At 46.5% G+C, this 70,926-nt stretch overlaps 2 protein-coding genes across 4 annotated transcripts; one reads left to right on the plus strand and one right to left on the minus strand.

Annotated features, from left to right (window-relative positions):
• Positions 1 to 416: 416 nt before the first annotated feature.
• Positions 417 to 47,510, minus strand: POLR3A (RNA polymerase III subunit A). The gene is made up of 31 exons (XM_019745940.3): positions 47,305 to 47,510; positions 44,570 to 44,705; positions 44,168 to 44,305; positions 43,555 to 43,726; positions 43,131 to 43,285; positions 37,689 to 37,928; positions 37,404 to 37,566; positions 37,074 to 37,210; positions 35,865 to 35,968; positions 35,087 to 35,228; positions 32,845 to 32,985; positions 29,276 to 29,345; positions 28,729 to 28,856; positions 28,387 to 28,525; positions 26,903 to 27,067; positions 24,353 to 24,525; positions 22,906 to 23,017; positions 21,747 to 21,865; positions 19,988 to 20,125; positions 18,063 to 18,233; positions 17,028 to 17,141; positions 12,698 to 12,784; positions 12,525 to 12,607; positions 11,841 to 12,011; positions 10,735 to 10,828; positions 10,456 to 10,548; positions 9,241 to 9,405; positions 8,581 to 8,745; positions 8,225 to 8,356; positions 7,017 to 7,149; positions 417 to 5,771 (listed from the first exon to the last, which is right to left on the minus strand). The coding sequence occupies exons 1-31, from the start codon at positions 47,346 to 47,348 to the stop codon at positions 5,623 to 5,625; spliced, it is 4,173 nt and encodes a 1,390-aa protein (XP_019601499.1). The 5' UTR covers positions 47,349 to 47,510; the 3' UTR covers positions 417 to 5,622.
• A 1,830-nt stretch (positions 47,511 to 49,340) lies between these two features.
• Positions 49,341 to 55,626, plus strand: RPS24 (ribosomal protein S24). Of its 3 annotated transcripts, XM_088792088.1 has the most exons (6): positions 50,901 to 50,966; positions 51,052 to 51,261; positions 52,530 to 52,640; positions 53,261 to 53,278; positions 55,171 to 55,192; positions 55,550 to 55,626. In XM_088792088.1, the coding sequence occupies exons 1-4, from the start codon at positions 50,934 to 50,936 to the stop codon at positions 53,264 to 53,266; spliced, it is 360 nt and encodes a 119-aa protein (XP_088648214.1). In that variant the 5' UTR covers positions 50,901 to 50,933; the 3' UTR covers positions 53,267 to 53,278; positions 55,171 to 55,192; positions 55,550 to 55,626. The 3 variants fall into 3 exon arrangements, with proteins under 3 accessions (XP_088648215.1, XP_088648216.1, XP_088648214.1); XM_088792089.1 differs by lacking the exons at positions 53,261 to 53,278; positions 55,171 to 55,192 and adding an exon at positions 49,341 to 49,421; XM_088792090.1 differs by lacking the exons at positions 53,261 to 53,278; positions 55,171 to 55,192 and adding an exon at positions 49,413 to 50,796.
• The last annotated feature ends 15,300 nt before the right edge of the window (positions 55,627 to 70,926 follow it).

Here is a 70,926-nt window from a genome sequence, read left to right on the forward strand (position 1 = left end):
TCTCTCTTCCACTAATCTGTGCATTCCAATCTGAGTATGACGCTAGCTGATAGCTACATGTGACTATTGAGCACTTGAAACTTGAGATGTGCTGTGAAGTGTACAACATACACTGGATTGTGAAAACTTAGTATGCAGAATGTGAAGTAGCTCATTCATAAGTTTTATATTGAGCACACGATAAAATGATATTCTGAATATGTTGAGTTAAATGAAGTACGTTGTTCACATTAAATTCAGCAGTTTTTTCAATGTGGATGCTAGAAAAATTGAAATCTCGTATGTGGCTTGTATTTCTGTTGGACAGTGCTGTGACTAGATGAATTCCACAAGGAAAGGGACCATGGACCTCTCTATACCCAGCCCTGGAGTTGGGGCCAGGACATAGTAGGTGAGCAATAAACAGTGTTATTAAATGAGTTTGACAAGTTATATTTTCCATCAGCCTGGGGATATTTTCAACAGCCTGCTAGGGGAATGTGATCAAAATTAAATGTCACTTTATTAAACAAAAACAAAAACAAAACACAAAACCTCAGGCATAAAATTTGCAAGAAAGGGAAAAAAAGGAAGAGTGAAGGGATCATGGTCTCAAGTCTTTTTCTGAAAAGAGATTTCTTGGTCCCACCCACCCCAGCAATATTCCAGTTCCAAGGAGTTTGTGGGGGATAGTTGGACCTTTGTTTAAAAAACAAACAAACAAACACCTGATACACCAGCAGCTGAGACACAATTGTTCCTTCCTTTTTCTTTGCTAACAGAAATCCCTCCTTTTAACTGGGCACATGGCCACCCAGAATGCAAACATTTCTCAGCCTCCCTTGGAGCTGGATTTGGCTAGTTCTGGCTGAGGGGATATAAACAGAAATGACAGGTAACTTTGGGGAACTTTCCTTAAAGGGAAGTGCCTGAGTATGGCTTTCTTTCCCTCCTTGTTCTGGCCGGAATGCCTGGGACTCCATCACCACCTTGGACCATGAGGAACAAGGATGGGCCAGACCCTAGGGGTGGTGAAAGGTGAGGCTGAGAGGGAGCTGGGTCCCTGACAGCTTTGTAAAACTGCCGTATTGGCCCTGGAATGCCCCCTATTGGCTTATTTCAGAACAGAAAATCTTAGGTATTTAAGGCTGTGTTAGACTTTTTGGTTACCTTATTCTGATAACAACATCCTTCCCCCTGAATAATTGGTGCTTACTTGCTCTATGTTTATATAACTGGAAGGGACCACTCAACTACTTTCAGCACAGAACACTGAAGTACTTTCCAGAACAAAGTCAGCTCCAAGATGACTGGATTTCTTTACCTTCAGATACTGATTTTTAAAAAAACTGGCAATACTTTCAGAAGGTAACAAAGTTAGAAAGGCACAAGAGAAAAATTAGTCCCCTCCACCTGTGTCCTTCAGTCCTCTAGTTTCCCAGAGGCAACCATTATTACCAGCTTCTGAAAACATTCTCTACTGATGATTTCAATGGCAGCCTTTTTGAAAGAGAAAAAAGTTACGTTCTACCTCGAGACACCGTTACATAATAAACCTATTTATCAATATCCATCTCTCTCTATAAAAATATGAGTTATTTTGATCTTACTATCCACAACTCTTCAACTGAGATCACATGTATTTTGTGGCCCAAATTAAAATGTTCAAACCCTCAGCCACACGGCTGCCCAGCCCTTTTCCCCAGCGTTCTTCCTCCATGGTGTAAAACACGGAGATTTACTGAGCAGGCACTGGGGCAGGAGATGTCTAGAGAGGTCCGACTCGCAAGGCCGCCAAGGACAGCTCCATCTCGGAGAATCCAAAAGGGTGACAGGATTGGGCTTTTCGTTGTGAATTCCCAGACCACGTCTTTCAGTAAAACAGTGACAGTCACTGTGATTGCAAACGTACTTCATGAGTGTGTACTCTGTGGCAGGCACTGTACTAACAATTTACGTGCATAATCACACTGAAACCTCACAATGACCCTAGAGTTAGGTACCACTACATATTGGATTTACATTCCAAATTTGAAGTCTGGTCATAGTACCCAGGCTTTTAACCACAAGATGACCCCGACCAGAAGGTAAGCCCCATGCACGCGGGGACCTTCCCAGAGGGCACAGCATACTGCTAGGTAGGCAGCAGCAGCTCAAGTATGTTACGGTTGGGGAGAGGACGGTAGCATCCTTTCCCAGTGACTGCAGGCTTGTGTCTCTCTGATCAGGACACTCTGTCTGGAATCCAAGCTCAAGGAAAGGCGTCCAAATAAGGGGCTCGAAGGGCCCTGAAGGGAGGGCTGGGACCAGAGGGACCCCTCTTTGCCCTGATGAGGGCCGATGGGCTGGCCCTAGACTGGTGGCCACCTATTGGCCAAGGTTAATCCAGAACCTTTGCTCCACCCACGTCTGCTGAAGAACTCCTTTTAGATGCATTACTACATAATTCACCTGTTCTGTTTACTGCTGTACGTGGAACAGTGCTTTGGGCATAGGAGGCTCTTACTTGTTGAACGAATGAAAGGACCTGATCCCAGCCGGACGGCAGGTTCTCCCAAGTGCACGGGCTTAGGAGACACTGCACCGCCTCCACGGGGTTTGCGTGAGCTCCATCACAGGGGTGGGGGCGGGCGCCAGCACCCGAGCTTGCTGCAGGGGACGTTATTTTAGGAGGCAGAGCCCACATGTAGCCCAATCACCCTGTTTTACAACCCACAGGAATGAATTGCTAGTTTTTGTAGAGCAAATTTTTCCTCTTCTGACCTTTGGTAGAAAAATGAGTTCTGCGAAGAGACAGCAAACATTTAAGAAAAATAATCATTATACAGTTGTCAGGCTCAAGCAGACCTGAATCAATGTGAATACACATGGATAAACCCTGAAAGAGAAACACAACACCATCATTTAACTGTGACACACATAAGACTCCAGAACATCTCTTAGCCTCCAAGTGCTGAGCAAAGCAGGGGCCTAGACTGGAGTCGAGCCATTTTTAACCCCTTGTACAAAAGACAGAAAAGGGCAAAGGACTGGGCAGATTGCTAGTCAGAAATACAGTACCCATTTGTGGGTAAGACAGAATTTAAAATGTTCTTATTTCTTCCCAACAGGCTGAGGAAACCCCTAACCTTCTATGTGCTATTAAGCCCAGTGCCAGGACCGAGCACACGAGGGAGAATTTTACACGCACCCGTGGGACCCAGTGGAAAGCAGAGTAGGATTCAGCAGCCAGCACTGCCTATGCCAGGGGTCCCAGCAGGGCTGGCAGTGCCTACAGGACACCGCTTCTCACTGGGCGGTGAGCGCCCTCACCGACCTTGCTCCCAGTGCCACACGCCGATCAAAACCTGACTCTGTGCCTGCACCCACTGCAATCACACGCGTGGACTCAGCACCACCCGGTGAGCACTCAGGCAGGACGGGCTCCAGGTGGTGTCTCCCCGCCCCCACTTCCAGTTACATGCGCCCCGAGGAAAGGGAGCGCTGGTGTTCCCCTCTCTATCCCAGTCTACCCTCCGCGGCCCAGGGTCCCCAGCAGACCTGGGTCTTGTGGGCCTGAGCTGTCTGTCGTCTGTGCTTCTTTGCAGGTCATGAGAGAAGCAGAGCCTGTAGGGAAGTCTCCAGTGGCAGCCTGAGTAAGTGTGTTAGCAGACTTACTCCTTTGTCCTGAACAGGCTGGCTCGTTTAAAGTACAGGGGGCTGACTGTGAAGAAAACCGGCATTTTTTCACTGATACCCTAAGAGAAGTTTGTCAGTCAGCCTCCTGGGTACAGGTGGGTCATCAGGCCAAACTACAAATTGTAATAGAAGTTTAAACCTGAGCCTTGGTCAAAAATAACTTGAGTCAAGAATTCCTAACTCAGAATCCCATCAGTACGGGGGAGAAAGCACTCATTCTAACAGACCCAAGAACCAATGGTTGCACTAAGTACCTTAGCAGCCTTGATTCAGAACGTGGGAAACCAACCAGGGAACGGCCAAAGAATGTAAGCAAAGGCCCATAAGACACCACTTGCATTCTTTGAGCCTCCCCTTTTTCTTTTACCACATCCATCTCTTTAATCATCCAAACCATCTTCTCGCTCAACAAGAAACCCCCATCTTTTCAGTCTGGGCTGCTATTTCTTCCCGTGGCTTTATACAGTAAGGCGAATCGGCTGTGCCGTTTCACTTCCTCAAGGGCACAAAGCCAGAAACTAGCGTCAGAGCCCACTTTTCACTATCACCTCATTCCCAGCTAAGCAGCCTTGGTTTTCCAAGGCCCCACTGAGAAGGAAGAGTCAGAACAGTGGGCCTCGGTTCTGGGCAGGAAAGGACAGGCTCCACAGAACCTTGTCCACAGAGAGGGGGCTGCAGCCACTGCCATTTCTTCTCCGTGGCCCTGTGCACATCCTAAGGAGCAAATTCAGTACAAAGAAAACTGTTCAGGAGCAAACTCTTTCTGCTCTCTAGAAAACAAGCTATGTCCATTTCTTTCCTATTGCACAAAACCCCCTCAGAAGCCTTGAAAAACCCACCAGTGACAGTGCACTGGCAGAGGCCTAAGCAGGGCATTCAATGCGGTTCTTCCTGGGCTACCCTGCTGGTTTTCTCCTCAGAGCCGGACATGAGCTTCCTATCGGCACAGTAGATTTACTCTTAGGAGCCTGCTGTTGCCAACTGCAGCGGGTCCCCAGCTCCAGCTGACACCCTACCCCCTTCGGCCCTTCCCTTCCTGTCCGGGTGGCCCTTTCACCCCTTACCGTTGGTCTGTAACCAGGAGGGCCCTCTCCCACCACGGCCCCTGGGGCATTTCTTAGGCCACCATTCCCGCAGCTGTCCTGTGCACTGGCAGGCAGCTTGGGCCAGCCTCACTCATCATCTCTGCACACTGACAGTGCCCACCTCAGTAGGCCCCAAACGCCAGCAAGGCTTCTGCAGGCCGTGAAGAATGGGTTTGACTCTTGTCACAAGGCAGAATGACAAGGCAGTGTCACAACTGCAGGGACTGGAGGTGGATGAAAACAACGGGGTGGCCAGGGTGTCTGTAAAAGGCATTTCAGAGCAACTTGGGCCTCACGACAGTCTCAGCTCAATTACAAATCCTAGACGGTCCCATTTGCTTAACCAGTTTTTCCAGTGACGCTTCAATGCTGGCTTTCTTGGTTTCTATAGCTTCTTGGTTTCAAAAGTAAAATCAAGTAACAAACACTTCAAATTTTTCAAACTGAACAAATAAATAATAGTAACAATATTTACACAAGTATGTCACATTGCGAGATTCCAGCATGACTGAGGAACGGAAAACTCAGGACTGTGCCTGGCCCTGGGGCTCAGACCTGGCTTCTGGGCAGGTGAGACCCCTGGGGGCCGGTGGGTGGACAGGCGAGTGGGAATGAGCAAGGATGCCTGGCTGGGGAGGCAGGCGGGCAGGTGTGGAGCTGTCTCCAGATTAGGTTTCAGACGACAGACAAAACAGTTGTCCCGACCAAGCACTGCGGTGTGGTCAGGGTCACCGGGTGGGCGGCTCCCAGGGACACAGGGCCTTCTGGGCTGCTGGCACGGTGGAGACATGGATGGAGACTCTGTCCTAGAGCACAGGTGGCAGCTGAGGGTCTTGAGCCCCTTGGAGACAGCACAAGGGCCATGGTCCCCTCCCCTGGACTATGTGGCAAGGGGGATGTGGAATTCGTCCGTGTCGAAGATGAGGGCCCTCCGAGGCGGGCGCGGGTCCCTGTCGGCCTTGTGGAGCAGCTTGAAGAGCCCGGTGCCGATGTTCATGGGGATACCCATGATGATGCACTCGGACACCCCTGGAACCAACCAGAAAGGAGGTCAGAGCGCTTCTCGCCCCTGGGGGGGCTGTCAGGACAGGACGGCTGCCGACTGGGGAGTCACACTGGGATTGGAGCCCCAGTTGCACGACACACCCACTGGCTGAACTGGGCGGGTCACCTGTCCTCCTCATCCATGACATGGAGGGAGATGGCAGCAGGGCTGCAGCCAAGCCCAGGGCCCTCCGTCCTGCTGGCCTGTCAAGCAGTCTCGCTCGTACCTTTACCTCAGCCTCGGTCTTCTCCTGCCCCCATCTCTGCTCCCTTTTCTTTCCTTTCACCAGTTACCTTAAAGAATTATGTAATTCTGCTTTCCCTTCATCTGCAACCTATGCCTTCTGAAAGGAGGAAGACTTAACCTTTGGAGCCAAAAACAGGCGTATACTGACTGGGGCCCCACCTGACTATCACCTGTTTGGCAAATCCACATAAGAGTTGGAGGTGAGATGGGAAATGGCCACCCGGAAGCAGAGCTCTGGCGGTGAGAATGGCGGCCAGACCTGGACTCCCTGCTTGGGCTGGCAAGCGCGTGACTTTGGCAGGCTACTGAGCTTCCTGTGCACCAACCCCTCACAAGCCGTCCCCTTGGGCCTGCAGGGTCTTGGCATGAGAAAGGCTCGACAGCGGGACTCTGTGCAGGACTCAGGGAAGAGCCGGCGGGCAGCAGGCACTGTTGTGACAGCTCCTGCTCACGCTCCCTCTCACCAGGCCCGTCAGAGACGCGCTGTGTGGTGGGGGGATAGGGCCAGCGCAGGGCAAGACTGCAGTCAGACTCTTCTCACTTGTGAAAGGGCGTAATAACTATACCGCAAGGTGCTGACACACCAGTATATAAGGTACGTGGCATAGGGGCTCAATGAACGTGAAAGGACTGCAGGGACACCTGGCACTGCCCCTCTCCTGCCAGCCTTGGCACCACAGAGGGTGTAAGACTGCATAGCCAACTACAACTCCATGGGCTAGAAAAGTTCCTACATGCCCAGGGTCGATCTTTTCTTCTTGGACCCAGAAACTGTCAGCCTGCTAACAGATGTGGGGGTGCAGGGTGCTCTAGGCAGGCTTTGGAGACAAAAGGTTGGTTCTAATTCCACGATCTGTGACTTTATTCTTAAAAAAGAAAAGCTCTGCCTACTCAGTTTGCTCACCTCCCAAGAAGCCCTGGCCAGGATCTAAGACACAAATGAGCAAGGCCTCTGGCGATGCCCCTAGAAACACCAAACCTACCGCACACCGAGTCCTTCTGGCCGAAGTAGGCAGCGTCGAAGAGGTGGTCAGCCGTCTTCTCGAAGGAGGCCAGCATCAGCACGCTCTCCTTCATCTTGGCCAGGCCAAACCGAGTAATGCCCAGGACTTCGCCCTGCGTCATGGGACAGTGTGTCAGACTGGTACCCATGCCACTGATGAAAGCTCAACACCAAACCACGTCCACTCAACAGAATAAACAAAAACCAGCCAAGCAGTTGTTCAGGTCACAACCTCGGGTTTGAACAGGATCCTAACAGCTTCCTGTCCCACCTGTGTCCCATGAACGCCATTAGACACTGACAACAAGGATCCTTCCACTCACAACCAGGGCCGTTGGAACACAGAATGAAGAACTGAGAACTACAATTAAAAATCTACCTTTCAAAAAAAGAGAGCACTTCTGGAGATGGTTATGATGGCTCAAAGAACTCAAAACTCAATTTTAAAGCCTCAAAGCAGGGATAGAGTTAAGTACACTGACGTGCTTTCATTCAAAGGAATATTCAGCATCATTAAAAAAGTACACTTACAAAAACTGTGCAACAACGTGGAAAATATAACCTTAAGTAAAAAGCCAGGATAAAAAGGGCACCCCCACTATTACAGAAACATAATGCATGTAAATAGAGTAAGACTAGAAAAGAAGCCTTAAACATGACAGCCTTTCTACAGGTGGTGGGGACGGGCCATTTCTCCCACTAGGTTCTGAACGCTCTGCAATCCAGTGCAGGTTTGAACGGGGAGGGTTATGAAAACCTGCTGTCCTATGGCACTGCTAGAGGGAAGATGTTTTTTGGGAAAAGAAAAAACTACGCCACCAACCAGCCCACCTCAGCCCCCCCCGCCAGATCAGGGTAACTTAGTCTTTCCTGGACATCGCCACAGAAGTGTGATGTATGGGTTTCATAAGGAATAAACACCTGGGTTTGCCAGGAAATCCTGGGCTTTTGGCAATGGCTCGCTTTGCTCTCAGATATAATTTCTCATAAGGACAAAACCACGTCCCACCTTATGCCACGAGGTGGCAGTTTTCATACTGAAATTTTACCAGAGCACCTAGCGCAACCACCGTGCGTTGGTTTTCACGTGATGGTGACGTCTTATTTCCCCTGACTGGTGGTCACTGCAGCTGTGTGTTCTACAAGCTGCACAGCTTTGCTGTCCGGAGGCCGGGCCCCTCCACGCACCTTGTAGGTCATCAGGTCGGACAGCAGCATCACGTGCCTCCTGTCAATGCTCATGCCATGGTTGACCATCGTGTACTGGATTTCGTTGATGATAGTCGTCCGGGCAGCTTCTATGCCCAGAGTTTTCTCCACCTACAGAGAGCCAGGATGAATGGAAGCAGCCACTTCTTGGATGCGACCCTACTTCTACGTCCTCCTCTGCCTTACAGGCTCCCGGCAAGCCCCACGCACCCCCTTTTCTCGAAATGGATCTTTAGTGGTGAACCCAGAGCAAACAGCAGGGTCCGAGAAGCACGCCAGGACCCAGCTGAGGCCTGGAGGGGGCACCGAGGGAGGTGAGCTGGTGTGAGCAGTACCTCGTATGTATTATTGGAGGTGGTGCGGGTGCCGTCCACCCCGTGGGTGGCCATGACCGCCCGCAGGTTGTCGCCCTCCACCAGGAGCTTGTACTTCTCCCTTCCACTTTGCTCGTCGATGTGGATGACAGCTCTGGACACCTCCGGGATGCCCTGCACCACCACCTGCACTCAGAGACACAAAGGCTTGAGACCCTGCAGGCCCCACAGCCCCCACAACCTGGTGGCCACAGAAAGCACAGCGGCTGTGACAACTTGGAATGTCACGCCCTGGGCCTGTTACCTGGATTGTCCCCGTTTTTCAGTGACTATTGGTTACATAGCAAACCTACAAGTGTCCTGTTTTGGGGATTAGGGAGAAAAGCAGAAGTTCAGGGGACTTGCCTCATTCTACCTTCGGTTTTATGAGAGAATAGAGAGGACGCTGACAGGCCGAGCTGGTGCGGCAGAGCTAAGAACGTGAAGAATCTGACTGGTTCCTTAGGGGCGCGGCAAAGAAGAAGTGAAGAAATGAGGTGCCACCCTCAGTCTCAGCAGGACAGAGTCCTTAGGGTTCCCTGACACCTGGATATTCATGGTCAAGGCAAATGCGGTCTCTCCCTTCACAAAGCCCCAGGCACTGGGCTGGGCAGGGCCCTGAAGGGACGAACTTTGTCTCACCTTGGGGAGATCCTCTTTCAGGAACTGCAGAACATAGTACATGGAGCTCTTGCTGTTCTCTCTGGGGGTGACGCACACCACCGCCTCGCCGTGAACGGCCACGTCGCCTGGCTTCACGCGGAGCTTGGATGTGCAGATGGAATACCGCACCGTCTCGGCGTTCACCTGCAAGGAGGCGACATTACTGACGGCCTAGGCGCCTACGCCTTGTGTTTCCCAGCCTTTTTTCATCATTGCTCCTCTAAGAAGACTTTTCAGTCATTTTTTTCTCCAATGTCTTTCCCCACCATGAAATTTTAATACCAGAGACATAGTGCACTTGCTCATGTACTGTATGTATATTTGTGCTTTATTCAAAGAGAACACAAAGTTTTTTACCCCTTCTCCTCCATCTTCATTAAAACTGCATGCTCCGTTCATGGCAACAACCATGGGCTCCGGGGGAGTCCGGGGAGGCAGGAGGTTGGAGACCAGGACAACTCAAAAGCATCGGCGAAGCCTCCCCTTTACTGACCTTGCCACAACTGCTGGAGTGTTACATTCCTCAGTGCCACTCGGCTCTTCTGGTAAAACAGCCGCATGGCAGGCAGCCAGAGCCAGACTAAAGAATTCCCCAACTTGGAGAACTGGCTGCTCAATTTGGGTCATTATATGGAAAACACATGAACTTGGTACCTAAGAGAATGGGCTGTATGATTAGTATTGATTTCAACTACCTGAGACAAAGAGAAAGGTGCCAGAAGTCACAGAGATTGCATCCCCACCTCAGTCTGTCCCTGAGAAATGCTGATTATCTTGCAACTGTCATCTATACGTAAACGCCAGCTTCACCTGCCCATCCAAAACTATTTACTGAGCTAGCCAGGCGCTGTGCTGGGTGCTGGAGGCCACACATGACACTGCCGGCTCTATGGGTTCTCCCAGACATTGGGAAGACAGACAAGGAGACCAATCATTGTACTTCTTTGTCACAGTGAATGAGTCTTATGTCCTGCACAGAATTTCAACTAATTTCCTGTGTCTTTCAATGGCAATGTCTGTCTCAGGTTTAACAAGAGAGAATGTGGAGGAACAACAGACTCGCACAGGAACAGCGACCAAGACAGCCTTGGCGGTGCTCTTGGCGTCTTGATTCACGCCTGCCCTACTTTATCAGCACCTGTCTTGGGACTCACACAGGATGACTTCCTCAACACATTTAATTACGTGACTCACTTCCAGTCTCAGAAGTCTAATCCGTTCCAGGGAGAGCTTGACGAGAATAAAGCAATCATCCGGAAGAAACACTTCTTCAATATACTCGGAAATCTGTAGCGTCGGAAGATCAGAATGTTAGTCACTTTCCCCTTTCCTAAGGGCATCACCGCTCGCTGTATTTTTAGACACCGAGTAGTGTAGACACACTGACCGATGTACCCACTGCTACTGCTTTTTATACTCCCTTGCAACGCTGCTGGTCTAGTTTCCTTGTTACTAAGAGGGATTTCTCCTTACCTCTCCCAAGAGGGTTTTCTCAATTCTGCCTTTCACGAGGCGAGCATAATCTGCGTCATCGTCCTTGTCCAGCTGTGCTGTGATGATTGGAGTGCTATGAAAAGGAAAATCGACTAGAGCACAAGGAGGACGGCCGCCGCCGCTTTGTTGAATCCGACCATTTAGACTCGTGATGTTAAAAGCAACTGCAATTTATGGAGCGTTCACTGCGTGTCAGACATGCTCCTTCACACATTCTCATTTAGATTTACTATTTTGGGAGCTCACGGGCAACCCACTCTATCAGTGAATGAAGTGGCTTTTAGAAAATTCTCCCTGGCCCAGTGAACCTACCTCTTCCTCTTCGGTCCTGATAAGTAGTTATTTTAGTTCTGTTCCTTGAGTGAATTGGTCCTTCATGCATTACAGCTTCTCCCACCCCTTCCCCGCCCCCATTACGTCCTCCCCACGACACCTCCAGCTCCTTCAACCACTAGCTCTCAGCATCTGTCCGCACTGTCCTGGGCGGTATTCCCTGAACACTCTGACCAGCCCAGAGGAGGCAGGCAAAGCTCCTGCCGCCCTGGACGCCCAAAGGTACTGTTCTAGAACCAAGCACAGCTTTCTTTCACTTAATGCTACTTGTCACTTTGTTAGAGTCAGATCATAGGTGAATCATCATTTTGTCATCAAATGCACTGTAATGTATTTCTCCCTTTTCTAGTCTCAGATCACCTACGAATCCTATCATGAAATCATGCAGGAGTCATAGAATGCGACCATAGCCCAAGTGGTAGACACATCAGCCAGGCCTAATTAGGCTAGGAACATGACATCACAAGCTTAAAATCTACAGTGACACAATTCTACAATTTTTCCAGTTGATTTTTTGTTTCTCTTTCACGTGAACTGTGGCCATAAAAAACTGCTTTTTCCACTTTCACTGTCTCCAGTTTCAACTTATTTTTTCCCCAAGTGGCGTTTTTAAAAACTAAAATGTGATTAACGCAAGCATTCCAGCGACGTTTGGGATGCCGCCCATCTGAGTGTCCTCTGTGATGAGAGAATTGCTGTTTCTCAAGAAACGTGACAGGAGATGGGAACAGAAGGGAAATGAAGGCAGGCACCTGATGGCCTTGGAAGCGTTGATAATCTCTTTGATCCGGGGCACGCCCAGCGTGATGTTCATGGAGGCCACGCCTGCGAAGTGGAAAGTCTTCAGGGTCATCTGGGTGCCCGGTTCGCCAATGCTCTGGGCGCAGAGCGCACCAACCGCAGAACCCGGCTCCATCTGTGCCCTAGAAGGGAAAGACACGGATGCAGGTACAGCAAACTGCTGGGGCGGGGCTTCTGGTTATCTCCTTTCATGCGAAAACATGCAGACGCCATGAGTCAGGAAGGAGCTGGCAAGGAGCCGGGCTGTGCTCGGGACAGGCGTCCAGTAATGAAAGTGGACACTGTGTGGCTACTTGCGGTCAGCGTGCGATGACTGGGACCGAACACCTAGTGCCTGGAGAAGATCTAAGCTCTGCTAACAAACAGTCCCGAAGGCAGACAGAGTAGCTGGCACCCACCAACTACACGGCAGTTTCTCTGTGGGGAGGACACTGGGAAATGTCTTTGCAGTTATTTCCACACCTTAGTGACTCCAGTTTATCTACCCGCTGGAATCCCTAGATAAGAGGTGACAGAACCTGCTCAACTGCTGGCTGTCACTAAGTGGTGCTGGTGCGGATTCTATTTCCGTGGGGAAACAGGATATGAGAGGCCCATGTGACCGCCCGGCAGCCTAAGACAATCAGCATCCCTACCTCATGTACTTGTCCCTACAGGTCTCCAGAAACTTTTCTATTTGGGTGGGAGTGATCCGGTCCAACTGGTACAGCACACGGGGCTGGAAGAACGAAACCAAGTGCAGAGTCAGGGCTGGAAGCTCCTGCACATCCCTGAGTGTCCTTCCTAACCCGTCGGGGAAGGTGGTTACCTCTGTGGTGCCGTTATCGTTGATGCCATATTTATCTCTGGTTTTCTTGATCTTCTCAGAAACCCCCTTAATGAATTTTTTTATTTCCTGAAAGGTTACAGAGCAAACATCAGTTGCATATTTCTCAGTAATTTGGATGACATGATGTGTGTTATAAACTTCAATAATAAAGCAATCCCATATTTTAGTGATAGCTAAGTATATACTATAAGGGACACAATATAGATACAAGTTCTAGAACAAAATGTTCCGATGCTGTGGAATACAGCATCCACACCCTGGCCACATCACCCAGTGGTTTGGGTGTTTCTAAGGCCTTTTACTCCACTGACTCCGCCATGGCACCCCCAGCCCCTCTCCGTCCTGCGGTGCCGCCCCCCACTGCACAGGGGAGTGACGCCCGGATAAGCCTTTATACCTGCTGCTTTCTCTTCTGCGCTCCTGCTGTACCGTGTTGCCTACAGTCACACAGCTCAGAACAGGTGGAAGCGCACCATGTATACTTTTAGTGTCTGGACTGATTCATTTCTGAGAATTTCTTCTGAAGCCATTACGATCAACTTAAATACTTACAAGCTAACGCACAGCTTCATAGACATACACGCATTTCAAACATCTGCTTTCAGCTTGCCTTCATTTCAAAGGAAATACTCCCGAACCCAGCTTCTCTTTCTTGTGACTCTCACCTCTGCTTCACTGCCCCAGTCTCATGCTTCCTTCCCATATACAATTAGAACTTTGGAAGATTCCTGGAAGCCACTCTTTAAGCGAGAAATGAAACACCAGTACATTTGCTATTCTTGTACTTTAAAACGGTACTCTGAGCCCTAGGATGGCAATAAAACGGAGCAAGGAAAGTGAAAAATACATCATGTGGAGGGTCCACAAAGCAGGGATAGAGACTACAGACCCGACTCGAAGTTTTCTAGCAACCAAAGGGGAAAACCCATCTGCTCTACAATTGACTGTGTGTCTGTGAAATAAAACCAGCCTCGTGGGCACTCCTAGAACCAGGATCTGCCAGCACCTCCTCTCGGGGAGTGCTTACAGAGGGGGTGTGGTGGGCTTTAATGAGCTACACCTGTCCAAGTCCTGCTCCCCAGGGCTCACACATTAAGTGCTATGGGACTGACTCTTAGAGCACTTCTCAGGTAAGCTGATGGCACACATCATGCAGTAGCCGCATCCTTCAGAGGCCACTGTAATGCAGTCCTGGGGACAGCAATTGGCTGTTTTTGATCCAGGGCCATTTTTGAGAATATGAGGAGAGTGGACAGATTATACTTCCTTCTCAGCAGCCCTCTGGGAAACATAATTTCCCGCAGTGACTTTGGATAAATCACAGCGACAGTGAGCATGAATGGGACTCTGGCTGCCTGCAGGCATCCAGCAGCTCTGTGTGGCTGGCTGAGGACAGGTCCACACGCATGGATGCCCTGTGAGCTGGCCCAAGGGGGCACTGAATCTTGTGGTGACTGCAAAGCCTCATAAGGTCTTATTTCTCCATTCTAAGGTTGGCCGAGGGGGCCCCAAGGAGAAAACCAGCATGCCTGCCCCAAGTCTGCTCAGTTAATATCACATAGCTGAAAACTCCTGGAGTCTAAAACAAATGTTTGAAAAGGAGACTGAATCAGAAGTGCACTTTTGCAAACATAAACCCTACAAGGCACCTGTAGAGCGCTTAACAGCTAACTAACCCAGCTCTGTCCTAACCCTGCAAAAGTACATTTCCTTAGCTTCCCATAGACTACCTAGCAATTTCTAGTTACTACCTTTTGTGAAAGTAAAACACACCGTGGCTCAGCTCATGGCTGCTCCCAGGCAGCTGCTGCCTGGTGCAGTGAGACCTCCCTATGAGATCTCACCAGTCCCATCACTCCAGAGCACAAGGTACCGGGTCTGAGCGAGGTCAGGGGCTTGGCCAAAGCGACAGGCCTCTCCTCGAAGTCAGAGCTGTCTCCCAAGTCTGCTCTCAGGGCAGGACTTTCTGCAATGCCGTCTCTGCCAACCAGGAATTTCAGTCTGTCTCTTAGGAGCCCACGTGACCAAGGGGCTACCTGGCGGGGGAGGAGGGTCCATCACACCCTGGCTATCCCTTGTTCATGAACATGGCTTTCTCCTGACTGCCCTTGTTGGCCAGCTCGCCTGCTCAGTGAGAAAGCATGACGATACACAGAGGGTTACTGTGCCACTCAGCCATCATTCTATACAGAAAGGACTTTTATTAGTTTGCAAGAACTTGAAAATTCTCATGAGACTCTTTTTAAAGAGAAAATCTCCAGGCTTACTTATTAATTATGAGTTTGAGACTGCATTTTCAGAGAAAGTCAGTTACTGCAAACCAGAGGGGGAAACCAGAGCTGGAGAGGGCAGTGGAGCAACCTATCCTGGTGAGACTCTGCCTAACAGTGGGAATCCTCAAAGGCATTGATACTGGCTGGCACTTAATTTTTCTTCTATATCATCAAGAGCCTCTTTCACATTGGTAATTTCCTCCCCCAGCCTAGTTGTCAGCCTGTCGCTGTGTCCTGAAAGCCCTCTTGGCTCAGATGCTGCCATTCGATCACCAGGTGTTAAAGGCTGCCCTACCTGTCGGTGCAGGGAAACCGGAACGAGCGTAAGGCTGAGCAGACCCAGGGGATTTTCATCTGTGAGGAACTATGCACACAGAGAAGTAGAGAGCACACAGCTAAAACCATTCCCCAGCTTAAGCACTGGAAATGAGATCTTTCAGCTGCCACCCACAGGGGCCCACTTCCAGTGCCTTTGCTGAAAGGAATCACTTTCCTTACACAAAAGTTAGATATTCTGGAGGTTGGGGAGGGGGGAAAAAGCTCATTTTGCAGAAATGAAAACTGAAATAAGCTAGTACTAAGGATTCAGCTGAATCAACCCATGCATACTACAGGGAACTCACATGAACATAGCAATTGGCAGGCAATTAATCACACGATTAACCAGCAGTTAAATTCTCACACTCACTCCACAGTGCGTCTGTGAGCACAGGCGTCGGCCTCTGGCTGGGCCAGGGCTCAGCGCCACCCAGGAGTTGCCTCCACTCTGGCGCAGGCTATGGCCAGAGAACATTTCAGGGGCTCAGGTGAATGTCTGGCTAGAGGATTTTGGATCCTCTTGGCAAATCTGAGTCCATCAGATTGTGAGCCACTGAAGGGCAAGGACACGTTTAGGCATCTCTGTGTTCCTGGGAACTGCACGGCGTTTGACACAGCGATGGATGAACCAGTGATCGCTGAATAAATAAACACTGCCGGTCAGTGGGTCACCCGTGAAAGCTTGTCAAAGGCAAGAAAGGAACCAGGCCAAAGTGATGACCGAGGAAGCTGGGTCTGCCAGCACTGGGACAGAAACCTGCCGTCCCCAGGGCTGGCAGACAGCTGGAGTGCTGCTCGCGTCCGCACCGCTACGCTCGGCACTCACAGCATGCGAAGTACGTTACCTCGTTGTATTTCTCATAGCCTGTCTCAGTTAGGGTCTTCAAGGATGAACAGAGACATAAATAAGGAAATACAGTTATGCGGAAAAACAAAATTACAATTCTAATTTGTTAGTTTAAAAAAAAAAAGGAAAATCTGTGGGGAAAAAAAAATCAAAACAAAGGCACTCAGCCTAGTCACACTCTTGATTTTTAACATATTAAAGTCTGGAATCATCTCTTTTTCACCTTTCACGCCTCACCATATGAAAGAGCTCCCTTAATTAAAAGCGATCTTCAAGTTTCACTTTGCGCTATTTATTTTTGAGATACTGAAAGGGACACAGTCCTGATTTTGTGCTGCATCTGAATTACCAATCAGTACACAAAGGAAACCATTTACTGATTTCTGTATCCCTTTGCTTTTGATCATAACCACAGAAAGGAGCTGCTTGCGTGGGTCAGTGAGATAAATACAACAAAAACAAACAAAGTAAAAAACCTCAAGAGGATATCAAGGCAGCAGCTCCCTGGAAGAGAAAGGAAGGCTGACCCCACGGATTTCTGATCCACACTATGGTAAGAGAAAGAGCGATTTAAAAGAGATGGTATTAAAACAATCCCAGTACTGATACAAATTACTGCGATTGAGAATGACTGAAGAAAGAGCTGGTCCACAAGGTGACTGCAGAGTGCTCACAGGGACAGGCTTTCAGAATCAGTTCTCTAGCTAAAGCAGTTTTCTCCTAATAGGGAAACACTTGTGTGAAAGACAGAAACTAAGAGAGATAGGACACACATTCACTTCAGTTGGCTGGTACAAATTCACCGGCCGGCACCTGGCCAACACTTTTTGGGTGACAGCCACGCCGGGACCACCAGCACTGCGGAGCGTACCTGCAGGAAGCTGTCCTGGCAGCCGAGGAACTCGTTCTTCTTCATGATCGACTCAGAGGTCAGGATCAGCTCGTTTTTACTGAGGGCTGGCTCGCTCTGACACGGGAAGACTGCCTCGAGTAGTAAAAGGAAATAGCGTGATGTAGGAGGGCACGGGGAAGAGGGGCAGTATTAACTGAAAGGGCTTGTAAGACACAAACGACCTTACGCGGAGTGAGCTTTCAGCAACCTGTGATGTTTTTTCCCTTCAAATCAAATTTGAGACTGCCTTTAATATGAAGGTGAAAACGGGGGAAACTGACACTCCATCTTATACAAAGGCTTCTGGGCTATTCAGTGGGTATTGTTCCGCTACCACCCGGCCTTCATCCCACCCCAGACTGGCACTGCAAATACAAATTGCTGTTTTAAAAAACCCCAAACATTTCAAGAGTGAAACTACTCCTGCACCCCCAAGCTCACGGGATTTCCCGTTGTAACGGCTGTGTATCATCCTAACGGACGGGCAGACCATGATGTACCTGAGCCACCCTTCACTGATGCTTTGTCTCTACTATAAACAGTGCTGGAAAAACACTTCCGGCACATTTGGATCATTTCTGTGGGGCAGATTCCAGTAAGGAGAACTGTTGGCTCAAATGGCAGCCACATTTAAATTCACATCAGTATTACCAAACTACCTTCCAAACGATTGTTCTAAATTATACCCCCAGTTAAAGTATGTGAAATGTGGCCGCTTCTCAATACCCGTGACTTACAACACTGGCCTCTCTCCTATCACACGGCACCAGACACAGAAACCAAAGCCCCTTCTATTGGTCTTCGATCACTACCAACACTGGACTTGGAAACTGAGAGAGTGTTTTTCCTTTAAGATTTGGGGAAATTATGCGAAGCAACACAAAGAGAAAAATACTAACCTAGTGGTTGGTACATATGACTGAGCATTAACTGTGTATGATATTCCAAAAGGTACTTCCGTTCTAAAAATGTTCTGGAAAACACTCTGACCCCAGATAGAATACTAAATCTTACTTTGATGTTGTCCAGAACCCTTTTAAACTCCAAGGGCTCATCTTTTCCCTCCATAGCTGCAGGATCTAGGCCATCTCCCCCGTAAATGAATTGGATGATGTCGCCCGTAGAGCTTCGCACTGTCAGATCGTACTGTGAGCAAAGATCTTCAAGGGACTTTACAAGCCTTCTCTACAGGGAGAGAAAGAGGGGAAACACAGCTCAGCTGCTTTGAGGAGACCAGCTACGTGTGCAGAGGGTGAGAGTTGCAACTATAAGTTTCAAGGTTACTACCACTTTAATCACACAAAAACATTCTATTAGAAATGCCTTAAAAAGATTCCCCTGACGCCAAGAACAAGCCCAACAGTGCCTCACTAGCCTGTCCAGTGGGATTTAGAATATGCTCCCACCTCCAGCACTTTAGTGTGTTTTAGAATACATGCAACTTAAACCCCATCACCCCCAAAGGACTATGCAAACACTGTTTTCCTAGCCTGCTTTGCCTTCCCTCTTCTTTTCCCTGAGGTATAAAATAATGCAATAGTTTTGCATTTCTAAACACAACTTAATCTAGGACCCCTGTGGACTTCAAAATGAATTACAGAGGATCAGGTACAGACCCTCTTCTGGGACACAGGGGAGAGAGAGAACAGGGACAGCATTGTGTGTGAAGCAGCAGGCAGCAGCCATTTCTCAAACCTGCTTAGGGAAAAACCTTCCACCAGCAGAACACACTCCAGCCAGCAACGTGATGGTGGCTCAGTGATTTAAACAGAAAGAAGTCTTCGTCCAGGCAGCTTCAGAACAAAAATCCCTTATGATACAACTAATTTGTTCTAGGTTAACACACTGCTTGGGAAAGTCATACTCTCTACTCCAAAAAGGTCAAGACAAAATATAAAGTCAGAAGAATCAGAAGACATTCTGGCAAGAGTGGTAAAAGCATTTTAGTCTGTTGGGTTTTTGACAAAAGCAGCACACTCCAAAACTGAAGGGCAATTTCCCATCAAAAGATGATTAAAAGGGAGGTATCAGTAATGACACATAAGGTACAGAAGAGGTTATGGAAATAGGTGTCTACTGAGTCAAGTCCATTTTCACCCTCATCAACCTCGTTTGCTCTGGCCCACTCATTCATATCTCTGGCTCGATCCTGATTTCCCAGCTTGCAAAGGGCCATGCTTCTCAAACTGGGATCCACAGTAGGGAGAAAGGGGACACAGAGCCACAGCAAGTTCATGGCCCAGCAACTTGGGGAGTGTTAATTTTATCTGGTGTTGGAAGTAGATAAAAACATTGAAATAAAAAAACCCAAAAAATCATAGGCTATGGAGTACGCAGAGTAGAAGTGAAAATTGGACTGCAAAGAAAATGCTTTGCTTGCAGTTCTACAGAATGAGTTTTCACTCCTCTGCCTTACGGGTCCCCAGGACAGGAACAGGACACCCTCTAGTTTAGCCCTGTCCACTTGAACCTATCCTACAACTGTACAGTGGAGAAAGGGCCTTTTTACGGGCCCTGGAATAGGTTCTTGGAGCCAATTAGAATGATACCAAAAACAAGTTACACAAATAGTTGCACAGCGAGAAGCAGAGTCCTCTCAACAATCAGGAGGTGCCTTGTCCCCCCCTCACGTATTAGGGAACAGGCTCGGGAGGCTCCATGGTGCGTCCCCAGGATGCGTCTCCAGCCCACGTTCTCCTCTGAGAGGCCGGGTAGGTACGGTTCTTGCCTGGGCTTAATCACTCGAGGTACACAGGATCTAGAACATCAACTTTACCCTTTTGTATTGTTTATTTTTAGGGCACCTATGTCTCTTCATTTTTCCTTTTAAATATCAGGACCAGATAAATTATTGCTCAAAATATGTAAACACTCAGCAGTCAAAACCCACAGCGCCCTGCCCCACTCTGTTGCTAGCGGCCTACGTTGCTTCAGGTTACCTGCATGTATCCTGTTTCAGCTGTCTTTACGGCTGTGTCCACGAGACCTTCCCGGCCAGCCATTGTGTGGAAGAAGAACTCCGTTGGTGTTAAACCAGAATAAAAGCTATTAGCCACAAAGCCTTTGGCAGCTGGGAGCTAAAGAGAGATTGGAAAAAAAAAGAAAAATCAAACAAAAGAAAAAGTTCAAGGTCCGTAATTCCAAAACCCATTCAAATCAGAAAGTGCCCCACCTTTAGGCTATACATACCTGGCCAGTGCACTCTCATGAAGTGTCAGGTTTTATGTGCCCTTTCTTAGAGGAGAACTAATTTGGCACAACCCATCCTTACCAGAGACAAGGAGGGTGAGGTTCCAGCTGGGGCTGGCGCTGGTGCCAGTGGCAGGCAAGTGGCTCAGGAGAGGGAAACCAAAGCCTGGGCTGTTATCCATAGAGCAGGCAAGCGGTTAAGGACCTCACGGGGAACCTGCTGACTGAGCAGCCTGCCCTGCCCGTTCCCTAGGGAACGACCCCCTTAAGACATCCTTCCTCCGGGACAGGCCTGCCCACCTCCAAAACATAACCAGGCGCTTCTAATGTTTATGGGGTTTCATTTTGGGACAATGGAAAGGTTCTAAAATTAGATTATGGTGATGATCAAACAACTCTGTCAATATACTAAATCACTGAACTGCACACTTTAAATGGGTGATTATGATATGTAAAATGTATTTCAAAAACACTATAAAAGAAACACATACATCTATAAAGCAGCATGTGAAATGGGCAAATGGCCTTTGATCTGGATAGCTCTATGTTCCTGAGAGCACAATCCAGATGCACAGGCCGACCTCCAGCTTCCCTCTTTTGTTTAAGGGCCAGCTGGTACACTCATAGGCAAGCACAGCTCTCCCAAACCTAGCACTGGTGCAGGGCCTGGGAAGTCGGGCCGCCCCTGGCCTCTGCTCTCGGTTGGTCAAGCTGCCTTAGAACTCTGAGCTGGACAAGTACAGGCAGGTGCCATCCCAGTGGCCATTTATCTGCCTGACCTCCAGTCAATTCCGGTTTGGGCAGACGACCTGAATTGTTCTGGGGCTGCCTGATGCAGAGCCTAGCCATACACTCTCAGTGCAGCAGTCCTGTCTCCCCAGGAGGGGCCAGACAGAAATCCTGCAGTTCCATGGGGCAGGAGCAGCTGGGCACCTGTGCTTTAATGGGAATAACAGCTGACTCCAAACCCAGAATTTACTGAATGAGAAATCTACTCCAAGTTCCTTAACTACAGATTTAATAGTCGTCTGCCCCGGAATTCCAGAACCACCCCAGCACAGGTTTGTCTCCCTCTCTCTGCTTATACTAGCGCCCAAACCACAAGGGCCAATGGCACTCAGAAGTCATTCAAAAGCTGAGTTTGAGAATTCCAGAGAGCAGACCCTAGGGTTTCCTGGTCTCCTCAGTGTGTTTCACACTATGACTATCTTGTATATATAAAGTAACGATATGTTTCCATTACTTGAGCTAAGTTGGATGGGAACGTGATATCCTCCTCCTTTCAGAGAAAACATACCAGAGGGCAGTGGTCCAAGTTCTATAGATCTGGGTTGAACAAGGCTCCTCCCACAGGCCTCACGTGGGGCTGAAGACGCAATAACAACCCTGAGCGCCTGCCCTTTTACACCACCTCCAGGAATCGCTCGGTTGGCAGCCACAGAGCTTCAGTTACTCTCTTCTGCACTGACGGTCGTCCTTCAAAGTTCTGCCTGACCCACTACTGCTTACCTTTGAGTGTTTTTCAAAGTGAGGCAAGGACCTGTTTTCAAAACCATCTGGCACTCGGGAGCCACTGATGGCTTGCTGTCCCACGCAGGCAATCATCTGTGATATGTTAATGAAGGAACCTGGGGACGGTCAGGAATGATATTCATTTACCAAAATAAAACTAATGGATGTGCAAGCAGATCTGTGGGATCAAATGGAAACGCAATCCAGCACAGCCCCTTATCCTGAACGAGTTCATAGCGTAGGGACTGTGAGGCAGAACGGGAACAAGGCAGGGCAGAGCTGTCGGTAACACACGGAAGGCAGGGCGAGGGCTGGAGGTGCTGGAGCAGCCGTGCCCGTCGGGGCTGGAGGCAAGACCTCCTGGGGGTCTTCCAGCAGGCGGCAGCACCAGGTTGGACTGTTGCAGGACATCGTGACTTGGACATGAAAGGGTGGGGAGGAGTTCCAAAGTGGGTGGAGGAGTGGGAAGCAAAGACACAGGAATGCGAAAGGTGTGGGGCACGTACCAGGAGCAGGAAGTAGAATATTAGGGTGAAAGGCAAAGTTCAAGAGGTTGGACTTTATTTGTAAAAAATTTACAGAAATAGAAGATGCATGGGGGTTTTGAATTTGAGCACAGTATCATGAAAACTTAAGCTTTAAGGTCCTGGGTAACTAAGAAAATAAAACATTTTGCCTCTTCACTAAATATGTTATTTTAAAAATCCTTAGCCTTTTTTTTTTAAGTTGTCTTAAAGTGGCTCAAAATACCCTCAAACTCAGATATCCACACACATTACCAAGCTCCTCTAGAAGAGTTAAAAACCCCCAAAATGCAAATAATTATTTTTCTATCTACAGTTGACCCTTGAACAATGTAGGGGTGAGGGGCCATGGCTGCCTGTAGTCAAAAATTCATGTATAACTTAAGTCAGTCCTCTGCATATGTGGATTCCCCACCGCGGATTGAAAATACAGTTGATTTTTAAAAGATTGGTGTGTCAGTGAACCCACGCAATTGAAACCTGTGTTGTTCGGGTCAACTGCATACGATTTAAAAAGATGCCGTACAAATAAAGGCCTGTGAGTCATTATACTTCTTACATTTTCCGGAAGCAAACCAGCCAGCCTGATGGAGAACAAGATGACGGCAGTGGCCGGAGAGGAGCACACTCACCTTTGGAGCCACACAGAGCCATGGTGAGGGGGCTGTTGCTCTTGTCCAGCTCCCGGAGGCAGGCGCTGCCTGCGTGATCGCGGATCACAGACAGCTCCTTGAGGATCAAAGCCTGGGGGGAGAAAGGGAGACGTGTGGTGGGGTCGTCCTTGCTGCCTCTGCTGATGACAAATGTGTTGTCTAACGTTCAAGATTTGAAAACATTTATGCAAGATGTCAGATTTCCAAAGGTAGAGGTTTCAGAGCCTTAGGAGACCAGGATGCCTTATGTATACAGACCCACATATTCTACAAGGTTTCAAACTCAGTGTGTAAGGTGGAAATGATCAGTGACAAAACCCTGAAAAATTCTTTAAACGGCAATAAAGTAGAAAGCACATGGCTTTGTGTAGAGGAACCCAGACAATGATGGATCTGCATCTATATTGTTGTATATAAACACTCGTGCCTAAATAAATGTATAAAGCGCAAGATAATACTGGTACTATTTATAAGATTTGTCTATTTTTTCTTGCTGAGCACACATTTGAATTTCCACAAGTTAAGCGTGTGATGAGGTGACTCTCACAAGAATATTCTAGTCCATGAGCTCATCCAGATTGTCATATCTCAGCTCACAACTGAGGATGCTGAATCACTTAGGAGTCATGTTTCCACTAAAAACAAGCGCTGCTGAGGCCTCCAGGTGAGAAACGTCCATTTCTTTCCCCCTAAGATGTGAGATTAAGACTAAGCTGATGGTGAATACCTCACACAACTGCTTTAAAAATGTCACTACATCAGAAAATTTCTTACAGCTTAAACAGCCTCTCTTCCGTCCTGAGGTGAGCTAAAGCTCTGAGCCCCAGGCTACCAGGGAGGCAGAAGAGAGCCAGGCAAAACCCTGGTGCGGTCAGACTGCTGACCCGGGCTGCTTTCGTGAAAACACAGGGCTCTCTGGGGCTGGTGGGATTCTGACACGCGCTGGTCCAGTTCTCAGCTAACCTAGTTTCAAAGGTGAGGGGGCAGCAGACTGGTACGTGGCTCCTAGACATGAAATTCCCTTTTTTGTACCCAAGTCTCTCTCAAAGACCATCCATTCAAAGAGCTGCGGTGCCAGCCTCTAGTCGAAGGATGCCAGGAATAGAAAGGGCAGAAGCACTAAGTACCAGTTACAGAAGGGGCCCAGGCATGATGTCGAAACAAGAGCAGCCCCGCGTGGCCCAATGAACAGATCGGGTTGTGTTTTCACCACCTAGAATGTGAAAGCTGGAAGGGGTACGGAACCAGATCCGAGCCCTTTCCTCATGAAGCAAACAAGAACACACACAAACAAGCAGCACAGGGCGGACAAGAGACTCAAGCCACGGCCTTTACTTCCCACAGCTCTCTGCCACCTTCTCTGCGCGGCTCACAGCACAAGCCAGTGAGCACGACGAGGCTGCCCTGCCCAGACAGCCGTGCTCACCTCTAGCGTCTCCTCGGCAGTGCAGCCAGGCTGCTGCTGCAGCTTGCCCGTGTTCAGGGCTTCGATGTACTCGTCACATTTTTTGTAGCCAGCGTTCAGCAACTCATACTTGGCCTTTAGCAGTCCTTGACCGGGTGTGACGTCACCAATCCCGATTGAGAATCCACGGTTAGCTGTAGAATAGTTAGCAGGTAGAGCAGGGAGAGAGGGGCATGGATGTTAGTCAACCCACTACGTGGAAACACGTTTATACCTTCAGAGAAATCTGTCACAATGCAATTAAATACAAATTACCGTATCAGTCCCTAGGGAGTTATAAAAAACAACTATCACTCACTAACTCCACTCAGAGGCTTTACAACCGAGTGGGGAGCACAGTGATACCCCACTAACGATACTTTAAAGCAGACTACCATTAACCACTGGAGAGCAGGCGAGAAAGCCAGCTACGGACAGTGAGCCGTCTGACTTGTCTGGTTCTAAGACAGCATCACAGGGGCCTTTATGCCTTACACCCCAACCCGAGTTTCTCTTGTCAGAAATCATTCCAAAACACAGAGAATAAGAAACAAATGCAAACTCCACCTTCCTGGAACTATGTACCATCAATAATCCTGATCCTAACTGATGCAGAAAGTGGGCGGATGAGGACGGGCTGAGTAGGGTGGGGAAAGAGCTGCCTAAAAGTGGCTATGGAAATGAGGACCAACGGAAAGGCGCAGAAACTAGATCACCAGGTTCCGTAGATGCTGTAGATGATGTATGTGTTGGAAATAAGAAAACCTGGTATAAAGTCTGTGAAAGAAACAGGCCCCAGGCTCTTACCCTTCTGGGAGATGAGTTTACTACCCAAGAAACGGAAGTAGAGAGACTCTGGATTGAGGGATGCTAGGTGCACACAAACCCTTAGCCCTGTTCCCTGTCCAGCTCCCAGAATTCTGGTAGCCAGGTGTCCATCCTTGGGAAGGAGAGATTGGAAGATATCTCTATAGAAACCAAGCCTCCCTAGAGAAAAATGTTACTGATAGGGACATTGGGTGGTTCCTTAACCAAAAAGCTGCCTTCCAGCTCAGTCAAGGAACTGAGAGGTCCATCAGCCAATCCACTTCATTTCCAATCAGTATTTGAGTGTCTTGCTCATAAAATATGAGATAGCCAGGGACCACCATGAAAAAAAGAAGACAACAAATGCACAGAAAGAAGAAACTGAAAAGGAAAGAGAAAATTCAGGGAGCAAATAAAACTGAGTAATACTCTCTCAGAGTGACAGAGAAGATGTATCTGGAGATCAAGTACAGGAAGCCTCAAAAAAAAAAAAAACACAAAAGAAAAAAAGAATTACCTGAGAATAAGAACAGTGCTTGGAAATTAAATATATGATAGGGAAAAACAGTTTAAAATCAATAGAAATGTTAAAAGATAAAGTGAATCCAGAAACAAAGAAGTGAACAACAGGGAAAAGAAGATAAAATGAGAGAATCAATCCAGGAGCTGTAGTAGGCAACTAACAGAAATTCCAAAAAAGGGAAGAACAGAAAAAATAAAGGAGGGAAAATTATCAGAAAAGCAAGACAAGAAACTTTCCAGAACTTAAGGACACACACTTGCAGATTAAGAGAGCTTACAGAGTGCTCAGCACAATGAATGATGAAAGACTCATGCCAAAGACGTACCACTGTGGACTTGCAGAATGCCAAAAACAGAGAGGATTTTCAAAGCTTTCAGAATAAAACAGCAATGGAAATACAAAAACTTGGGAATAAGAATGGAAACACATATGAACAGAAACCCTGAAAATTGGAATAGAGTAGAACAATACCTTCAAAATTCTGAAGGAAAAATCTTTTTCAGTCTAGAATTCTATACCCAGCCAAAGAATCAATCAAGTGTAAGAGCAGACTAAAGATGTTTACGGGCGTGCAAAGAAACTCTTGACCCATGGCATGCTCAAAACATGAGCAAACACAGGAAACAGAACAGTGCAAGGATAGCAGGGAGATACTGAATAACCTGGTAAGGCTGAATCAAGGAAGGCCCAGAGGGCTACAGAGACTGCATAGCTACCTTGGAAGTAGCCCACGAAGGGCCCGTTATGTAACACAATCCTATCTGGTAGGCAACAGGAGCTACTGTAGATTTTGAGACAAGTACTGAAAAGCAAATTCAAATCTTCAGCCAATCTAGTCAGTATCGAGTTAATTTCATTAAGAAAAGCATAAATGGGGGTGGCTGGATGGCTCAGTTGGTTAGAGCGCATGCTCTTAACAAGGTTGCTGGTTCGATTCCCACATGGGCCAATGAGCTGCGCCCTCCACAACTGGACTGAAGGACAAGCACTTAACTTGGAGCTGATGGGTCCTGGAAAAACACACTGTTCCCCAATATTCCCAATAAAAATTAAAAAAAAAGAAAAGCATAAATGATTTAGCTTAGAATAGGTAATCTTTTCTCTATGTATGTGTTTGGAGTGGGGTGTATAAAACAACAGCAGAAGGAACCCCTAAAACTCCAACAACTACAGCAATAAAATGAGGATGCTGAGATACTCACAGAGGTAGACAGGAGCCAGCCTGGCAAGCCGTGACATGGCATCGGCAGCTTCGTTCTGCCCCCAGTCTCGCAGCAAAATGTAAAAAATATTGTTCTTGGATCCTGATCCCAGCGTTCCTTTGTCCATGCTGCCACTCATCAACTCACTGTTCTGGATAGTAACGTCTGGAAAGATAACAATGACTATGCATTTAAACAAATAATTATTTATTACTTTGCCTCATCCCAAAATAAATTTTAGTTGAGAAAATTTATTCCCATATTGAAAGTTAAAGCAGAGCAAATAGAAATTTTCCTTAAAAAAATTTTTGAGGGGGGGAAAAGAGAAAGCTAGGGGATTTTTAAAAAGTACAAAGGCCCAGTTAGTTACCTTATAGCCCTAACTCTGAAACGTACTAGTTGGCCCTCATTCTCTTCATCTGTAAACTGTGGATGACAGCGGTAAGCACCCGCCATCTTTACATCGTGGGGATATTCTGGGTATCAATGAAATCATGCAGAGCAAATTGCTTTATAAACAAAGTGTAAAGCACTATGTGATTCACCTAAGAAACTGAGAACTAACGGCACCAACAACGAAATGAAATTCACCTCTAAAAAGAAACAAAACACAACCTAAAACAAAAATTTAAAATATCTAAAGGACCAGAGAGGATGTTTTCAAAGGAAATGCAATAAACCTGAGAAAAACCAGTGCTCTTCAAAAACATTTCATGTTCATTACAAGACAGCAGGAACCTTGACCTTCAGAGAGACTGCAGTTCAGTTGTCAGTGCAGGGTCCTGGAGATCCGTTTCTCATCACAAGGCCTTGCTAGCAAAGCCCATTCTGAAAGTGCTACTCAACTTGGCCTGTTAGGGATCTGCTCGTCAGCAGTCTGGGATGAACTAAGGTGCTCATGCCAGAAAGTAAATGCTGGCTGAATGGCATTGGTCTGTGGACCACACCCCGGGTCGGATTAGTCTAGACGCCTCAGAAGGCTTCCATTCAAATACTCTGTTACCCTTGATCTTCATGTTCTCATAACGTCCACTGACCAGGTGAGGCAGGTAAAAAAATTAGACTCTTTAGTTATATTTTTTAGTCATACTCTTAGTCAACGAACAAGTTTTTGAACATAACATAAATTGTATGTCTTAAATAATGAGACTTTTATTGATGGGGAAAAAAACCCCCATAAAACAAAAGAAGGCAGGATAAAAGCAATTGCATTAAAGGACAGAAACTAGTCACTTAAGACAAAACACATTTGGAGTAGAATGTTCTAACAAATGGATCACGTGTCTACGGAATCTCTACCTTTTAGAGAAATGGAGAATCACATCTGAGAGGAGAAACATCAGCTACATCTCCCTGAAGAAGGGATTTCCTACCTAAGACTAAGTAAGGCCTTAGAGAAACATGGAATTGCTCGCTAGGTGAAGAAGGTAAGTTATTGGTCGCTTGCTTTCTGCCCCCTCCCCCAGCCTGACACGTTCACTCACAGGAATCGTTGACACAGAGGTCTTCTCCTTTGCCGCAGTACTGCTTGCCCTTGGTCCGGAGGTTGGCCCTCACTGGATTGTCAGCACTCGGTCTGAGGATAACACTGAAGATCTGCTTTCCGGTCCACAGGGTGACAGGCTGGAGGAGGAACGGAAGCCAGAGCATCAGCTGGCCGAGCCTGGGCCAACCTCGCCTCACACAAATAGGGCAGGACTGTATGGCAATCATACCCACACCAGCACCAGCACAGGTACAAGTGCAAGGACACACACGTGCACACACATACCCCTGTGCGCGCACACACACACACACACACACACACACACAGCTCCTGCACAAACCTTTAATATTGTAGGAGGTGGGAGGCAAACTTTAATTTTCTCATCCTTGCCAACCAATATGGAAGCAATGATTTGGCAAGCCTTGGCGCGGTCAAAGAAAGTGTCCTTAAAAGTGAGGAGGTAGGCCCCTAAGAATGTTAAGAAACAACACATACGCAAGGAATGAAACTGAGGAAATCACATCTCAATTTTAAAATCAATCTGTACTATTACTAAAAAAGTGGCTTAAACGGTACAGTTGCTATGGGCTCTCTCGTCGAACGAGAATCCAAACTCCACAACTAAGGGGACTTTGGTTTACTCACTGCTGTATCTCCAGTGCTTACAAAACTGTCTGGTTTATGATAGGAACTCAATAAATGCTTGTTGAGTCAATGAATAATCAACCAATACTGGATATCTCAAGTAGGTTCACAGTTAAACTTCGTAAACAAACAACAGAATTAAACACAGACAATTAAATAGCTTCTTAAGGCCTCATATGAAACCACTGTGAATGAGAATCACTGTGCTCCAGTCTCCTTTCAAGTGAATTTCACAAACCTACCTGTTAGGAAATCCTGAATAGCAGCAATCAGTGGTTCTCCATTCCTTGGGGTGACAAGATTTGCTTTAGTCTGAAGAAAAATAAACATGGTAAGCTAGCCATCCTCAGAAGCACGATGTAGACCAAAGATGTGCACGGCAAAGATTTTGAACTCTTACAAATAAAAAGAGAGCAGCAGAGAGAGGAGGCTGAAAAGCAGACGCCAGGGGTGTTAATCTCAGCTATGTCACTAGCTTGCGGGTTCGTCATCTGTCAACGGGAAAAAGAAAGAACCAGCAAGACCAACCGTAGAGGTTCCTTCCAACACCAAAATAAAACACGGAGTGAAGCTGTTTTGGATTCCTGTAAAGAACTCCACCGTGCAAGACTTTACTGTTATTAATAAATGTACTTCTCCAAAGAAAATTCACTTCTATGAATGAGAAGTACTATTATCTCTGAAGTGAATCATTTCGATGCTTCTCCACAATGATGGCAGAAGTGCTCAATTTCTCTTAAGACGTTAAGTTCTAACAACAAACAATTCAACAACACGATTTAACTAAAATTTAATGAATGCCACATTGGGAAAAAAGGATGCTAGTTGTTCACTGCATGGGTCAATTTAAAGACGGTTCTGTGCAGCAGACTGCTTATGCTTAAATCTCGATTTGGAGATGCTCATGTGCATTTGTGGGTTTTCTGGGCCTCCTCACCCAGAACGAAAGGCCCTCCAAGGCAGAGGCTTGGTCCTGTCTGCTTCTGCACCATGACCCAGAGTAGCGAGCCTCCAACTGGGCAGGGAGAACTATCTATTTACACCTGGTTTAGAGAATCTCTCTGGGGTAGCACCGCGAGTGGTGTGGGAGTGAGAGCAAAGTGCATGAACCTGAGATCTGAATGTTTTGGAATAGTCTCCTGAGCAATTTGGGTCACAGTCAAGCGAAAACCCAACCTGCTCCACTGAGACAGGCCTGCTGAGCCAGTACAGGGGTAAGTTTCTCACAAGACATTGAGGGGATTTGTCCAGATAGTGACTGTGGATTCTTCCATCCCGACATCCTTGGAGCCTGTTTTTATTGTTGTCATTTTTAGCCAATGAAATATGTTGTCAGAACAAAATGTCTAACAAAATGGATCCTTAATAAGAAAGTCAGTGGCCAAGTCTAATATTGGTTGGCTGCAGGCTGACAGCTGTTATTATCGGAAGGTTTTCTAAATATCTTTTTAATTACCAAAATAATATATATTCATTATAGAAAAAAATCTAAAAATATAGACAGCTAAAACCACCTCCAAAACCTCAAAAGCCCAATACATAGAATTGCCAAGCAAAAAGACCTACTGTTTAAGATTTGGGTATATTACCCTTCCAACTTTTTGCTGTAAACATTTTTATAAACACAGAAGCATCCAATTACCAAACAAAATAGGGTCGTGTCATACAACCTGCTTTTTTAATAAAGAATAAATCATAAATAACTTTCATGCCAAAAAGGGTACAACTATGCCATTTTACGGGCCACACAGAATTTTGTTGTAGAGATGTGACATAATTTAATTTAACCAATTTCTTATTGGTGGCTATTGCCTGTGCTTTACTATTCTAAGTAATTTTGCACCTCTGATTATTTCCCCTGAAGAACTTATGACCAATGAGAGTGCGAGTCTGGAAGAATGACTGGCCTCATCTAGTCACCCTCTCACTACAGGAGCGCAGAACAAGAACTCGTTCGTGGCTATCCATCCGTCATCAACCATCTTCTCCCCTCTCACTGCCCACCAACACCCACCACGGCACTCATCATAACCGCTACAGACCGTGAGGCGTAGGAGAGGACAGGCCAGGTTCTTAAGGGAGGTATGATCACACCCCAGGGTCTTTGTACCTGCTACTCCTCCAGCTGGACTGTTCTTGCACCGCCAGTGCCACTGCACATTCTCCCACTTCTTTCAGAACTCGGCTCACGTGCTACCTTGCCTGTGGGCCTCCCGACCACCCTAATGTAAAACAGGACCCCTTTTCCTTCTCTTTCTTCCTTACCCTGCTTGCTTCTTTCCTTCTCAGCACGTGTTGCCACCTGACGTATTTTACATTTGTTTATTCTCCACCTCTTCCCACTCAAACAGGGCTGAAAGCAAGACTCTGACTTCCTGATTCACTGCTGTGTCCCTAGGACAGTGCTTGGCACACAACAGTGCTCAATGAGCATCAACTAAATAATTTTCAAAGGCCAAAGAGCCTGAGAAATAATTCAAAAGAGGATTCTAAATGCACAAACACAGCCCTTGAAGGATTAGTTCACAAAGAAAAACACCTTCAATTTTCAACAACATAGGTTAGATGCATCCTTGTGTGCTAACTTGGGGAAATACTGCAAAGCCATTTTAATCAACAATTATGAAGGCTCTAAAACAAATGGGGTATTGATAACCTGTTAAGCAGAAAAAAGAAAAACAAAAGCTATTAGTAAAAACCATGACAACCACCATCTAAATTCATGAAGAACAATAAAGAAAAATTGTGATGTGTAGAAACTTTACCTTATTTAAGTAACTTCCATTATCATGCTAAAATGTTTCAATAAATAAGAGTCAATGTTTTAAAAAGTTGAAGACGTCAGTCTATTTTAGCACATGAGTCACTTAGAATTATTAAATTTGCCAAAAGGTAACTTAAAACATGTACACAAAATACATGCTAAACACTTCACTTCTCAGAAAAGATGTCAACCTCTGCCGTGAAGGACCAGGCAAGGGCCATGACTGTGGCCCCTCCTCTCCATTCCCACCAAACTCCTCATGGCCTTGAACACATTTGCTTGCAACTGTAGAATCAATGCAAAACACCCCAAACCAAAACAGACGAGAAGCATCAGATCAGAAATGGTAAAGTGTTTTTGGAGCAGGAACACTTACAACCAAGACACATCACTTTGTAACACAGGAAACTAGAAAAGGCCTAAGCTCTAAAACCTGTACAGTTTGGGGCCAGTACGTTTAGGAGGGACGTGCCCTAAACAGCCGGCACCGTGCACCACCGGGCTATTGCTGGCTCAGGAGGGAACAGTACACACGGTGTAACCGTCAGAGCCCAACTGTAAGCTCCTCAAGAAAGGCATATGCCTCACTCATCACCGAACTCCTCTAGCATCTAATGGGAACTTCTTAACCATTTGTAAAATAAAATGGTGGTAAGAGTCACTACAGAAAGGACTGCTTTAGTGTGCCCGTTAGAAGACAAAGAAGCATGGAATACGTTTTGGAAAGCTTTCCACTCAGTATGTTCAATGAAATGTACTGGTGCTTAAAGAATCTTTAACTACTGGAAAATGTACTTATACAGAACATCTTTTCTCATGATTCCCAGCAGTCAAGGTATAGCTCACTCTTGTCTCTTTATAACTGGTGCTTGTGTATCGATTTTTTTCTCAGGAACCCACATTATGGGTCAGAAAATACCCACGCCCCCAATAAGCACCTATTATAGACACTAACTCACTGATATACTATAGAGAGTTTTCCAACAGGGCATGCTCCCTTCTCCCTCCTTTTAAAGAGCTGTAAGCTGGACGCACCACCCTACGTACCCCCATTAGAACAAGGGCCTCTGCTTTAGCTTCTTCTGTTTGAGGAAGATGAAGATTCATTTCATCACCATCAAAATCTGCATTGTAGGGTGTACACACACACTCGTTAAATCTGAAGGTCCGGTGGGGTTTGACCCTGGCCTGTGGGACACAAAAGAAAACAAAACAGATGGAGGGCTTAGTCATTTATCCAAAAGTTTCTTAGTTTTGAAACATTAAAAAATGGCTTCCTGGAAAACTGGAAAACTTAGATTAAAGAAATAAATTTTTAGTATGTTCTGTCAAGTGATACACGTCACTTGTAGACTCATTTAATAGCTTTATTAGCTCAAACCAATGTAGTGAACTTGTTTTGATATTATGAGGCAAACACCAACATAGGAAACCACATGAAGGGCCTCCCAGGATATCCTAGTTTGATATAAAAAAGATCAGTGGCAGAAGCTGATTAAAACACACTGCCTACATAAAAACCCACTGAGTTTATAATGACACGGAAAAATACCCCAAAATAAATAAATAAACTAAAACAACCTAGTTGGAAGTAACTGAGCACCTACTTCTCACTTCCCAAATTGACAATAAAGGAAAAACAATTAGGCACTTAGGCTGCCTTTCCTTTATGAATTGTACTTCTAGGTAAGCAAATAGCCCTCGTTTTTCAGTACAAGAACGCTATGTACTAAATGTGAAAGGAATGAAAAACCAGAGAATCACCACTTTACAGCCCCAATGAAAGAATACAGGCAAGGATCATAAATGGGTGAAACCATAGAAACAAGGCTGATGAAGGACCTCTCAAGGAAGGGATCAGATGAACCCCTACCTTTTTAGCATAACTAAGGGTGGGGCGTCTAGATAACATGCACCTCCTGAAATAAGGCAAGCGGAAGTAGCCTGCACCAACCATGACTTCTTGCCAAAAAGTTGAACCTGACTCTGATCATGCCTTCCTAACTAATTTCCAGTTTACGGGAATAAGAAGAACGAAGAAACACTGAACGTCATACATGTAAGGGCAAACTGAGAACATGTGACATTCAGGACAAATGAGCTGGTTTCTTCCACAAGGACATTGAAATTTTAAAAAAAGAGGGAGAGCTGTTCTGGTCTAGAGACCCAAGACTTGTATCAACTAAAAGTAATGTGTAGAGTTTGCATCCTGATTCCAACAAACTAGCTGCAAAAAGATTTTTGAGACACTTGGGGAAATGGGAGTCTGGACCGGGTACTACACAATACCAAACAATGGGTTGTGTAACGGCACTGTGGTGATGCTTGTATTAAAGACGTAAACTGAATACACCTGGGGAAAAAGACATGGCCTCTGGGTTTATCAAAGAAAAAAGGGAGAGAGAAAACAAGTGAGGCAAAATCTAGAAAATTATCGAATATTGAGGATGGGAATATGTAAGTTCATTATAGTATTCTTTCCAGTTTTGCTATATTTGAATTTTTTCAAACAAAAGCATTTCTGTTTAAACAGTGCTCCAAAGCCAAGCAGAAGTTTCCAGAAAAGGCTTTGGTTCACCCCCTAGACTCCATAATCATAAACTGCTTTTTTGGTATTTCCACCATTAGGTAAAAAGACTGATGTAATGTGTTCATAAACTACTGAAAACTGGAGCTAGAAAAACACTAGTTGAAGATGCTGTTTAAACACTGTTTGCAAATGCTCATGGATTTAATGGCTTTGCAGATAGGAGAATTTATGAATATTTAACAAGTTAAAGTTGCATCTCATTTCCATTTGGAATCTCTAGAAAAAAAGGAACTGCTGCTGTTGCAAAACTGAATCACCAAAAAAAACATGGTTTAGGGTCTTAGTTGGAGGACTATTGCAAAGAAAAATCTTTTAAGCATTTTAGTTCCTTAGTTAATATGCTAAGTTAAATCAAAAGTCAATTTTCTGCCACATCTATTTTACATAAGTTTGTGCACACATATATATGTATATATATATTTTTGTTTATAAGTGAAATCATGCTAGTCACTTTCACACTAATTTTCAATTAGTTCCTGTTTTACTGTTGTGTTAGCATTACATTATAAATATTAAAAACATTGAAGGGAAGCTTGAAATTTAAAAGTGTTACTCAAACTGAAAAGGAAGAGAAGAGGAAAATCAAGTTACGAAAATTTGAGATGACTGGCAATTCTAATGTGAGGAGTCTGGAACTGAGCACTGCATACACAGCAAGTTCCCACCCAACAGAAATAAAGCCAGACCTGTCACACTCACCAGATGCGCCATAATGCTCAGTTTGTGCAGCGAGGGCTGCCGATTGAATAGCACCACATCCCCGTCTATGAGGTGTCTCTCCACGATGTCCCCATACTTGAGCTCGTGAGCCATCTTTTCCCTATTTCCATATTTCAAAAACCTTAAGATACAACAATAAACATGTGAGAACAGAGTTCCCTCACCAAGTTTCTCCCTCTTCATTTCTAAAATGAGGATATTTCATGGAATCAATTCAACTATGACAAATTGACGGGAAGGTACAGCTCAATTTTAGCAATGTTAAAATATGAAAAAAGTATGTCTTAGAATCACAGAAATAGAGTAATAAATCAGCGTTTCCCACAGGGATATCGATATGCTTTTATCTCATATTTATCTCATGAGATAAAAAGGCACTGGCAGTCAGTTCATTTTGCTGTGAAAAGCCAAAGTTGGCAAAAATGAGTGCCTATCTACTGGTTTATGAGGACACTGAAGTAACCCAGAGAGCCCAGGTGATTCAGAAAATGATCCACTTTCATATTCCGATATGTTTTGTATGCCTACATCCTATACGGCTAAATACTAGGGAACAAATTAGTATTTCATGCATAGTCAATTGTCAAACAGAGCAAATGACGTTACCGAGACTCACTGCAATTTATACAGACATTTTTCACGTGCTAAAATGTCCCAAAAATTGTACTGTGGACTGTATTCTGTGGCTAAGTATGGCAACAGTGCACTTGGTGTCATGAGACGGTAGTTGCATCCATCTAGGCTGGGAAAGTATTACCTTTTCATCTGCGTGTGTCTCTGCTGAATGAAATTGGCTCCTGGGTGAACTTCAGGGCCATTCTGAATCAGTTTCCTCAAAAAATTAATGTTTGCTTTGTTTACCTGCAAGAGCACAATAGAAAACACAGTGAGATGCTGTTAGGTTCCTATAAGCTCGTACGCTACACTGAATTGGGGGTCGCGCTTTCCTTTCCTCTGTGAGTCTAGGAGAAAGAGGCAGAGCCCAAGCGTCCTGCTGCTGAGCAGCCTGTGTAATGACAACGGGCTGACACACAGGAGCCCAGGATCCAGTCTGAACAGGGTCACACACTTGCTGGGCTACATGGCCAAGTCCTTTGCTGGGCCTTGGTATCCCCATCAGTATAAGTGGGCTGGACTGAACTGTAGAGACCTTCCAGCACAGACTGTGGTCCTACGAACAGGTGGCAACTTCAGCTACAATGGTTTACCACGGGCTTCCATTCTAAGGCTTTAAAGCTGTGCCACCAGCGCCCCAGGTGCTGGTCTCCATTGCTGAGTCCTACAACCTTTCAGACAATAGTGTCATGGAGCATCACCTCGGAGAAGGAAACTCGGGATCATCAGTAACTCCACTGAAGACACTACACATGCTTTATCAGCAACATCTATGCTCTGGATCAATTAAGAATCTCAAAGGCCAGCTGATCACTACCCCCTGTGAAAGGCCGGTACAGCTCAGGTAAAAAGTGTTGTAAATGCCATTTTATAATCATCACGAGTGTGAACTGAGTACCAAGTGCTGTAGCCTTTCTGGTTATGCATCAAGAGCCTTAACATATTCAGTCTCTAACTCAGTGATTGTAAGGTGTTAAAAATAAAAATCAATTCCCAAATTAACTGGGTGTGGTGTTTATCATTTAGTTCCTTTAAAACTTAAGCTATGAACCAACGAAGAAAGATGTCAAAAATGACATTACTTGGGAAAAAACGTTGCAGAACAGTGTATTTAATGTATGTATGGACATACGCACATAAAGCCAGACACAGCTGTGACAGTATATGTTGAGCATATTATATGTGGTGATATGTTTATGAAACAAACTGGAAAGACACGCATATTCACACACACCAAAATGTGGGTTGGGGGAGTTACGGGGGATTTTCCACTGTCTTATGTTTGGAATCTCAAAATATAATGTAAAAGACTGGATTCAAAACCAAGAATTGAGCAGCTGACGGTACTTACCTTCTCAGGAAACGTGAGAATTTTGGCCACATGAACTGGCACAGCTACCTCATCGATCCGGAGGTTGGGGTCAGGTGATATGACTGTTCTGCCAGAAAAATCCACCCTCTTTCCTGAGAGATTGCCTCGAAATCGACCTACATAAATAAAAATATGTCATAAGGGGTGACATGGCACAAGGTGTGCTGTTTGGGGGTAATATAAGCAGAAAGACAAAGCCTGTGATCTTCAGCTAGATAAGCTGAACGTACATTAACAACAACAACAAGAACAAACAAAAACAAAAACACAGGCAGGGGACTGTCTCTTGCAATCTTGTTGGCAGCATACCCTGTTTCCCTTTCAGGCGCTGGACGAAACCCCTGGTCCATTTCTTGGGCGCCATGTTGAGGGGGATGCCGGAGAGCTCGCTGTTGATGTACAGGGCGCACTGCAGCTGCAGGAAGTCCCAGTCTTCCATGATCATCTGGGTCTTAGCGCCTGATATCCGGTGCTAACAGCAAGCAGACACGAACAGAAACAAGCCTGGTCAATGTGACTCTCTGGACCACAAACGTGTGCACAGAGATACACCCCAAATATTAGGGCTTGGAAAGGCCAATGGGAAGCACTGACCTTTTTAATGACGTCATTTAGGAAAATGATTTCTGTCAGTTTCATTGTCAGATCATCTTCATTGGTGCCAGACTTCAGATCGCTCACGACGGAGGGTCTGATACACAGAGGGGGCACTAAAAGCCGAGTGAGAATCAAATCGGAGGGCTTTCCAGCTTCCGGATTCATCAGAAGTAGAGGGACATCTGCAGCTGGGATTCGCTTAAATAAATTCAGAACTACTAAGGGATTCAAGTTTTCCTATGGAAAGAAAAGACATATATGTGAATTTTCCATAGTTTGGGCCAAAGCTTACTTCTCCTCGCTCTCTAGCCTATTCACCACTTAGAGTAAGTGACGGCAGGGACTTCTGTCAACATGCTATGTTGCAAGACCCTAAAAATCTGCATGCCTTTTATTCCAATTACTTAAGCCAATAATCCCACTTCTCGTAATTATTCCAAAGGGTATAATTTTAGAAATGATCACAAAGGCGCAGCTATAAGGATGTTCACTAAAGCTGTTCTTAATAATGACGCTGGGAACAGCCTGACGGCTTACTAGTTAGAGAAAATCATGGCATATCCATATGTGGAAAACTATGAAGCCATTAAAGAAGAGACACTGCAGAAGTGAGCTATGGCCATGGAAGATGTTCACGAAAGACTGGTAAATGAGACAAGCGTATGTACGACATAACCTCATTTGGGAGACGTACATCTACACAGAAAAGACGAAACAGAAGAATTTACGAAGGTTTTAAAAGTGCCGTCTTTAGATGAGTGGAATTATAAGCATTTTGCTTCTGTCTTTACATTTAAATTTGGTGTAGTGAACTTACACTGGCCTTGTGCTAACTTCATGTAATAGAGGTGCTATGCGGCAACAACTTATTCTTAGGAACTATGCAAATTATCTGAGCTATTCAAAGATCTAAGGTAAGAATGGTGAGCTTGTGTCTTGCTGCTGCTTATTCATTTTCTTGGGATCAAAGACTGTGTGACTGAAAATATATGCTAAAAGCCGAATCAGCTATGCATAACTTACTGAAAAGGAGAACAAAGTTAAGAAAGACATGTCTGAATATTTACTGCACTTAGAACACTGCTGCAAGAGAAAGCTTCTGAGGTCCCATCCCGGAGATGGCAGGGAAGTCAGGGAGAAGAACGTTTCCCAGGCCACGTCCCTGCCCGGAGAACAATTCCCTTCCTCAGCGTCCCTGCATCCAGCAATGGGGACCTCACTACCACCTGAAGCAGTTAGGGAGGAAATCTAACTGTTCATAGAATTCTAGAAAGGGGGTAAAGGGGATGAAGGCCAGACGTCCCCTGCAGTACCAGTCAGTACTAGACGAGGACCCTGTACCATGGTAATGGTAAGAGTCTGGAAACCATTCCTTGGCAAGAGCAGCTGCCCCAAGGAGCACGTGGGGGAGGCTGCAGACTTACTGTGCTATCAGCAGGAAACAGAAATCAGGGATTGATGGAAAGACAGCAAGAAGGGCTGATTGTAGCACAGGGCAGAACATCCTAACGGGCGTCCTAACAGCTAGCGCTCTGGAGTGTGGGCTGGTGGTGGTGAGGGAACATGGCTGGAAGGATGGCACCCAGGGCAGCCTGTCACTCAGTTGGCCAGGGGCACTGTGGAAGGCATTTCTACCTGGTGGGGTGATAGCACTGATGGCATCTACGGAGGGACTCTTGTCTGCAGATCTACCGACCTCTACATTTGTATTAAAATTGGGAGTGGATGTATATCAGTCTTCTGGGGATAGAGTCCAGAGGTTCTGTTTTCCTAAAAGGGTCTGTGACTCAGAAAACATCAAGCAGCATTGCTCTCAGGTCTCTTCCACTCGATCATACTGTGCTGCCCCTAAAGGCACGGGGTTCCCCATTCCTGAAGACGGAATAAACCAGGACGGGCTGGTGATCTCGGAGGACCTGCTCCAAGCACCATGACTGGCATCAAACGGAACCCCAGAAAAACGAATCTTGTTACAGACCAAACGTTAAGTGGAAACCGGCAAGAATACAAGGCCGAGCACAAGCGTTATATGAGGCACAGAAAATGGAAACGTGGTTGAGGGAAGGCTAAGATCTCAAAGGGGGTCCAAACAACAGAGGAGGCTGAAGGGAAGCAGCTAAGGGATGGGGGTTCTGGTGAGGGAGGGTTGGGGGCAGAGGCCTCATTAAGCTGAAGGGACACTATGAGTCTGAACACATGACAGAGGTGGGAGGAAACCTCATCTTATTTTTCATGATTGTTACCACAGAAATGTCAGCAGCAGTGGTAACCACAGACTGCCATTGGGCAGCACGCTCTCAGCACTTGCTCCGTGCCAGGCGCCGTGCTAAGCACCTGATCGGGAATTCATCTCTTTATCCTCACAGAAGCCCTAAAGCAGACACTCCTGTAATCCCTGCTTCATAGCTGAGGAAACTGAGGTCCAGGTTGGCTCGTGTGTCTAAGGTCACAGAATAAGTGGCAGAGCTGGGCGCTAATCTCAGGTTTGTCTCACCCCAAAGCCAAAGCTCTTAACCAGTACCCTAATCACCTTTAGGGTGTCAACCTGGGTAAAGTGGGGTGGGGGCAGTGGCAGCGTGCCCCCACAACTCAGCTGATGTGCTACTTAAGTGACTCTTAAATGGGAGGTGGTTACCCCCTGGGCCAAGTCATTTAGGAGGCGTTTGAACACAAGATGCCTTCTGGGCCCTAGAGGAGAATCCCCGCTACTGTGGAGAGTGTCCGAGAAGCGGTCCTTGGCAAGCCAGGACAGTGGCCACAGGTCCCGGGCAGAGAGCCCGCAGGCAGTGTGGGTGGGAAGCAGGGTGCCTGGTCTGAGAGCAGCAGAGTGTGTGCAGAGGAGGCTGCAAGGAAGACTGCACCCAAGGGAGTCTGGGCACCCTCCTGCTCACTGACCAAGGCCGTCTGCCAGGCTTCTGACAGCTTTCTACATGGCACTGGCCTGGACAGCACCTCACTTTCACGCTGTAGAACAAGACCGACTTTCTCACCTTAACCTTCACCTTAACTTCCCCTGCAGTAGCTTCATTCAAGTTCCTTGAAGACATCGCCACTGGAATGAATTGCTGCTCCTCCCCCCCCCCCCCCCCCCATTTCCAGGAGAACTACTATTTTCCTAATGCCCACGCGTGGCCACTAGCTCACCTCTGATCACTTCCTCTCACACCCAACCCTACAGTGGCTGGCCATCAATTCCTGTCCATTCTTACTGTATACAATGACTCTGGCTCCACTATCATTACCCCGGTTCAGGGTCTGTTCTCCCTACTCTTTTTCTCCCTCTAAATCAAAGCAAAACTTATATATACTAAGTTACACAAATCTTAAGAAATTTCTTACATGTATACACCTATACATATATGTCACGATTCAGATCAAGACATAGAATATTTCCACCCCTCCAAAAAGTACCGATGCCCCTTTTCCAGTCAGTACTAAGCTCTCACCTCCGGGGAAACAGCTCTCCTGTCATCGATCACCATAGATCAGTCCAGCCTGTACTTGAACTAGATCTAAATGGAATCATAGGCTATGCACTCTTTTGTACAAAGCTTCTTTCTCTCAGCAGGATTCTGAGATTCAGCCAGGTTGTGTGTGTCAGGAGTTCAGTGCTTTCCCTACAGGAGAGTCTTCCATCGTGTGGATCTATGACAATTTGTTTATCCTCCCGTGGACAGGTATCTGAGCTATTTCCTGTTTTGGCTTTTACTAATAAAGCTGCAATGAACATTCTTATACAAGTATTTTGTGGACATAAGCACTCATTTCTCTTGGGGATATACCTGAGAGTAAACTGCTAGATCATATGGTAAGTGAAGGTTTAACTTTATAAAAACTGTCAGACTGCTGTTCAGAATGGTGGTACCATTCCACACTGCCACCATCAGAACGTGAGCACCAGCTGCTTCAAATCTTTGCCAGCACCGGTTTTCAGTTTTACATTTTAATTTTTCTGGCGGTGGGTGGGGGTTAATTAGCAATTCCCTGATGACCAACAACTCCGAGCAACTTTTCATTTATTTATTCGCCATTAGAAGATATCCTTTTGTGAAGTGCCAATAGAAGTCTAGCTCCTACTTTTAAAAATTGGGTTTTTCCTTACTGATTTGTAAGAACTCTTTCCTATATTCTGGATATAAGAGTCCCTTGTCAGATTTATGCATTGTGACTATTTTTTCCCAGTTCAGGGCCTGCCTTTTCACTTTCGTCATGGTGTCTTTTAGTGAGCAGTCAGGCTTTTCTAAAATGTCACCATTTAGTCATCACATCCCCTTCCTGTGCAGAACCTTCAGTGGCCCCACGCTCCCCAGAGCAGGACACCCTCTACACCATAGCCTGAGTTGTCTTTTCTGTGGCACAGGCCTGCACACCGACTGCGCTGGCTACCATTCCTGCTCATCACTCAGTGACATCCTAGACAATGCTGTCTCATAGGGTTGCTGTGAGGACTGGATATGAGGCAACCCACGTAAAGAATCTGCGACAGTGCTCGTGTGTCCCAGCAGCCACTACATGCAAGGTGCTTTTATGAGCACTCACCGGTCTTTCAAACAGAGCCCGCACTCAGGATGAGCCCAGGCACTGTCACGTGGACACGCCAAGCTCACTACCCTCGACTCTTTACCCAAATTTCGGGACCAGATGAAACCACACCTTTCTTCGTAGTCCTCCCGAACCACACCCAAAGTGATGTCCTCCTCCTGATTTCCCACTGAACTCACTGTCTTTGCCATTCATGTGACAGCATCCCACCCTATGGTACTAGCTCTTCACAGATTAGTGGCTACTGACACCTCTAGACCATGGGACCTTGGGAGCAGACTGTCTTGCAGTTCCTGATGCCTCCTCCTAGGTCTGACAGAGTTTGGTACCCAGTAGCCACTCAACGAGTTTGTCCATTTCGTATATACTGTCAATTCTAAACTATGTACTATGTGAAGTAAGTACTGTAAGTACTAATCAAATTCAGAGTGCGACAAAACAGGACACTCCATGAAATTGGTTAAGTTTGTGCCAACTAAAGTAAAGCAATGGGAATTGCCTACAATTCCTTATGTCTCATCATCCAAGGGAGAAACAGGGTCTCTCAATTTATGCTCTATACAGCTGTAATTTTACAATCTTTTGCAATAAAGATGTCACATGTTACCTGTACAATTAAACATTTTGTTAGTTACAAGGCCAGTCCACATTAAACCCAGTGCTAGGTAAACCCCTGTCACATGAAATATTTATTCCTGGAGATCTAACTTAATGGGGCTTCTCATTTTGGAAAAAGGTGCATATATCAGAGGGCGGAGGGACAGAGTGTGAGTGTGTGTGTGTGTGAGACAGAGACAGAGAGAGAGAGAGAGAGAGAGAGAGAGAGAGAGAGAGCCAGCGAGGACACCTGGGGGAGTCAGAGGAGGCAGGAAGGGGCAGCCGTGCACTCAGGCTCACCTGTGCCCTTCCCAGTAGGGGCTCCACTTCTTTGTTATGCTCGATGGCGGTTTCAAAAGAATGAAGGAAATTTGATACTATAGGATCCACCACTTTTTTGTTGGTTTTGTATTTCTCATGAATTATCTTTAGTAATCCACATTTCTTTACAGTACCTGTAAGAGTTAATGTATTTAGCAAGGTTAAAGAAACGAGGTTCTTGGCTAGGCCGGCCTGAGGTTGCAGTCTGGTTAATGAAATGCCTGACGTTACTATAGCAATGAAAGGTGAGCTGTGCATTTCCTAATAGTGTATCAGTTGCTAAGCTCTAACGTCTAAATTTGCAAGAAAAAAGTTGACTCTGAAACACTGCACAATATTAATAAGCTAAACAGAAGGCGAGTGAACGGAAAGGGATGCACCAAGCCTTTCCCGCTCCGCTCACCATTGAAGGCTCCACAGTGATGGCAGGTGCTTTTCTTGCGGCACTTATCAGAGATTTTCTTCTTCAGTCCTCGCTTCTGGAGGTAGGTCAGGCCGGGCTTCTTTAGATAATCCAGAAACTGCTTCTTTTCCTCCTGGGACAGCATGATGTGGCAGCAGGCTTTGCAGATCATCTTTTAAAAATGAAAACACATAAAAGGGCAAGAGAATGAAACTGCTACTACCCCCACCCCTTGCCCAGGTCACTTAACCAAGTGACCACATCCACAGGTCTTCACAAAGATACACACAGAGGCAGCCTGTGTTCACCAGAATGCGAGCCACCATCATCGCTGGGCAGTAGAGTTTTCATTAACTTTCATTTATTTTCTTTGTGTTGTTTTGTGTTGCTTGAAGTGTTATTTTTTTTTACAGTGTACATCTACTCACTGAGTGGAAATCAAGGAATAAAGAATCCTTAAGCAAGTTAATTTATTGCAAGATGAAATAAGTGTTTAGTATACAAATTCTCCCTGGACGTATCCCCCACCACTCACAACTCCTAAGGTCACTCTAATGTCCCTGATCGATAACGCCTAAGTTCATGCCTGCGAAATGAACACGCACACGCTTACCTGTAAGATGCCTATGACTGCCCTGAAGTACCCCACGTGGAAACATGGCAGTTCCAAGTCGATGTACCCGTAGTGGCCCAGACAGTCAGCCAAATTTTTCCCACAGGTTTCACAAGGACGGTCCTTCTCACTCGTACCCTTTGGATAAAAGCACACCCAATAATCAATGGAGACCACTAGACAGGAAAGTGGGACCCGTCACTCCTCACAGGTAGCCAGGTGACTCAGAATCCCCTGGGAAGCTAAAGTGTATTCACATCCAACTGATGGAAGGACAAAGTCCCTGAGATGTGCCGGGGAATAAGGGAGATGGAAAGAAGCCCTTGCTTCTACAATCTGAGAAGCCATCAGTTTCGTCAGCAAGTCCAAACGCAAGGAACTGGGAAGCGGCAGGGGTCTTACCATCCTATGGTCAAGCACGCCATACAGCAAGGGGGCGTGGTTGTTGTCCTGGCTGTACAGGTTCTTACTCACAACCTGGATGTGCGCCTGCTGGCGCATCTCCTCTGGTGACTTCATTCCAAAACAGATGTGGCTTCTGGAAGGGAACCGAACAGGAGCAATTACGTCTAACCCACTTACCAAAAAGGGCGATTACACATGTGACCCACCATAGCCAACCATACCGTTCCAAGTCTACAGGCCTGCAATATATTTAATCATGTGCCCTCATTATTAAATATATTCGAACCTGTCCTGTTTTTCTTTGGTAAGCATCCCATCATCCCGCTGGAATCATTTCCATCATGCTGGAATTCATTCCATCAAATGAAATGGTGCTCACCAAAGCCACCGGGTCTACGTGATGCTGTGAAATCCAGTAAGGACATTCTCACTTTACCGCTGTAACACTGGCAGATAACCCGCTCCTCACCCGATATTGAAAGAGTATTTTCTTATCGTGGCTTTGGTGACACTATACACTCAGAGTTTTCTTCCTCTCTCTAGTTGTTCTTAAAGTCTCTTTTGTGGTTGCTTCTTCTACTGCCATCCCTTAAATACTGGCATCTCTCCCTACGTACAGTTCTAACCCTCATCCTCTTTTCTTTCATTCTGAATTTGCCTCCAGAGTGATCGTGTCACTCAAGTACATGCTGATGTCTGTCTAACCTGTATCTGTAGGCCAGCTCCTTCTGCTCAGCTGGAGACTGTACAGACACATGTCTTCTGACAGCTACACTTGGATATCCCACAGGCACCTCAAACACAGCACATCTAAAACACAACCCAATACTTTCTCTCTCATGTTTGTCCCTTCATTCATTCCCTCCCCCCTCCAAATTGGGGGTTTACTGTGTGCGAGGCACCATTCTGAGGGGCAGAGAACACAGATTAGATAAGACAGACAAGGTTCCTGAAAACATGGAGCTCACAGCTCAGGGTGGGAAAGACAGACAATAAACAAATCGATACACAAAAGTGAATAAATGCAGAGAATGAAAATTGTGTGATGTAGTAGAGAGAGTCTGAGGAGCCTACTTTACGTTGTGTGGTCAGAAAGCCACTCGGTAAAATTGACATTTGAGCTGAGTTTTGAACAAGTAGCCAGTCATAGATGATGAGGAGGTTGAGCATTGGATGTAGAGCACAACAAGGGCAAGGGTCCCAGGGCAAGCACAAGGTTGGCATTTTCAAGGAACCAAAGGAAACATATAGCACAGCACAGAAAGCTAATGGCACAAGATGAAGTGAGTGAGGTGTGCAGGGGCCAGGTCGGGCAGGGCTGGGGAACTTTGCAGGAAATGTCAATACCAGGACAATGGACAGCTGCTAGATTTTAAGTTGAAGTGTCAAGGGATCTAATTAGCATCATAACAGACTCACTGCGGTTGCTTTGTGAGAATAGATTACATCTGCATACAGGCAGGGGCTGAGGTGAGTGTGACAGTCCCCGGTGGGTATAAGGAGACCACCTGGGAGGATCCATCCAGGTGAGACACAAGTTCCTCATTCCAGTGCATAGTGTCCATCTGCACAACTGCCTGAGCAAGGAATTCTGTGTGCCAACCTCCTTTCTCTCGTACACATCTGACCAATGTTATACCCTCAACTCCTCTGAAATCCACTCCTCTCCAGTGACTCTACCCCGCCAATGCCCACTGTCATCACCCCCGGCCTGGATCCCAGCAGTGGCCTCCAAGCCTTTTCTCTTATTTTGTTCCTCTGAGAATCAAAAGAGGTCTTTTAGAAGGAAAAGTCTTACCAAGACAACTCCCTGCTTAATTAAAATCCTTCACAGTTTCCTCTCTGCCTACAAGATAACTACGGACGCAGGTTCAAATCTTCTGCTGCCTTCTCACCACCCACCCCTTTTCCCTCCAGTGTGCTCTTTGAAGAAGGCTGCTTGGTCTGCTTTTTGCTGCCTGACCCTGTTTCCCACCTGGTGCTCTCAGAAGCCCCTAACGCCTACCCTGTCCTTGCACTTGTCATACCCAGCGCCGACCTGTCTATCTTCTCCAACTAGATAGACAGTCAAACCTGATGTCGCATTTCCAAGGTTTACCACGGGGCCTAGCACACAGTACCTTCCTCAGTAAAGGTCTCCTACGAGAACGAGTAAAGTCGTTTTTCTCCTGGGAGATCTAAGGAGAGGCCACCGCCTAATAAGCAAGTGCTGAAGGAGAAGGCCCAGAAGGCAGCGCCACTCCTGAGACCGCTAACCCATCTGCCAATGAAACAACTTTCTAGGGGGCAACTCGCTCCTTCTTCAGCGAGATTGCCTCCCTGTCATGTGCGCTGCAGCAAAACCAGAATGAGACAGTCCCTGCCCCCGACTGCGCCCCACGCTGCAGTGTTGAAGAATTCACGGGAAGAAAGGGAGGGATCATCGTTTGACCTCGGGAGAACTCGAGCTCCGGCCCACGACGTACAGCGCCGAGGCTCACGCCACATCCCGCCTTCGCCGTTCAAGCCCAGGGACCACGCCAGCCTGCGGTCCCGCAGGTGCTGAAAGGCCGACTGGCCGATGTCCTATGACCTATCCTGGGACTTCTGACCTTTGCCCGCACCTTCCGCTGATTCCTGGCCTACCCCTTACAAATGACCCTCACCTCTGACCCTTGGAGACCCGGGACCCCTGACCTCAGACCCCGTGCCCTTAATTTTTCCGCCCTTTGACCATTCTTGTTCCATCTTACATTTTCTTGGCCACATCCGTTTCCCGGAACTGCTCCTTCACCATGGTGACGGCTGCCCTCCTCGAGACTCGGGGAGCTGGATTAGAGTCACACAATGGCTCCCTCACTGCGGAGGGTTGCTTCTCGGAGGGCTGCTTCTGGACTCACTACTAACACATCCCCGGCATCCTCTCGGCCACCGTAAAGCGCCTCACGTGGCCACTTCCTCTTCCGCTACTCGCCGGAGCATCTGTCAAGAGAGGCTTCCGGCACGCAGCTTTTTGCGTTCTCCCTACACTGCCGTCTAGCGGCACCTCCTTGAAGCTGCAGCAATTCTTGGGCTGTATTTTCAAAATTCCATTTCAGCTCCATTTCTCTAGGTCATGTGACACTTGCAGGGAAAATACAACCCATTGCCTCAGGACTTTTAGACAACCAGAGAGCCCCAAATTGCATAAACTGGAAAATCGTTATTATTAACAATAATACCATTTTAATTAAGAGCCTCTACTTGTTTAAGGAAAGGTGGAGGCTAAAATGAAACTGCCCAAGGAACAGGGGGCACCATCTGAACAACGGATAGAAGAAATAAAAAGGGCAGAAAGCCGTGCGTGCTCTTCTAAGTCACAAAATTATTTTGAAAAGAAAAAGATTTAAATTCATATTCTTGATTACAAAAACAGAAGCTGGAAATGTCAGTTTACAGTGCAAAGTGAGCCATAGTGAGCTAGGGAAACAAGATGAGGGGAGACTAGGAAGTGAAGATGATTCGTATATTGAAATAAATTGCTCGCCTACTATCTGTGACAACCTGTGGGAAGTGATCCTAGTGTGACATTTTAGTGCATGAGACTAGCAAGGAAGCTACACCACCATAGGATCCAGCGCTACAGAACCTGAAACTTCTTTACTATTTGTGAGAAACTCTAAATAGAACGCAATACAGTGGTTCAATACTTTTGAATTTTAAGAAGGGATGCTATCTCATTTTCAGACTCCATGCATCCTCACTAATAAAACAATAATGTCACAGACGAACAGCAAAGCAAGTCAGATTTTCTTAACCCATTTCAGCAGTCAATCACTTAATGTATCTTTGGAGTAATGTCGACAATACTATACCAACAAGATTTGATGAGTGACTAGAGGTTAAAGGCAAGGGTTCTGGAACCACACAGCGCCTCCATAGGAGTTTAGGTATCACTACCTACAAGTTGTGTGACTTGGGAAAGTTATTTAATTTCATTGCCTTAGTTGCCTCATCTATTAAAGGGGGAAGTAATAGGTGCCCTATTTCTTACATTTGGTGGCAAGGTTAAACGGCATAATGAAGGTAAAAGTAATCAGAATGTAACAGGCACATAGCAATCACTCAATGAATATTAACTGTTCTCATTATTCCGAGGAATATAGGAAAGCTGCCCTCAAAGCCTGTACCCTGGTCTCTTGGTCCACACTAATCTTTTGGAAGTTCTTTACTAATGTCTCTCTTTGAACACGCACACTTTTGTTCTTTATCTTTACATGTCTGTTTCACCGTGAACAACTAAATTTCTGAAAGAAGCAAGTACTTATTAAAAACTCGTTTTTTGTAAGGGCTAAGATTTTTTCAGAATAAGATAAATTAGTTTTTCATTTTTAATCATAAAATCAACAGAGAATATCAGAAAAGTAATACTTAGCAATAAATCATAACGGTCAGTTTTGTATACTTGAAATAAAGGTTTTGACAGTGTTTCTGCAGTGTTTTTAGCTGTAAAATGAAAAGGCTGATCGACAGGGACGTCTTCCAGCTTTAACTCGGATGGAGGCAATTTAAACTATAATTCGGTTTACCGGAATTAAATATGGATAAGTAAAATACGTAATTAAATTGAACTGAAATTGAACATATGCTCGAGTAAACCCGGTCCGCTCGAGCTGTTCCGCCTGGGGATTGGCCAGGCTGGGGTGTGGCCAAAGATAGAGGAGGCGGGGCCTTAGGCATTTTCAATCTGGCATTTGCGTGGTCGGCCTCGCAGCAGGCCACGCCCCCACGCCGGCACCGCCCGGGGTCCTTCAGTACGCGTTGATATGATTGGCCGGCGAGTAGTGGTTCTCTTTTCCCCCTGGCTGCTTGAAGGCCCGCTGCCATCATGGTGAGTTTCCCCGCGTCTCTGCAGTAATCCGCCGTATATCCGAGCCATCCTTCGTTCCTCCGTGCCGTCGTCTGTGCTACGGCTGCCCGAAACCTGGCTGTTCTTCTCTGGCCGTGTCTGTCAGAGGCCGGTTTCCGAGGGCTCCGGAGCCGCTGGCGGGGCGTCCAGGCTGCGCTGCCGACCCGGACACGCCGGGATTCAGAGTGGAGGGCCCGGGGACTGAGGGAGCGGTTGTCGCGTTTGTCGGCTTCTCCAGCCTAGTGGATTGAATGGGGTGGGGGTGGGGGGGTGAAACACCGTACCTGCAGGCGCAGTTGGGGTAGGCGGTTTGCAGGTGATGGCAGCCCCGGAGGGGAAGCGAGTGCCCGCAGCCCCCGGTGGAGTTGCAGCGAATGGAACCGTTCTCGTGTGTAAGCTAGAATCTCGTCAGCTGACTGGAACCTCTTGTTTCACAGTGGGGAAACTGAGGCCCTGGCAAGCGGATTCCCGCGTAACTAGTTAGCTCCGGCATTTGAAAGGGTCAGCTCCCGTTTCTAACCGCACTCCACTTCTGAGCCAGTGCTTCCTCTGATTCTCAATGTTCAAGAATTGAGTACTGTTGAAGTGAACTTAGTTTGGTGTGGTTTTTCAAAAAATTGAAATCCAGCAATCAGTCGGTGCCATGAAACCTACCCGTTCTCTGTCTTTCTGGGAAAATGTTTTTCTTTCGTCAGTGTAAACACGCTAATGCCCGCTTTCCTTGGTCCTTACCGTGTAAGCGAGCTGTGGGCCGTTCAGAAGGGCCCAGCTTTATGGGCTGTAGCCTTGGTCTTTCAGGAAAGGTAGTGTCCGTGCAGGTAGTACGACGTTTGTGGCGACTTTGTGCAGGACGCCTAAACACGGTGCTGTGGCTGTAACGTTTGTGTGGGTCGTAGTTCTCCGGAGAAGTGGTTCTTAATTCGGGGTTCTTTTTGCCCCAAAGAGCACAGTTGGCAAAGTCGGGAGACACTTGGTTACAACTGAAGTGGGGGTGCTACCAGCATCCAGTGGTTAGAGGCCAAGGTTGCTACTGCCCAGAATGCTTAGGACAGTCCCTGCAACAAAGAATTTGTCGCACCAAAATATCAGTAGTGCCCAGGGTGAGAAATCCTGCTCCATAGTGACTCCTGTAACAAAGTGAAGTAACCCAGAGGCACACAAAGCATGTTCTTGGTAGAGTTTGTGTATCTTAGGTGTGTCCTGTGAGTTCAGTGCTGTGCTAAGTGGTTTGGGAGGAGATGGGAGTTTGCTTTGTTTCCTGAAGCTTTTCTGCTACTCGTCCATGTGGCTCTTGAATATTGGAAATGCCCAGCAGCTGAGGAATTGCGTTTTAAATGTCATTTAATTTGTCCACACGGTTAGTGTCCATAATTTGGACAGAGCACTTCTAGATCTTGGAAAATCACCGCAAGGCCAAGAAAAGGTTGAGTGGTTTTATTAACTGGTGTGTTGTGTTTTCAGAACGACACAGTAACTATTCGGACCAGGAAGTTCATGACCAACAGACTACTTCAACGGAAACAGATGGTAAGGAAGGGGCACGTGGAAGTTTAACTTTTACTCACTTTTAAAGATGTTCCATTGTAACATTAAGCTTGATCTTTCCTTTGAGGTCATCGATGTCCTTCACCCTGGGAAGGCAACAGTACCTAAGACAGAAATTCGGGAAAAACTAGCCAAAATGTACAAGACCACACCAGATGTCATCTTTGTATTTGGATTCAGAACCCATTTCGGTGGTGGCAAGACAACTGGCTTTGGCATGATTTATGATTCCTTGGATTACGCAAAGAAAAATGAACCCAAACATAGACTTGCAAGAGTAAGTATCCTCATTTTAACAGCTGCTGGAGACTTTGCAGTAGCATTGTGTGTGGGTGCAGTAGAATGAACAAGAGCAAGCAGTCTGAGGAGGGACAGCATACGGACCTAAAGACTTGTGGGGTTCAGAGAAAAGGTTCTTTGATAAAGGTAGAGTATGGGGTTTCAGAGGTGGCCTCTGCAGCATTTGAGCTGAATCTAGAAGGGCAGGTAAAGTGGTAGTTATGGATGTAGGAACTAAAAGTAGGGATGAGTTTAGAATGGTAGGTTGGCACCAAAAAAAGTGATCTTACTACCTGAGGTCTGAGTTTGGACTTAGCTCCCATAGGTAGCCAGGAACTAGGAAAGGTTTCTTTTAATTTACTGCCTGTCAGGCTCTAGAGGGAACCACGGCAGTGGACTGAGCAAGCTGCCTAGCTTCCATTCTAGGTAGTGAACTAGCAAATGGGTTGTTACTTTGAAATACTGAAGTTTGTCCTCTTTTAGCCCTTCTCCCTGCTATTAGCTAAATCTTTCCATAGAAGAGCTGTGAGGGAAGTCACAGTGATGTGGTAGATGATACCTGTACTCGTTTTAACCGGGTGGTCGGAGGCTGAGGAGGTGACAGTGAAGCTGAGATCCTGGTAAGGATTTGGAAGCAGTCTTGTAGGCAGCAGGAACAGCAAGTGCGAAAGTGGGCAGAGCGAAGAAGAGGAGATGATAGCAGTCTCCACGGCGGTGGGTAGAGCCCTGGGGAAAGGCTTCTGGGTCCGCTGGGAATAATCTGGAGATGAAATGGAAGACACCCTAAAGGGAAACCAAAATGTGGGGACCTCGTGAGCTATAGGTTCAGGGCGGGACAGTAATAGCCAGTTTCCTGAACCTATACCATGCAGTGAGTGTTGAGTAGACATTTGTTTCCTGTGCTGTTATTCTGTACATACTGTTTATTAATTGAATGACCCTTTCTTTCAAACAAGTATTAAGTGTACTTGAAAAGTTTTGATTTGTAGGGGCGGCCGGTTAGCCCAGTTGGTTAGAGCGCGGTGCTCTTAACAACACGGTTGCCAGTTCGATCCCTGCATGGGCCACTGTGAGCTGTGTCCTCCCCAACTAGATGGAAACAACTACTTGACTTGAAGCTGATAGGTCCTGGAAAAACACACTTGAAAAGTTTTGATTTGTGAAGCTGCATTTCTTGAGCTCCAACCTGGTTCATTTTCCTACCAGATTAATGGGTAATGATGAGTTGATGTTTGCAAATATGTAATATATTCCTTTCTCCTTCAGCATGGCCTGTATGAGAAGAAAAAGACGTCAAGAAAACAGCGAAAGGAACGCAAGAACAGAATGAAGAAAGTTAGGGGGACTGCAAAGGCCAGTGTTGGTGCTGGCAAAAAGGTATGGTTCCTCAGGGGAAAGACAGAAATGTCAACTGCAGGTCTTTAGTTTCTAGAAAAGGAGGAGTTTTGTTAATAACCTTTGTTAATGTTTCTTCTTTTCCCACTTCTTCTGGATTACAGAAGGTAACGTTTTGAGAAGCAGCATAATGTAGTATCTTAACACCTCGGTAGAGTAGCTTCTCCACAGTAGCTTCGCCGCAGCTCACAGATAGCACAATACGGGGGCCACATCGGTTCAGTGATCCTGGTGGGCGCTTTGCAAGCCCAGTCAGGGAAAGTTCATTTTACTGCTAATCGGAATAGACTTACAGGGAGCTCAGAGCTAGTTCCCCGAGACTTATTTTAAAATGGACAACTGGTTTAAGAAGCAGTTGAATCAATGTGGCCCATGTTTTCCTGGCATGCTGGAGAGGCCACTGAAATCTCAACTCGCTTTCCTCTCCAGTTAGCCACGACTTAAGTGATTTTAATGATAAGCAGCTTTTTACCAGCTTTGCCTAGCTAACTAAATAGTTGAATGGAATTAAGATGTTGGGTTGTTAAATTAAATAATCAAGTGTTCTGTGAACTTTTTTTTTTGCCTTTTCCCTCTACTTTCTTGGATTTCTTGTTCATCAGAAATGAAGTGTCTAGCAGGTACTGAGATGTGAGCACGGTGTGGGGATGCATCACCCTCCCTAAGTTTGCTTTGATGCTTTGCATGTTGGCTTTTGAACGACAGTTTTATAGTACGATCTGTTATAATAACATCACTACTGTTTTAAAATAGTATATTACGAACAGAGGAGAAAAAACTTTCAATCACGCTTACTTTGGAAACTCAGAAATGCATGTTATGTTGTGAAGTTGACCCACTGGAGGAAGGTGGACACCCTACTGAGTAGTCACTTTTTTTTTTTTTTAAGTAGTCACCTTTTTAACTTACACTTGGGACGCGCTGGCTCCCAGAGAGTTACGTACTCAGGAAATGGCTTTAGTTAACATGGGGCTTGAGAAGAGTCTTCATTCAGTTACGAGCAATCTTTTCTTTGGGGACTTGGGTCCACACTCTGGCAGCTGTGGTAATAAACTAGTCCAGGAAATCTGGCAAAGCCGTGTTCTGGGATCATCCACGCAAAGCCACCTTTTAGCCTCTCCTTTACCATTCCACTGTTTTTTATTGATCTCGTTGTAACTTTCCATCTGATGCCTTTTTTTAATTGAAAAATTCCCAGTATAAGTGTATATTCACATTCAAGCCCTATATCAGTATGCTTTCCCCATAAATATTTGGTCAGTATGGTCCTCTATCCATTTTAAACACATTTTTGCACATTTGAGCAGCCCAAATGGCTAAAATGTAAAGTGCTGAGCCTGGGTTGTGAGGAGTAGGGTTTTGAAATGGAGGTCACTGCCCCTGTGTGATTCCTGTCACTGTGACTCCTGCCGGGCCGGGCAGTAAACCTGGTCTGCCGGCCAGAACGCCTATCACGTTGGCTTTCCAGTGCTGTGGCGTTCCAGTAGCAGACAGCCTGCCAGAGGAACTGTTTCTGTTAGAGCCTCTCCCTGTTGGAGGCTTATACCGATTGGCAGAAGTTTTGGAGGTTGCGAAAAAGAGTCAGTCAGTGTTTGTCTTCTGATCTGGATCGGAAAGATGTTTTTAACACGTTCTTTTCTTCATTATCCGTTGAGTCTCATGTTCGTGCTCAGTGGTGACCAGTGCAGAGGGGCCACCCGTGGGGACCTGAGCCATCACTGTTCCTACTCTAAGTTGCACTGGTGCATTTCACTAGCACTGCTCTGAAAAGCCGGCTGGAAAATGAATGCATAATGAGCACATGTGTTTTTTGGCTCAAAAAGAAGTCAGGCATATTAATGTTCTTTTTATTTCAGTTTTTGTGTGGATATTTTGTTCTTAGCTTTTGGGTGCAATAAGAGTTATTTTAAATTAAGGAATAAATAGTCTCACGTTTGAAGAACTGTTGAGGCATTTTTATTGGAGCTAAATCTGGCCTCTTTAAATACTAATTTGCACTACTTTTCTTGGCTGTGAATGGTGGCTTTCAAAGTATTGAACTGAGACAGGTTTTAAAAGACTTGCCTGATCATTTAGAACTCTCCCATTATGGTTAAGTTAGACTTTAGTCTTGGGTAGTTACCAGGTCTGTGGATGGTTCCAGTGTGCCCAACACAAGGGCAGAGCAGAGGGACCAAGGCTCAGTTGTGCCTACTCGTCTGTAAGTAGGCAGTGGCATGCCTTGGTTGGCACTACCTTGGGCATAATGATCTGTTCATTTTGAAGGCTTCAGGCCACCTTGTTTGCGTAAGACCCATGGTAATCAGGCAAGGTATTCTCAAAATTGGGAATAATAAAGTCAATGTGTGTCTAAGTGCTGTACATACAGTTGCAAAGACAGAACGATCATCTTAAAGGTATCTGATTGCATGCACTTAAATGTAGATTATTTTGGAGTTTGAAAAGGGACTATTAATGAATGTTTGTTTTTTTCCTTCTTCCCTCCTTTCTCCCTTCCCTGCCACTGATTCAGTGAGGTGGAGATTGGATGACAGGTATAATTCAAGCTTTTCACTTAGATCACTAGAATCCTTGGTTTACTGATGCAGTAATTTAAAAGTAGAGCATGTGAAATAAATTTAGATGTAGATTGACGAATGCTCTCAAGAGTTGTAGTGTCTTAAATACTAAGCAACGTGGTTTTGTGTTTAAAATTTAGTAATATTTAGTTTTTGTGTTATTCTTAGCTTGAATGTTTAATTTCTTGATGTTGTGACGATCATACAAAGTTAACATAACTCCAGGTTACTAATACTAGTTTTGCATGAGTGTCGTTTTGTTGAACTTTGAACTTTAATTTTTAAAGTTCAGTTCAGCACTTGCTAACTAAATTTTTTTTCTTCGATTTACAGAAGGAGTAAAGATTCGTCAGTGACTGTGGTGATGCAGCAGATTTTTCATGAGAGTACTAATAAACTAAGAACTTTTATGTGTCTGGTTGTTTGAAATACATTTTAAGTTACACTGGGAGTATAATTCATTAGTCTTCTGTTTAGCAGAATGCTGCCCAAGTTCAGGCGTTCCATCTGGCATTCAGTGAAAACTTGATCTGTTAGGGTGGTTGGTGTTTGTCCTTCCCTTTAATAGCATGACAATGTCAGCTGTAGAGTATGGGCAACATGAGAGCAGTAGGACCAGCCTGGGGCGCTTATGTTAATATTTGCCATCAGGATAGTTTGTCAGTCTCTGAAAAGAGACACTTAAAATCTGAATTGCTCTTTGCTCTTTTCTAGAACCCCCTTAGTTTTTGTTACTGAAAACATTTGCTGGCTTTAATAGAAATTAAAACTATTAAGTCACGTTTTCATAATTTATCCTGTGTAGGATCTTTCGCAACTGTGTTTTGTGCATTGCAGATTTATGCTTAAGGGGGAAAATGAGTGGTTTATTATGAGTAGGAATTTGAAACAGGCTCTATCTAGTGTAATGACTATTTGGGTGTAGTGTATAATTGCTTGGTGAAACTGATTGTACATGCTTTTTATGAAACATACAGGGTTATCTAGTGTTGCTTTTTCTTTGCCAGATGCTGAATCTCAGATGGTTTTTCAGGCATCAGAGTTGAGGGCCTGAACTGGATTATTGGGGTTGGGAGATTTAAGGAACGGTGGTTTTAGGGTTACTGTATCGGTTGAGGTCCCTTTTCAGAGGATAGACAATGTGAGTTGGAGAGCTTGAGTGCTTGGGGTGGGGGCAAGAGGTGTATTAATTAATGGCTTACGGATTTTGGATGCTTTGTTATTTTTTTTCTGAAGTTGATTGGCTTGTAGTTTCGGTGGGTCCTTCTGGAAATCAAGCTTACAAATGCTATTAAGAACCTTGGTCGTGGATGAAAAGCTCCAGAGAAACTTCAGGAAACAGTAGAGGACTTGAATGACCTAATAGAGACATGAAAGCAAGGTTGAGGCAAAAAAAAGCCTGTCAGAGGGTTGCGGGAAGGAATGGTTATGTATTTTGGAGGAACGGATGGTAAGAAGCCCTGACTGAAGGAGCGACAAACGGGAGGGCAGGGATGCGAATAAGTGAGGGCTGAACCTGCTGGCTGAGGGTGGGGCAGGTGTAGTCCCACTATTTGAGGTTATGCTGAAGCTACACAGAGTTTGCGGGACCCATGGCCTGTTGGGTTCCCTTGCAAGGACCAGGAAATACCAGATGGTCTACTTGTAGGGCGAGTGGAGGAGTGGGGAATTGAGGCCTGCAAGCTTCAGTTTTCTCCCAAATGACTATGGGTGTGGAGTAGGGGATTTAAGGTTTTTGGCATGTGTAGAGGAGCAGTGCACGGAGGTCAAAGGCCATTCATGCTTGGTGGCAGATGTTGCAGTTTCATGTGACTCTGAGGGTGTGGGAGCAGAGGACTGGTGAGCAGCATGCATGGGCAAGGTGGAAGGTACCGGGAGGTATTGGAGCTGGCCCGGGGCGGGGCAGCCGCTGAAGCTGGGAGCAGGCTTGGAAGGGGTGGTCCTAAGAGTTGGTTGCAGTTCAGGAGCAGTGAGTGGAAGCAATGAAGCAAGAACTGACACGTAACAGGTGGTTTGCAGAGGGCACAGCTGCAGGGGGCCTGAAAGGAAGTGAAGTTTGGCCACAGTCACAAGGTACAGAGGCCTTTTCTATTGGGATGTGATCAGGGAGGGCAGTTTGTGGTCATTCAGCCTCGGGTGTGTTTCCAGGGTAACACTGGCCTGGGATGGTACAGAAGTCACACAGTGGCAGTCTTGGACAGGCAAAAACATTTTCAAACTGGACGGATCTTCCATAAAGAGCCAGATTTCTAGCCTCCTTAAGTATCAGTAAGCACCAGCGGGCCCATGGCCACGAGCCTCAGAATAGGTGTTTGTTCTCTAGTCCATCCTGTTCTCTGTCCCTACAGCTGGGGTGCTCCTGCACCCTTATCTGCCTGCTCTCTGGTCTTGTGTCCCCTCTGCATACACCTTGCCTTCCATCTAGTCCAACTGAGTGGGAAGTTACTTTGTCCCTTGATTTAGCTAACTTTACATTGGGGCCCCCAAGGGTACTTGATCTGCTGACCTGACTCAAGGCTATTTTGAAGCTCAAATGATGTAGCATCTGAGAATTTTGGAGACTGAAGTGCTTTGCAGCTGTGATAGGAAGCAGGGACTTGGAGGAACTCTCTTTAAATTGTGGGCAATTGTGCTGTTGAACTTGAGGATTCTTGGAGTCGGCACTGTTTTGGCCCTGACAGCAGACCACTGCTGTCAACGGGCTTTGAAAGGGCCACCATCAAAGTGCAAAGCTGACTATAGGAAGGAGAGTCCGTGAGGAAGTACACAGCCCGCCCTTGAACGTGGTGCTGGGAGTGAGGGCGAGCTGTTTTGTGAGCGGTAGCAAGAACAGAAGCTAGAGGGAGCTCTGAAAAGGGGGCAGTTTTAAAAAGTCCAGTGAATACTGGGGTGCTTGTTCACAGCTTGCCTTAGACTGTACCTCGCAGTTGCATTTGTAGCTTCAGGTGCCCAGGTAACCAGGCAGCTGGAAACTGCTCTGTTCCCTGGCAAGTTGATGATTTTGGGTTCCTTAAAGGCAACAGCTTTTGTCTCTAGAGACAGCATCTTAAATACACTGAACTCTTGGAGTCTGGGCTGGTGCTATTCTAAACTAAGCAGTGACCCTAAGTCTCACGGGACCCATGTAGGGGCTTTAGACCAGTTAACCCAACTAAGTGGGGGGGCTGGGATTGGAACATAATTGTATGACTCTAGAGTCTTCACTGCATTCAAATAGTTGAGCAGCTGGTTTTTGCAGGGCATATAATGGTGTTGGACTCATGATTTGTACACCTATGCTCAGCAAGGTGCCTGTTGCCAGGGAATTGAACATTATTGAATGGCCCGCTGAAACCCCGTTACTGAGCTGCTATGTGCACAAGTGAGTTCCTGTCCTGGGAGATGGATGAAGAAGCAGGCCCTGCCTTTAAAGCTCAGCGTTGAGCACCTTACCCAGTCTTGTCCTGCAGACAGTGTAATTGTGTTGAATTACACAGTAGGAATCCAGAGGTGAGAGCAGCGGTGCCAGGAGCATGGGTCTTGGCCGGCTTCTGAGGAACACCAACTGGTGCAAGACATGAACCATTCTGGATGCAGAGGAGCAGGGCTCTGGTTTGGGTCTATGATGATGGGAAAGAACACGGAGGGAGGAACAAGCAGCTGTGGTGTGAGGTGAGTCCAGTCATTCTGTGGGGAAAGCAGATTGGGGAGGTCGGGAGCAGAATGTGGGTAGGCGTTTTCATCGGTGAGCTGGAAGGCCCTGTGGTGACTGGTGGCTTCCAGCAGTTTTGCACAATGCATTGCTGGTAGGAGAAATTCCATTTCAAAAATAGAACAGTTGGCTGCAAGAGCAGAGATGCCACACCTGATTCATTTATGCAGGCAAAGCCCAGGATTTCCCAAGTTCACAGGTCTAGTGTGGGTCTGGGGCGTCAGTGCTGCCCCTCCACACTTGAATTTGTTCCACATTCACTCACCGTTGAACTTAACTGCCAGCCATTGCAGAAGCGAGACCCGACCCCCTCTTCCTCTCCTACCCCCCATAACAAGCTATCCATGATCTGGGTGGATGGCTACAGATGAGGTTCTGATGGGGAAGGAACTTGGAAAGGTCAGCAGGGAACAGGCCAGGGAGGGCCACGTATGCCAGGCTAAGGGATTACGTGTCCTTGTCACATGCTGAATTCCTCTGCACCAGAGACTGAAGCGATTGGACTGCTCATGTATGTAGGAGGGCATTTGTGTAGGAAGTTAGGGGTTGACAAGATGGCATCCAAGCAGTTGAGCTTGTGAAAGGACTAGACTGGAATGAGGAAACTTTACGATCCACACCCAGTCTGTATCCAGCTGGAGCCATGAGTGGGCCTCCATTTCCTTTTGTCTGGTGAGGTGCAAGGACTGGACAATTGGTTTCCAAGCCTGGCACTTGGGGGCTTGTTCAGTATGCAAACGCCCAGGCCTCTTAGCCCTGTTTCCAGAGTTACTAGTTCTGGGTGGCACCCAAGCCTCTGAAGTTTTAACTTCTGCACTTGCTCTTAGCCAAAAGGCCGAGACGCGATGAAGTTTTAACTTCTGAATGCTGCTGCTGATCAGTTAGGTTAGGGAAACTGAGCTAGAGTCCCCAAGGTCACTTCTGCCTCTGAGAATTGTGTCTAACTAGGAGACGTCCCTGGCCTCAATAGTTGGCAAGTGAACAGACATACTATTATTACTTCTAATAAAATAGTAATGACGGCAGAATAGTTTTCTATGTGCCAGGTACATAGTAAGCCTGTTGCATAATTTATCTCATTTACCTTTTGTAACTATGAGGTAGGTACTGTATCCCCATTTTACAGACAGAGATGGAGGCTCAAGGAGGTTAAGGAACTTGGTCACAATTGCACAGCTTTGTCATTCTATGATATGTCTGGGGACATTTGTGGAACTTCTCACTAAGGAGGGAGAACTTGCACTGAGTCTTGATGGGTGCAGAGAGGTAGGCTAAGGCGGTGGTTTTCCCAATGTGGTCCTGAATAGGCAACAGCAGCAGCATCTAGGAACTTGTTGCAAATGCAACTTCTCAGGCCCCAGAACTACTCAATCAGAAACGGCCCAGCCTCCAGGTAATTCTGAGGGGGTTGAAGTTGAAGAACCACTGAGCTAGGGGGAGGGACGGGAAGACATCCCAGCAGGGACAGTTGTGTGAACTAGGAATGGCAGTACCCCATCTCTGGCCTTCCCTGTGGTGGCATAGAGGTCTGATGAGCTGCACAGACTCCCACAAGAGGGCACTGTGGGCACAGGCTTGGATGCTGCCTGCTTTGTTGTCCCGGCTGACAGCCTTGTGGAAGTGTGAAAAAGCCCGATGCCACATCAACTGGAGAGGTCACTCTTTCTTCTCCGAGAAGGTCTAGGGGTGATCATCTTGTTTATAGAATTCGGCCCTTGTAGGGAAGCTGAACGGCAGGGCTTTCTGCTGTTCACATGTGCGCGGCCATGTCTGCCTATCTGGGCTGCTATGTCTCTGCAGACCTGTGCAGACCGCCTCCTCTTGTAGCTGCCCAGACAAGGGGCTGTGGTTTCTCTGGGAGGAAGGCTGCTAGACCCCAGAGGCCCAGTTCTGGTTTAGTGTTCTCCCTTTAGTGCAATGCCTCTGGTTCTTCGACAGTTTGGGGGGGCAGGCAGAGTGCTGGGTCACAAGACTATCTTCAAGCCTTAGCTCTTCCCCAACAGTCCTTTGTGATCTCAGGCAAATCCCCTTCACTGGGCCTCAGTTTCCTACTGTAAGATAAAGGAGAGGCACTGAGAAGGTGGCTTTCCGTATCTTTCTCCACGCGTGGAATCCTGCCCTGGGGAGTTGAGACAGACGTGTCCTATTCAAGGTGCTCAGATTGCCGGGCAGCTGTGAGCACTGCTGTGTGCCATCCAGCTCTTGTGTCCCTGTAAGTGAGCCTTGGCAGGGACCATGCAAGGCAGTACGGGGGAATCCACCACGGTGCGGTTTTTTAAAAGTCCAGATCTTTGGACATCAAGGATTTGCCTCCATGGATTTCTATTCTGCATTGCTGGGAGGAAATAAAGATTTACACTCTGTTCTCCCTCGCTCAGCTGCAGTGTATATCTCGTATAATAATATATTGCTTTGGAGGGAGGGGCTGTGACGGTGTGGGGGCTTCGCATTCACCTCAATCCAAGGATTGGCGTCCTACAGTGACCGCTCACCCAGCTGAGCCACTCTGCCCGGACAGTTAGTCTCTGGAATTGTGTTTTCAGAAAGCTGTAGGTGTCCGCATCGCAGAGCCAGAGGGGGTTGGAGACAGGGTCTGGTCCAGCCCTCTGCTGGCTCCTAGTGTCCACAGTGATATTCAGAGAGTTTGGTTAGAAACTGCCCAACCCGCAGGCAAATGCAATCACACTGCTGCTCTCCTTGGTGGAGGAAATGTGAAACAGGATGCCTCTTTCCTTCAGGCCTCGGAAGGAAAGAAAGCTCTCCGGTTGATGTGACAGCTATTTTGCATGCAGTTAGCGCTGCATTGGGGTTTTTTGTTTTTGTTTTTTTCTGTTTGTATATGAGGCCACTGAGGCACGGGGGTCAGCTGACTTTTCCCCAGGATCTCAGCCCATCAGTGGTGGGGAGAGGGCTGAGCTTCCAGCCTCTTCACCTTGAGCTGGCTCCCCTTCTGACAGCAGGTGAGTCATTTGCTGCTCAGGTGCCATTTCCTTTTTTTTTTGGTTTTCTTTTTTTAATATTCCACCCTTAGGTGTTTTCATTTTATTGTGATACAATTGACATATAACATAGTATTAGGTGAAGGTATGTAGCATAATGATGTGACATATGTATATATTGTGAAATGATTATGACGGTAAGTCTAGTTAACATCCATCACCTCACAGGGTTACAAATTTTCATTTTTCTTGTGAGAAGAACTTTTAAGATCTATTTTCTTAGCAACTTTCAAATGTACAACACAGTATTGCTAAATAATAGTCACCATTCTGTACATTACATCCCCAGAACTTATTTATCTTATAACTGGAAGTTTGTCCCTTTGGACCCATGTCACCCACCTTCCACCACCCTCACCCCCCCCCCCCCCCGCAATTGGCAAATGCTACTCTGTTCTCTGTTTCTATTGCTTTTTTTTTTTTTTTTTTTTTTTAAGATCTTACATATAAGTGAGATCATGCAATATTTATCTTTGTCTCTCTCTGACATTTTACTTAGCATAATGCCCTCAAGGTCAATCCATGTTGTCACAAATGGCAGGATTTCTTTTTTTATGTCTGAATAATATTCCTCTGTGTGTGTGTGTGTGTGTGTGTGTGTGTGTGTACACACATTATCTAGTTATCCATTCACAGACACTTAGGTTGTTTCCGTGTCTTGGCTACTGTAAATAATGCTGCAATGAACATGGAGTACAGGTTTCTGTGAGATGGTCATTTCATTTCCTTTGGATATATACCCAGAAGTGGAATTGCTAGATCACATGATACTTTTTAATTTGGGGGGAAACCTCCATACCATTTTCTGTAGTGGCTGCACCAATTTCTGTTCCTACCAACAGTGCACAAATGTTCCCTTTTCTCCACATCCTTACCAACACTTGTTATCTCTTGTCTTTTTGATGACAGCCACGCTAACAGGTTGAAGTGATAGGTCACTATGGTTTTGATTTGCGTTTCCCTGATTAGTGTGTTGAGCACCTTTTCCTGTACCTGGTGGCCATCAGTATGTCTTCTTTTGGAAGAATGTTTATTCGGTTCCTCTGCCCTTTTTTAAAATTGGATTGTTTGATTGTTTGCTATTGAATTGTATGAGTTCTTTATATATTTTAGATATTAACCCTTTATCCAATATATTGCTTGCAGATATTTTCTCCAATTCGAGAGGTTGCCTTTTCATTTTGTTGATGGTTTCCTTTGCTGTGCAGAAGCTTTTTAGTTTGGTGTAGTCCTGCTTGTCTATTTTTGCTTTTGTTGCCTTTGCTTTTGGTGTGAAATCCAAAAAAATCACCAAGACCGATGTTAAGGAACTTACCCCTATGCTTTCTTCTAGCAGCTTCCTGGTTTCAGGTGTTGTGTTCAAATTTGTAATCCACTTTGGTTGATTTTTGTGTGTGGTGTAAGCCAGAGGTCCAGTTTCATTCTTTTGCATGTGGCTGTCCAGCTTTCTAACACCATTTTCCTCCTGTTTGTAAGGTTACAAAGCCCTGCAGTTGTCTGGGGTCTTTTTCCACGCTGTTCACCTTCTTCCCCTGTGCTATCTCACGGAATGTCACTGGGACAGAACTGTCCCTTGGAGGCCGAGTGTTCACATGTCTACGACTGGTGCTCTTTGAGCAGCCTTTGTCTTCGGTTTAGAGGGCGTGTGAGGTAGGAGCCCTGCAGCCTGCAGGTCAGTGAGAGCTCGACTTCAGCTGCCTTTATAGTGAGGACATTGGTTCCCTTACGTAAGAAGCCACCTAGATGCACAGAGGACTTCAGGGGGACTCATGCAGCAGTTTAAGATGTCATCACGACCTAGACATTTTCTCTCTCTGCTCTGCTACTCACGGTGTGGGCTCCTTTCTGTAAGGTGGTGGCCAGTTCCAGTGGAGGCTGGCAGGGTTGGGACTAGGGTGGGGCAATGAGAGGCCTAGGACGCGAAATCCAAGGAGGTGTTCGCTCAGGCTGGGAAAGCATAGGGTTAGTGCCTTCACGAGCTCTAGTGTACCTCAGCCTCGTCCTGGCCCTGGGGCTGACTGCCCTCCTCCATGTTGGTGGGAGAGAGACTGCCCTCCTGCCCTGGTTCACTCATAGCAGGCAAAAGCGCTGTAAGAAATGGGCCCCTAAAAGCGACTGGCATACGCACGATACAAATTTACTCCTAACTCTCCTAGTAGTCCACGGCAGGGTATTCATGGTCAGCAGGAGGCTTTCCTCTGCACATGGTGATTCAGGCTCCTCCTTTCCTGTCCTTTGCCATCTCAGGGCCTCACAGTCACCTGCATCAGTCCGGCAGAATGGAAACGAGGTGGAGGTGAGGCCTGACCAGAAGTTTGCCCTTGTCGGCTGCCACTTAGTCCCCTGGCACACCTGACTGCAAGGGGGGCTGGGAAACGTAGGCCAGCTCCAGCCCAGGCGAAGTTCCGAGAATGGTTTTGGGGGACACTTACCAGTCTTTGCCACAGCAAGAAGAAGTAAATGGATGCTTCATAAGGATCCTTTGAACAGAAGCCTCTTAAGCAAACGGGGGAATTGATTGGAAAGCTGGGAGGTGTTGAACAACCAAAATGTAGGCATGCTGGCCGCCTCCCTGAGATTGGGACTGGAAAGTATTTCAGGACAAATCAGCTCTCCCTCCTTCCCTCCTTCCCTCCTTCCTCCTCTCCCAGGCTGTTCCACTCTTTCTTTGCAGGCTGGCTTCCTTTGCTCTCCTTTCCCATGGCTCCCACACCAGGATTCCCATTGCTTCCCATTCCAAGACTCCAACGACATTAATTAGACCCTGTGTCCTGCTTGTCACTCCCCAGGAACGAGACGCTGACTGGCCTGGCCCAGGAGAGGGGTCCCTTCTTGGTCCGGCCAGCTCACGGAGACCACTTCCTATTTAACTGGGGTTGAGGGAGCACTTACTGAGAAGGGGTGAAGACAAAGGGGGCTACTGATGTGTCCACAGCAGCCGTCCCTGTTGCTAAGATTTCTGCCTTTTCTCCTCATTCCCAGACTATGGTTGCCACTTAAAAAACAAAACAAACTATTTTTTATCAACTTTATTTAAAAAATAGCTTTATTGAGATATAATTTACATACCAAAATATTCACCCTTTTCAAGTATGCAATTCAGTGGGCTTCCGTGTATTTGCAGAGTTAATGTAACCATCACCACCACCTAATTTTTGAACATTTTTATCATGCTGAAAAGAACTCTGTGCCCATTACCAATCACTCCACGTTTTCTCCAACCTCTGCCCTCCAACCCTGGACTCTCTCTCTCCCTATGGATTTGCTTATTCTGGATATACTTATTTCATATAAGTGCAATTATATACTATGTAGTCTTTTGTGACTGGATTCTTTCACTTAATGTTTTCAAGCTTCATCTATAATGTAACATGTATCAGTACTCCATTACTTTTTAAAAATACAGCTTTATTGAGATATAATTCACATACCATAATATTCACTGTATAAGGGTATCAATAGTTTTTAGTATAGTCATAGAGTTGTGTAACACTCACCACTAATTTTAGAACTTTTTCATCACTCCAAAAAAGGAATCTCTTACCCATTAGCACTTTCTCCCTCCCCCATCCCATCCCCCCATTTCCCCCCCACCCCAGCTCCTGACAACCACTAATCTGCTTTAAAGTCTCTATAGATTAACCTGTTCTGGACATTTTATATAAATGGAATTATACCACGTGTATGATTTTGTCCCTGGCTTCTTTCACGTAGTATAATAATGTTTTCTAGGTTTATCCATGTTGTAGCATGCTAAAATACTTAATTTCTTTTGTCACATAATATCCCATTATAGGGGTGTACCATGTTTATCCATTCATCAGCTGATGGACATTTGAATTGTTTCTACTTTTGAGCTATTAAAAATAATGCTGCTATGAACATTCATGGGGAAGTTTTTATGTAGACATATGTTTTCATTGCTCTTGGATATATATCTAGGAGTGAAATTGTTGGGTTGTATGACGACTGTGTGTTCGACATTTTGAGGTATTGCCAAACTATTTCCCCAGAGGTAGTCCCATTTTGTTTCCACCAGCAATGTATGAGGGTGCTAATTTTTCCACATCCTTGCCAACACTTGTTATTATCTGTACATTTGATTTTAGCCATCTAAGTGGGTGTAAAGTGGTATCTCATTACGGTTTTGATTTGCACTTCATAATAATTAATGGTGTTGAGCCTGTTTTCTTTCATGTGCTTATTGGCTATTTATATGTCTCTAGAAAAATGTCTATTTAAGCCTCTTGCTCTTTTAAAATCAGGTTCCTTGTCTTTTTATTGTTGAGTTGTAAGTGTTCTTCATATATTCTAGATATTAGTCTCTTATCAGATATATGGTTTGCAAATATTTTCTCCCATTCTGTGGGTTGTTTTTTCACTTTCCTGATGGTAGTCTTTAAAAAGCAAAAGTGTAAAATTTTGATGAATACCAAATTATCTTTCATCACTTGTGCTTTTAATGTTTTACCTAAGAAACTATTGTCTAACTCAAAGTCACAAAGATACCTATGTTTTAATTTTATGAGTTTGATAGTTTTAGCTCTTATATTTAGTCCTGTGGTTCATTTTGAGTTAATGTTTGTTTATGGTGTGAGAAAGGTCTGACGTCATTCTTCTGCGTGTGGCTACTCACTTGACCAGGCACCACTTGTTCTGTTCTTTCCCCGCTGATTTGTATTGGCACCCTTGTGGGAAATTAGGGGACAGTGTTGCCACCTGCTGGGTGTTTTGTCCTTGGAAACTGCTGTCAGGGCTCCCACAATACTTTGAATGTAACAATCATGCCTTCCTTTTATTAAGCACTTACTATCACGGTACTAGGTACATTTTATATTTTATATATATAAATAAATATAATATATATAAAAATAAATATTATATGTATAAAATGTGCTTAATACTGTGAATAAATAGATAGATAGATAGATAGATAGATAGATATAGATACATATAGTGCTCATAGTGGTTTTGCAATGTTTACTGTCAAGAATTATTCTCAGCTCAGAGATAAGCAAATTAAAACTCAGGAGTTTAGCCATTCGCTGAGGGTCATTCAGTAAGTGGCAGAGCTGGTCCTTGAACTTCAGTCAGTGTGGCTCCAAGGCCTGGGCTTGTCCCTTTGCTGTGGTTCTCTGCTTCCTGGAGGTTCTACCAGCTTGGGCACCATTTCTGGGGTTCTTTGAGGCCATGATTAGCCACCTGTGTGGCAGGAGTTACAGCCTGAAACCTAAATGTAGATTACATAATTTCACCACGTGACTTAGATGTTAAAACACAAAACACATTGTTGCCTCTGGCTGCCTTTACAGGAAGTGGGCACCGAGAGTGAAAAACTGGTGGGTACTGTTCTGCCCTGTCCTGCCGGACCACTCCTGGACGAGATGGTATTTTTGGAAGCTGTGAAGTGGAGCCCATTCAGAAAAGAGCATCAGGAATGTGGCCTGCCTTCAGGTGATGGCTTATGACAGAGGCCTGTTTGAAAGGTCTGGGCATATTTCCCTGGATAAGAGCAGAGAGAGAGGTGCTGCTGGTTAAGGGCTACCCTGTGGGAAAAGGGTGAGATTTGTGCCTGAGTGTGGAAAAACATGGCGAAGTGGTTTGGTTGGACAGGAGGAAGCTTTTAAAACGCAGCTAATGGAAGAAGTCAGGTGCTGCCTTGGTGAGAAGTGAGCTTCCTGTCACTGGGGGCTTCCAAGCAGATTCTAGCGGCTGCCTTTGTGGGCCTGCCATAGACACTCTTTGGGCCTTCCGCGAGGTGTAAGCCGGGGGGACTTTTTAGGGTTTCCTTTGACCCTGAAGGCCTGTACATCGTGGCTTCTGGTTTTACAGGAACTTCCTGTCCACACAGCTGGGATTGCTCCCAGCTCAGATCGTCAGGACTCACTGATCCCAAGGGCTAAATTTGGAATTTAATAACAATACTTTGGATTTATGTAGCCCGTTTCCTTGGAGGCATTTCATCTGTTATCCCATTAATTCTCATAACATCCCTGAGCGGAAGGTGAGGGAGGGTAAAGCAGGAGAAGGACTGTCTCTCGGGCTTCTTGACATCCTGAAGGTGAGAAGAGGTGCTTGGATTAGGAGCAAGCCTAGATCACAGCCCACCCACCTCACAACAAAGCACAGGTTGCCCACTGGATATGGTGTGACTCTCCCAGCTGGAAGCTTGCATCTAGGGTACAATGCTGTTTGCTAGTGATCAGATTGTATAAAAAGTGTAAGACACATCTGCCATGTATAAGGCTCCATCCAGGTCGACTCTGTCTGGAGTGGGAGTGGGTGGGTGTGGAGGTGAGAAAACCAAGTCTGAGCCGCAAGGTGAAGGGGGAAGACCAATGTGCCCACCACTAAGTGGCTTGCAGAGGGGGAGACCAGCAGAAGGGCGAGTTCAGAGACGGCAGCAGGTCTTCCTCAGGGGGAGGGGGTTTGCACTGAGTCTGCAGAGTCCTGGTGAGAACCCTGGGCTTAGATGTGCAGTCTGGAGCTCAGAGATTGAATCTGATGTTCCTGCCTCCTAGATGTGTAATGTGGGGAAGGTTCTTCCCCCCAACTCCCCCCCCCCCATAGGGAGGGCTCTCATGCGGGGGAGGCTCTTTAAGATTTGAAGCCTATAAGCTGAATTGTTGGACAGATGGCCTGAGAGCCGGGGCCTGCAGAGGACGAAGTGTGGACTAGCTCAGGGCAGAGGCTGTGGAATCGCCGTGAAGGAGGAGCCCGAGGGGAAGGGCAGGCACCGCAGACGGGGGACCCCGCTTGGGCAGGGCACATCGGCTCTGCAGTTCTTCTCCCCTCTCGCCCCTGCTGTTTGTCACTCCTACCTCTGCTCAGACAGTCATGGGCCCCGGGCTTCTCCGTCCCTCTCGGGCTCTTTGGCTTCCAGCCTCAGCATTCATGTTCCAGGCGCACCCTTGGTGAAAGCCCAGCCAGCAGTGGGACACTCTTGGCTGGACTCTTGACTGCTGCTAGTCTCCACAGGCTCCAGGGAACAGGGAGGGCACAGAAACCAGGCCGTGGGCTGCAGACAGCCACGGCTGGACGGGCCCTTGAAAATCATCCAGTCCTACACTCCTTTCCCCTTTTGCAGATGAGGGAATTGGAACTCAGAGGTGCAGCACGTGGAGGAATTTTCCCGGAAGAGAGCAGAGCAGGTGCCAGGGCCTGGAGGCAGATGGGGCTGGATTGTGCAGGGGCTGTAACAGGTGTTTACAGGTCAGACTTTATCTGGAGGGCAGGGGAAGCCACTGGAAGGTTTTGGGCAGAGCTATGGTGCCATCAGGTGTGCCTTCTACAAAGGGCCCTGGCCGGAAACCGACTATTCCCTGCTTCCCTGTTCCCCGCCGGCCTTGCTCTCTGGTGGATGGCAACTTCATACTCCCTCGTTGGGGCTGAAAACCCTGTAAATGGCCTCAGGTCTTTCTCTTACCCCACATGTAGTCCATCTACAGATTCTTTGGCTCTTCCTTCAAAATATATCAAGAATCTGACCACTGATCACCACCTTTCTGGCTTCTCCGGTCCATGTTCCCACATCTCACCTGTTCCTGCAAGGCCCCTCTGTGCTCCCATGACACCACTGCCCCTTCAGTTTGTTCGCTATGCAGCAGCTGGAGTACATGGGGACAACCAGTCAGATGAGGTCACTCCTCTGTCAGAAGCCTCTAGGGCCACACGTCCCACTCAGTGAGATGCTGAAAGGCTCTCCCTGATCCATATTGGCCTAGACCTGGTCTCCCATTGCCTCCCGCTGCTGGCTCTGCCCCTCCAGCTTGTCAGCGCTGCTGCTGCCCCAGGGCCTTTGCATTCCTCATGCTCTCTGCCTGGCCCACTCTCCCCCCAGCTAATCTTGTGGGTCATGCTCTCCCTTTTGGTCTTTGCTCAAGAGTTACCTTCTCAGGGCCATTTTCTCTCACCATCTTATCAAAGATTTCAACCTTCCTCAAATTTCCATCCTGGCTTTAATTTTTTTCTCCTCAGCATTCACTTTTAATATTTTCTCATTTATTGATTGTCTTCCCACTAGAAAGGAAGCTCTATGAAGGCAGGGATTTTTTTTTATATATGTGTGTCTAATTTGTTCATTGTTATTTCCCTGGCACCTAGCACAGTGCCTGGTACCCAGCAGGATAAATAAATACTTGCTGAATGACTGACCGACCGAATAGTGGCTGTGTGGGGAGCGTGCCTGGCAGCAGGACTGGACTGGGGTGGGGAGGCCAGCTGGCAGGCTGTGGCAGAATCTCAGACAGAAGGAGATGGGGGTTCTTGGGCCTGCAAAATGCCAAGGTTTAGAAGCTTTCCCCTGCGTGGCATGAATTGTCAGTTCAACTGAGAAGAACTTTTAAGTTTAGTTTGTCCAATACTCTTTGACAATGTGGGGAAACTGAGGCCCACAAAAGAAATTCTCCACTAAGTTAGGGACAGGACCCAGCCCCCCTGTCTCCCAGGTGGTGGCGTCTTACTAAAGACCCCTGGTGTCTGGGGCAGGGGACCTCCTCGGGGTTGTGTGGCGTAACTAAGAATGGCTGCTAGTGCACTCAGGGGCAGGCTGAGGGTATGTAGTAAAGACTGAGGACACGTACTAACTGCGTTTCTCATTTGGGGTTTCCAGCCTTGGGGTGGGGAATAGGGAGGCATGAGATGGCCCCTGCCTGAGATGCTGCCAGTCAGGTTGGAAGCTGAGGTGTCTCTTTAGCAGTTCACGGAAAGAGATCTTGGAGGAGCTCCCAGTTGTGTCTCCATTTTATCCCCCTACCACTCTCCCCACTTGTTTTTCTTGGGCGGGGGTGGGTCTTGACTTGGCCTCAGCCAATAAAAGTATGGCATCCACTCCCAGCATAGGAATAGCTTGGTGATGGTCAGTGACCCAGACCTCAGCTGCTCGGTGCATGGCATTGCCCCAGGCCACAGTGACTGATGGAGGTTGGGCCAATCAGAATTGGCAGGAAGGCTTCCGTGTGATGGCTGGGGAGGATCTCTCCTGCTCCAGGTGGTGTGACGTGCAGATGTGAGGCTTGGAA

The sequence above is a fragment of the Rhinolophus sinicus genome, chromosome 15 (genome assembly GCF_057876585.1).
Source record: "Rhinolophus sinicus isolate RSI-liver-muscle chromosome 15, RSI-T2T, whole genome shotgun sequence".
NCBI lineage: Eukaryota > Metazoa > Chordata > Mammalia > Chiroptera > Rhinolophidae > Rhinolophus > Rhinolophus sinicus.

Bases quoted from the DNA above. Each gene is read 5' to 3' on its own strand.
- RPS24 (XM_088792089.1), top strand. The intron at 50,967-51,051 runs GTAAGGAAGGGG...CTTTCCTTTGAG, and splicing joins TACTTCAACGGAAACAGATG to GTCATCGATGTCCTTCACCC. The intron at 51,262-52,529 runs GTAAGTATCCTC...TTTCTCCTTCAG, and splicing joins CCAAACATAGACTTGCAAGA to CATGGCCTGTATGAGAAGAA.
- POLR3A (XM_019745940.3), bottom strand. From the start codon at position 47,348: ATGGTGAAGGAGCAGTTCCGGGAAACGGATGTGGCCAAGAAAAT. The intron at 37,567-37,688 runs GTCAGTGCTTCC...GCTTGCTGTTAG, and splicing joins TAAATGACGTCATTAAAAAG to CACCGGATATCAGGCGCTAA. The intron at 32,986-35,086 runs GTGAGTGTGACA...TGTGTCCCACAG, and splicing joins TGAGCATTATGGCGCATCTG to GCCAGGGTCAAACCCCACCG.